Raw genomic sequence first — 72,089 nt, forward strand, 5'->3', positions numbered from 1 at the left:
TAAATACTAAAACCTAACATGTCATCATATGCAAAGCATTTGGTATTTGGTGAAAACTTTGAGATGCACACACTAAAACAAGTTTATATTTATGTGGTAAGTATTGCTTGGTATTGTTTGAATCAAATTTGAAACCTTTGTATTGATTTGAAATTCCGAAAACCCTGATTTTCAATATTTAAACCCTACCCTAAAAATCCATTTCAAAATCGAAGCACATTTTGGGGTTGAGCATTAAAGCAAAAGTGTAGAGCTTGACAAGTTATACAAAGTTTGTTTTTGAAAATTTTCAAGTTGTTTAGTAAAATTTGAAGTTATTTGAAAAGGCGAAATTCCTTAAATGTCCCCTATTGGAATTCAAAAGATCATTTCAAAATGTAGACCAAATTTGGGGGTGGTTATAAAATCAAAGTTGTAGAACTTTTGATTTTGAGCAACTTTTGTTTTTGAGCAACTTTTGTTTTTGGAGATTTTTGAGTTGTTATGAAAAATTGAGAGTAATTTGTGAATTTTGGCGAATGGCAATTTTGTAATTTCTGTGAACAGTGTTCACCGCCTAAGCTACATTGCCGATGATCCTTCGGCTTGCTTCCAGTTGCGCGCGTGGCCGTCTGGGCGTCGCGCTGGCGAGGGAAATGGCTTTGCCGTGGCTTCCTTGCGCTTCCTGGCCATCCTTTATAACTTGAGTCGCCGTTGTCATTGCCGTTTCCTCCTCTATTTTCCCGTCGCCTTGCTCATCTCCGGCGAGCTCCCATCGTCGAACCAGCGCCTGTGCCATCACAACGTAGCGCTCAATAGCTCTACCTTATCCCTGCATGCCTAGCCCACCCACCAATTTAGTTTGATTTCGCTGGAAAACTGCTGTGCGCGCTCTTCTTCCTCGCGGCCGGCAGCGTCCCCGTCGCGAGCGCTTCGCCGTGGCCAGAGCTCCACAGTGCGCCTCTACCCCTGCTGAGTCTTACTTCAGCTTTGCCATGATGCTGTGGTACTCTATGACCCATTGTTTTCTCATTTTGACCACCACAGCCACCGGAGCATCGCAACCGACGACGGTCTGCTCCACCGTGCTTGCTCGGAACGTCGACCCACCTCTCCGTTGCTCCTCCGGCCTTGTGCTCTACTCAGTCGCGTTTGGGGTGAGCTGCTGATGCTTCCTGGGCCATCTGTTTAAGCTTTACAGGTCTCACATCGCCAGCGTAGCGTAGCCGCGCTGTCGTGGCCGCCATGGTCGGCGTAGTGCTCGGTCTAGTCCGTAGCTAGTCCAGCTTGTGCCCTAGATCGATGCGCCTAGTCGAGGGTAGTGTTTTGGTACTTTGGTCATCACCGTTGGTCTCGCCGTCGACGAGATATCATCGGTCAGAGTAGTCGCCGGTGTGGTCAAACGCGCGAGGTTAGGGATGACAGGTGGGGTCGGGATGTCAGTGACTGCGTAGTTCAAAATGAATTTCTGTTTTTCATATTTGAATGAATAGTGTCTATTTTTGTTATTTTTGTGTAGATTTATTTAGAGCTCCAAAAATTATGAAAATTTTTGTGTGACTCCTCTGTGATGCATATTATTTAAGAAAAATATGAAATATTGTTTTTTAGTACTTTTTGAATGTGATAAAAAGTACTCAATTTATTAATAAATGGATTTCCATGATTTTTTTAGGCTTATTTAATTATCCAAAAATTATGAAATTTGTTTTACCACTTACTTATCATGTAGTGAACATTTACTAAAATTTTGAGCTCAATTAGAATAAGTTGATTTATTTCATAATTTTGAATTAAATAATTAATTTGTAAAAGCAAATAGTAACCTTTAATGATTTAGGTTTTGTTTAAAATTTTGGATTGAGTGATGACCTTGGGTCATTTGTTGATACTGATCCTTGGCAATTGATGTATGTGTTATGAAAAAGATTTAGTTTATTTGACTTACAATTGTACCATGAAGGAAAGTTGTATTCAAATTGTTAATTTTTGCATCCATCATCGAGCATCATGTTTCGTATTCTGCATCATGTTAAACATGGCATTGTTATTACGTGTAGTGAACACAGGTGAACACGTGGTAGTTAATCAAGTGGTTGAGGAGGTTAATCTATCTGTTGAGGTCGGATTCAATACTTGTGAAATGTCATAGAAACCAGACTTTTCCGTCAACGAAGGCAAGCCCTGGATGCATACAACCCTACCTTGTGTTTTACAAATTAATTTCACTTTTGCTTTCCGTTACTGCATTAAGTGATTAGGAGTTAAGTAAGAGTCTAATTGGTGCATTACCACACTTGTTATTCCATATTTACCATATTACCAGTTTTAAATTCGTATATACCTAGTTTTGCTTAGCTATGCGTAGAACAATGAAAGTCGGGTGATTACCTGCCACCTGCAAGTTTTTAATGGAACCTTGGTTACTTATGTTATCATGCAATATAAGAATGAGAAGTAATAAATTTTGACCGGACAGACTCGGTGTGTGTGAGCCACAAGACATGGAGGTCTTATGAGCGAGTTCTTTCCGTCTGTGTCGGTTAAGGTCCGTACCGTTGTTGAACTGTGTGCGGTGAGACTTTGTAGTACTAACCACATACTCTGGTAAGCCTTAACTTGGCGATTCTATTATAAGAATGGCTACTCATGCACTAGGAGTGGAGAGATGGCGAGAGTAGCGTGTACCCACATGGCCATGGGCTAGAATGGGGGAGTACTGTATTCTCGGGTGGCGCGGACCTATTCTTGTTTTAGAGGATTCGAGAGTAGGTTGGTATATGTAGGTCAGGGACTTACATATGTCGTGTGGTCTAGAATTCCCAGCTGGGTTTATAATCGGTTCGAATCGTCGTTGCTCCTTGGTTATGGAGACTCACTTCTCTGTTCATCATCGTAGTATTAATAACTGAAACTCGATTAAGGCTTATGAAGGTGTTGGATATGAAGTTTCATGATCTCAACACGGATTGTGTCATCTTTGTATATGATTTTATGAAGTTTAACTGTTGAAATAAGAATTTTGTTAAAGAGTTTTTTTCGCAAAAATGACTTTGATTATTGCTAAAACCATACCTTGAATCCCTGAGCCTGCATTCCTGAGTTTATCAGTTTATATTTCGGTTAAGTCTTGTTGAGTACTTTTGTACTCAGTGTTCGTTGACCCTTGTTGCAGGTGAGCCTCATGAGCAGATCTATTTTGGATCGTGTTGCATGACGGTTGTTCCTTGTGATGACGATGAGAAATAAATGTGTGGCCCTTGGGCAGGGCAGTTTCATTGTGTGTTTTGTATTATATTATAATGCCACTCCACTATTTCATTTTGTAATAATCATCGAACTTAATTGTGAGGTTTGAAACCACTGTTTTGTAAATTATGTTATTGTAAGTCTTCCGCTATTTTTACTCTGGTGTAAATATTTGAATAAATGTTGTAATACTGCAATAACTCTGTAATGTGATCCTGCTCAGAAATCGTGGATGATTCGGGGTTCCGTGAGGACACCCGACAGTCTTCGTAAGTTACCGGAAACCTATGCATAGATGTCAAAGGTCATCGGACAGTGACAGGTGCATGTGGGCCCTATAATTTAGGAGGTTCTGCCATAGAATGGTATCAGAGCGATCATTGCAAGGTTTTTGTTGTATTGTTTTACAAAAACTTCAAAATGATTTGGATGACTAAATTTAACTTGTTAATTTGGTCCAAATTGCTTCTGGCTTATCTTATTTCTTTCTCACCATTCCGTATTTGATTAAAAAGGTTTTGTGTGGTGGAGTAGTTATTTTACTATGCCCTATATAAAAAAATAAATGTTGTTTATGTGCATTATAAACTTTGATGTTTTTGTTCGTAAGAACGATTCATGCATCATGATTAATTCACTCGTTACTTCCTTCACCTCTTAGTCTAGAGTTGAGTAGTGAGTCTGGTTTGAGTAATGTAATCCATCATAGCTGCTCTTTAGACTTTGATCAAATGGTCTTACTTGGATTAAATTGGCTTCCTATAGTATGGCTCGTGCCAAGATGATGCCCCGTAAGTCCACTGGACCCAAAGGAGTTCCTCGTCACCAACTTGCCCCTAGGAATGACAGTGCTAGCAGTAGCAGCTCTAGGCCTGATTCCCAGGCAGAGATACAGAGGATTTCTACAGAGTTAGCATAAGCTACTAGAGATAGGGCTTTGGATGCTATATAGGTAGAAGAATTACATGATCAATTGAGGTGTCTCACCACCGCTCATAGGAACTACAAAAGCATGTTAGTTCATATGGTGGAGGGAAAGAATGAAGCTTGGCATAGGGAAAATGTAGCTAGAGCTAGAACTCATGAGCTAGAATTCTATGTAGAAGATTTAGAAGAACATAATACTTATCTGCATGAGGAAGTTTATAGGCTTAGCAACCTTCTAAATCCAAATCATGAGCCCCAAGCTGATGCCATGGACCCCAGTGTCATCTTTGCCGATGATAATGAGTCAGAAGAGGAAGAAGAAGAAGACCTTGAAGAATTAGTAATGATCGATGAAAGTGATAATGAAGGCGGTAATATTTCCGGAATGGATACCGAGCCTGAAGTTTGAAGTAATCAAGGACAGGAGTAGAATTGTATAATAGTTAGTTTTAGTTAAGTTATGTAGTCTTGTTTTGGTACTTACAGGTTCTGGTGTTTATATTAGTAAACCCTATGTAATGTGTTTGGAGTAAGCTTTTGTGCAATTCAATAAAGGCTTGTGAATAAAGTTTGGTTTGTTATGAGCAGATGCGTCGTACGCGGGGTTCGTATATTCCTGGAACTTCACAAGATGAGGATGGTATTCCATATCTGCCACCAGTTCCAACAAATCTGGCAGATGCTATAACCGCACTTGTCAATGTGATGGCCGAAAATTCTCATTTGCTTCATGAGATAGCTCAGAGTAATCAGAATTAGATGCACAGAAATCGTGGTCACCACCATAACAGACAGGAGGCTACATATGTTGATTTTACAGACACAAGACCATCGGTGTTCACCAAGGCAAATGAACCATTGGAGGCTGATGACTGGCTTCGAACCATGGAGCAGAAATTTGATCTTATTCCATGTACGGAGTATTAGAAACCTGCGTTTGCCGCCCGGCAACTTAGAGGAGCAGCAAGTGCTTGGTGGGCAAACTTAGTGGCTATGTAACCAGCAAGCATTCCAATAACTTGGACTGAGTTCCATACTGCCTTTAGAGCCCATTATATCCCTGAAGGAGTGATGGCTATGAAGCTAGATGAATTCCTTGCTTTGAAGCAAGGAGATCAAATCGTGATGCAGTATGTGGGAAGATTTAATCACGTGTCACAATATGCCTCAGAACATGTCAATACTGATGCAAAGAAGAAGAGGTGGTTTATGAGAGGTTTGACTACCAAGCTGCAAACAATGATGACAACTTGCACCAATGTCACTTATCATGAGGCCATAAATATTGCAATTGCTTCAGAGTCAAAGTATCAGCACATAAGGAGCTCAAAAAGAAAAAGAGTATGCCGTCCAGATCTTTTGGGGGAAATCAGAAGAGGCAGAGGGTGATTTATCATCTAGTACATCATAATCATCCTCCTTATCGTCCGCCGCAGTCTCAAGCCGGGCAACAGTCAAATGTCCGTCCTATTATAACCTACCTGAATTCACAGTCGACCAATGCTCCTGGTGGCAATGCTCCAACATCCTAGGGTCACAACTATCCATGTTATAATTATGGAAGGACTGGTCATTTCTCTAGGGAATGTCTATATCCTAGGCAGGCTAATCAAAATTATCAGAAGGCCCCTGTTAATCAACAACAGGGTCAGGCACCAAACAAGAACCTCAATCAGAATGCTCAGAAGGGCAAAGATGAGAGGAAGATAGGACAGGTGTTCTATATTCAAGCTAGAGAAATTCCTGAAGGGGAACAAGTGATGATGGGTATGTTTCCTGTTGCCAATCATCCTGCAGTTATACTTTTTGATTCTGGCGCATTGCATTCATTCATTAATAGAACATTTGTTGTGAAGTATGAAATTTCAATTGGGGCAACAAAGGAAAGTTTCTTTATACAGTCACCTGGGGGACGTCTGTGTACTAAGGAAATGGTATACCAGGTACCTGTAAACCTGGGTGGGCATATTTTTCCCACTACCATGATTATCCTTAAGGATTAGGATATAGATATAATCTTGGGAATAAATTGGATGTATCAGCATAAGGCTGTTATAGATGCTTTGAATAGGACATTAAGGGTAAGTTTGCCTGATAGTAATTCTCAACTTCTCATCCAACTTCAAACCCTAAGAAGATCAGTGGGCAAGGTTTGTGCAACTACTATCAAAGAGATTAGAGATATTCCGGTAGTAGGAATACCTGGGTAGTAGGAACAACGATTTCATGCAGGGCTCCTCTGGCCTGGTCCAGGGCATCCAGCATGGTTGAGATTCCGATGTCAAGACCCTCTCGCTCCATGCTCTCGGCATGATCAACAAGCGAGAAAAGAGCCGACGTCGGATCCTGGGCGGCCATCCACTAGAGCGGTGGCTCCCCCTGCACGGTGGAGCGGCTTCCTCCCGATAAAGGGGCTAGGGCGGCTCCCTCCTGACCCTATGCGGCACCACCGCCGTGCTCGAGGACCCTCCGACTGGACCCTCCTCCATCTGAGCCGCTTCGAGCATCACGAGCAGATCCACCTGGGCCCCTAATGGCATGGACTGCACTGTGCCCTTAAGCACCACTGTGGCGGTGTCCGGCTGAGCCTGGCTCAATGTAGTCGCAACCACCTCCGTCGACGTCACCCGACCCTTGGCCGGCTGTACCATGCCCACCACGAAAGATGCCGCCTACTCGGCAACCATCGAGGGCGCGAGCGCCACCATAGGCGCCGTCGGATCGGCCAACGTGGCCCCAACATTGGCACCGCTCCTGCCCGAAATAGGGGCGACGTCGAGCAGTGCCATCTGTCCCGCCTGTATGGTGAGGCTCTTTTTGGGCGCCAGCCCCAGGGGGTGACCCGTCCGCAAGAACCTACACAAAGGTAATAGCCATTAGGTCAAAATAGAAATGGAAAAAGGATGAAAACAGGGGAATCAACAGCTTATGCTGACGCCCTCGGCTGGTAGAAGCGTTTTGGGGATGGATCCCTAGATCCCTACCCCAACTTGTCTAGGCAGGACCATTTCAAGCCTGCCCCCTACTCCGAGGTAGGGGGGCTCATCTCCCTCACCTCGTGGGGCGTGGCACTAGAGCCGCTCCCCTCCATCATCTCATGGGGCGCGGCACCAGAGCCACTCCCCTCCACCATCACCTTAGGGTTGGCGGCAGCAGGCCCGCCTTCCCCCATCCACTGATCCTCGGCCGGCATGCCGTGCGAAGTGGTGGACTCTCCGGCCTCCACCGACCTCACCGACTCACTTCCCTCCATGTGGAACGAGAAGGGTCCCTGCACAGACGGGTGGGCACTTGTCAGCGTGTCCTCGTCCTCCAGGACACCCCAATCCACATCGATGACTACCTCGTCGTCATCATCATCATCGTCGTTGTCATCATCACTGCTCACGTCCTCTCCCCGATCCCATGCCTCCTACTTCAGTCGTTTCGCCTTCTTCATCTGCTCCCTTGCTTTCTTGTCCCGCTCAGCCGCAAGTCGATTTGCCATCGCCACAGCCTTGTCCTTTGGCAGCAGAACCGGACTGTCTTTGAAGACTAGCCCCCTCGACTGGTTCCAACGTCACAAAAGTGAGTATCAAAAAAAATGGAGATTCAGGAAAAAGAAAGAGCACAGGAGAAGGAGGCTTACGAATTTGAAGAACCTAGGTTCCAGCCGCATTAGGGGATGTCCGGGCACCGGATACACAATGTCGAGGATGCCGCCTGTGGAATCCTTCGTCGGCTCCATCGCCTCCTTAATGCACTGTGCCACTTCCGAGAAAGGGAGCGCCTCGTCAACAAGCACCATCCCCTCAAACGACATCCCAGGCATCATCCGATGTAGGGGAAGCGCGCGCGCCATCAGAGGCGCCACCCTCCTCGCATGATAGGCATCGATAATCCCCACCCCCTTTACACCCTGTTCCTTCAGGGCTTGGAGGGTGGAAAGAAGGTCAGAGAGGTGTTTCTTGTCTTTGGACTGGATGCCCCAGCCCCACGACTCTAGAGCCTCTTCAATAAGGTGCCTAGTGTACCTCGGTAGGGTGGCACTCACATCATCCCTAACATAAAACCACTACGAGTGCCATCCCTTGTTGGATGTCACCAGACGCATAAATGGGTAACCCCTCGACCGGGTATGGCACAGCTGAATGCTAGCACATCCCATCGGCGCGTTCACATCTTTCCCCCTAATCTTCCTCTTCGACAAACTAACGGTAAAGAAATACCACCACAGATCAAAATGGGGATCGATCCCTAGGAAACCCTCGCATAGTGCAACAAACGCCGCCATATGTTGAACCCCGTTGGGAGTTAGATGCTGTAGCTCCACCTCATAATAATCCAGTAGCCCTAAAGGAATCTATGCGCGGGTACCACAAATCCCCGCTCATGGAAGATGGCGAAAGAAATGACATACCCTTCGGGCGGCACCAGCTCACCCTCGTCACCAGGTAGCAGCCACTCCTAGATGGCGGACAGAGGGCAGAGAAGGCCACAACAGACGAGGCCCTCCAAACGCCGTGAGGTGATGCTAGATCTGCCCCACAACTCCATTAAAGCAATTGGGGAGAAAGGCAGGCGCAAGCTTGACGGCGGCCACAGCACGGATGTAAGTCAGCCGACGGTGGCGGTGCGGGCGCTGGAGGCTGGGACGATTGGCGGTGGATGTTTCAGACGCAAAGGCAAGGGGGTGAAATACGGAACCTTGGGGGCAAACCCCATGGTTTTATAGGGGCGACGGACGCGAGAAGGGCAACCGTCTGCCTCGATCTCCGGGCCTACCATGCACACCGCTGCATCGCGTCATGGGACACGTGCCCACAGTCTCTATCCTTTCCCACCGAAAATCATGGTGGACGGTTCGCCTTCCCCAGGTGAATCCAGACTCTCTTCCCACCTGGGGAAGGCAGGTCACAAAGATTTTTTCTATTTGGCCCACCTAGGGCCCAGAAGCTTGGCGGCCGGCCCAACTAAGGACGGGTCTGCGAACGATTCAAAATCAAGGGCACAAGTATTACTGGGATCCTGGTCCACGGACAAGCCCCAATTAGGTCAGCCCTTAATGAGATCCCTACGAACGGGATACCACGACCCCCTCGAAAAAATATCTAGTTGATGAAAAACTAAGTCCTTTAGCCTTACCCACGAAGGGTCCGATACAACCCCCTAGCCAACCCTGCTCAAATCACCTGGGGGCTCGGGGGCTACACCCATCGGGTGCGCTCGCGCGCACCCTCTGGCAAAGTAACTCCAACGAAATCAAAAATACCCTCCAGGCGGTTCTATCTGAATCACCTAGAGGCTCGGGGGCTACTATTGGGGACCTAATACCGGGGTACCCTAGAAGGTAGAACCAATAACCACCGAGCGTTAAAAACTTCTAGACGGATAAGGGCGCCATAACGTCTCTTGCTCAAATGATAGGAGTTTGGTTCCGCCTCGCCCGACGCCTTTAGGGCGAGCTCGGTCTGGCCCGAGGGCTAAGGGATAGACTCCGCCTTGCCCGACACCTTTGAGATAGCTCTACCTCGCCCAAGGGCTTAGGGCTAGTCTCCATCTCACCCGACGCCTTTGGGGCAGGCTCAGTTTCACCCGAGGGCTGAGGGATAGACTCTGCCTCGCCCGACCCCAGAGGGGCGGGCTCAGTCTCGCCCAAGAGATAAGGACTGGTCTCTGCTTCACCCAACGGCCAGGAACGAGCCTCGCCCTACTCGATATCTAAAGACTGATTTCATCTTACCTAACAACTTCTCCCCGTTCCCTCATGATGATGGGTACAGGGCAAGACAAGACGTTCGGGTCAACCATGGCTCCAAGGACCATACCCTGCGCCCTAGAAGGAAAAGTACTGCCGGGAACGATGGGACAGGTGCTTTAGACCCTTCCGGGCGCCGCAGAGCCCGAAAGGTATTTCAGGTGCGTGCTCCTCGCCCTATAGAGTTGTAGGCACCACCTTTAGCTCTGGGACATGGAACCTGACGAAGATATACGACAACCGCTACGCTCCAGAAAAGGATTTGCTATCTCCACAAATGACGGATATTCCATCACCACGCTATGGATCCAAGGGAGCTACGCCCGCTTCCCGACCCCTCAGGTCCACCAAGTCAGAAGACCTTGGCCACGGCGCTACTCCGGACCCCGACCCTACGTCCCTCCGACGAAGACTCATAAGAACTAGAAAGCGTGCGGAGCAAGGCTGAGGGAGGCTCATAAGTCAAAACCACTGTACTGCAGCCCATACCCTACATAGGGCAGCATTCTATAACCAACCTGACATTCTACAGAGGCATCGACAATATTGTAGGCGCTTATCTTCCTTCGCACTCATCAGAATGAAGAACCAGGCCAGGTAGACGTGAGCCACAAGACTAGGTAGAGTACGCATCCTAAAGCCCTCACCCTTGTAAAGCCAGCCCCTTCATCTATAAAAGGGGATACACTTCCTCCATCAAGGGGACCGATCTTTGATGGGATAGTACACAACACTCACACAGTCAAGCTGCGATCAAGCTCTTGGCCTCCTTTCAACCCTTCCATCAGAGACTTGGGACCAGTCCCTCTCTCGATTGTTTGTACCCCCTACTATGAACCGTTCACGGTGCTAATAACACGAGCAGCAACAAACTAGACGTAGGGACATTTGGCCCGAACCAGTATAAATCTTATGTCCTTTAGCGCACCATCCGAGCCTAACGCGCATTACTATAAATTTACTTGCCGGTGCTTGTACGAAACACCGACAGTAGTGCACCCTTAATAAAAGTTGTATCTTATCTTATGGGTAACAAATTTTATCTAAGGGTTATGAGCTAATTTAGTGCCTAACTTAGTAAAAAATAGCTCCAAAGTAGCAATCAAATGCTGTTTAGGGACATAAATTTGTCTAAAGCTGGTTTTCTGTTTCAAAGTAGCTTACTTTGGAGCATTGTAGTTTGAAAACCATATCAAATTAGAGGAAGCTTTCTAAAGCAAAGTTGGAGAGTTGAAAGGTCCTAATGGCTAGAGGGGGGTGAATAGCCTAATAAAAATTTCTACAATAACACTTAACCAAATGGTTAGACAATTATGAGGCGAAGCGAGTATTGCGCTAGCCTACTCAAAATGCAAGCCACCTACCACTATTCTAGTTTAGATAGTGTTAATTCACACAAGAGCAATGACACTACCCTATGTTAGTGTGCTCTCAAAGGCTAACTAAAGAGCCACACCAACCAAGCATGCAAGCTCTCACAACTAGCTACACTAAAGAGCTTGTCAACTAGTTTGCGGTAAAGTAAAGAGAGTGATCAAGAGGGTTATACTGCCGTGTAGATGAATGAACCAATCAATCACGAAGATGAATAACAATGATGACCAATCACCTCGAAATCAATGATGAACACAATGATTTTTTACCGAGGTTCACTTGCTTGCCGGCAAGCTAGTCCTCGTTGTGGCGATTCACTCACTTGGAGGTTCACGCGCTAATTGGCTTCACACGCCAAACCCTCAATAGGGTGCCGCACAACCAACACAAGATGAGGATCACATAAGCCACGAGCAATCCACTAGAGTACCTTTTGGTGCTCCACCGGGAAAAGGTTAAGAACCCCTCACAATCACCACGATCAGAGCCGGAGACAATCACCACCTCCGCTCGACGATCCTCGCTGCTCCAAGCCATCTAGGTGGCGGCAACCACCAAGAGTAACAAGTGAAATCCGCAGCGAAACACGAACACCAAGTGTCTCTAGATGCAATCACTCAAGCAATGCACTTGGATCACTCCTAATCTCACTATGATGATGAATCAATGATGTAGATGAGTGGGAGGGCTTTGGCTTAGCTCACAAGGTTGCTATGTCAATGAAAATGGCCAAAGATGCGAGCCACAGCTGGCCATGGGGCTTAAATAGAAGCCCCCACGAAATAAAGCCGTTGTACCCCTTCACTGGGTACTCTGCGCTCTGACCAGACGCTCCGGTCCACTTGACCGGACCCTAGGCTCAGCGTCCGGTCCACAGATGGACAACATGTGTCATCGCCTTCAAACGCTGTTTGTCAGATTCCAACGGCTATGACGCTGACCAGACGCAGCAGCTTCAACTAACCGGACGCTGAACCCCCAGCGTCTAGTCGTTTCTAGTAAGGTACCGACCTCGACCAGACACATCCAGTCGAGTACAGTAAGGGTCGAAACCTAGTTTTCCTCGACCGGACGTGTCCGGTCCACCTCGATCGAACACAGCCAGCATCCGGTGGTAAACCCTAGCCACTATACCGATAGTCAACGCGACCGGACATAGGCTATCAGCGTCCGGTGCTTCTGGATTCAGCGTTCGGTCACTGAACCGACGCTGGCATCAGCTCTGTTCTCACTTCTATCTTCTCTACCCTTGCTCCAATGTGCCAACCACCAAGAATTTGCATCCGACGCAATAGAAAATAGGCATTTCATTTTTCTGAAAGCGCCAAATCCCTGCAAACACCTTGTGCACATGTGTTAGCATATTTTCACAAATATTATCAAGGGTGTTAGCACTCCACTAGATCCTAAATGCATATGCAATGAGTTAGAGCATCTAGTGGCACTTTGATAACCGCATTCCGATACGAGTTTCACCCCTCTTAATAGTACGACTATCAAACCTAAATGTGATCACACTCTCTAAGTGTCTTGATCACCAAAACAAAATAGCTCCTACAAGTTATATCTTTGCCTTGAGCTTTTTGTTTTTCTCTTTCTTCTTTTCAAGTTTAAGCCCTTGATCATCTCCATGCTATCACCATTGTCATGTTATGATCTTTATTTGTTTCTCTACTTGAAGTGTGCTATCTATCTCATGATCACTTGATGAACTAGGTTAGCACTTAGGGTTTCATCAATTCACCAAAACCAAACTAGAGCTTTCAAGAGTACATGTAGCTCTACATTTCCTATTAAGGGGGTTTTCACCAACTCGAGCTTGTTTGGGAGTTACATGTGCTTGAAGTTGCTCCGTCAGTCGACCATCGCTGGCCTGAAATTGAGCAGCAGTAGCGCAACAGTGCCCGACTGGTGCCAGGCCACATGTGCTACGTGTTGGCCGATCACTGGTGTCGGCCCAGCCAGTCAGGCTAGTAGGGGAGAAAAGGGAGGTGAAGCCGCTGCGCTCACTCATTCTCACTCTCTCGCTCTGCTCTCTCCCTCTCACTAGCTCACTGAATGGAGCCATGCTCGCCATCGCCGCCGCACACCTACCGTACTCACACCTCCATCTAATCCATCACATGCATAGCTTCGTCATGAGCCACTCCACCTTCCCGAGTCACTTGCTGCGTCAATCGAGCCCAGGTAAAGCCTCAGGACGAGTTCACCGTTGCCGCGGCCATCACCAAAGCACCGTGAAGCTTGTGCTCGCATGTGGCCATGCTCCTCTGAGCTCTCTTGTTTTCTCTCTTCTCGGGTTAGGGATAGCCTAGGACTAGGTCTAGCTCACGCCGCTGGCTTTTAACCAATACCGACACGCCGGCGCCGGAACGCGACATCTCACCGCCACGCTCTCGCCGCTGTGATGCCATGCATGTGGCCGGACCTCACCACCGCTCCACCATGGCTCTATCCTAACCCTAGATCTCTGCTAGGTTACCATGAAGCTATAGCCATGCTCGCCCGAGCACGCCATGGTCGGGGTGGCCAAAGCGTCATCGCGTGCCTTCGCTGAGCTGCCATTAGCACTGTTGCCATAGCCAACCACCATTAGAGGTCTGATGACCTACCTCATTTGATGCGGGATGTTGAGGGGAATACGACAGAGTGGTGATCGTACCGCTGGAGACCTCGCCGTCGACGAGCTACGGCTAGTCAAAGCGGCGCCCTGCTTTTTGTGTGTATGACATGTGGGGTCATGTTGACTGTGGGCCCCTGCTGTCAGCGCCTCCGGGTGCACTGGACCAGGTGCACCTAGTTGCTGGGCCCGATTTGAAATTTAATTTTTCTTTATTTGTTTTTCTAGATTTTGTAGCAAACTTGCAAAAATCATATCTGGAGTTAGGAGTGTCCAAATGGGGTGATCCAAATTTTGTCAAACTCAGGATGGTAGTAAACTTCCAAATCATATCTGGAGCCGGATAACTTGTTCCGACCACGAAGCCGAGTAGCTCAACTCAAGCTGGGCCTCGTTCTGTCAAAGTGCGCACTCGGGATGGTAGTAAGGATATGCGAGGAGTCAGATGTGAGCCCAAGGGCAGGGTAGTCTTGATCGTCCTGGTAGCTGGTTGTCCCTGGTTGTGCGGCGCTGATCGAACCCGCGAAATATGGACCTAAATTATACCAAAGGTGACCTAAGGCTACCATGGCCGGTAGACCTAGGTTTATGTTAGGAATAACTGCCCAGCTGATTATAATCGATTCGAATCGCCGTCTCTCCCGGATAGTGAGAAACTTGACGGAGCTTCTTCATCGTAGTAATTGGATTATGAAATATAATAGTTATGCTGAACATGGAATTATTACACATGCTATGGTTACTATTGTTATGCTACTAAATGATATATCACATGTTTGGCATATGTTAGTTGCTAATCTAGAGATGAATAGCTATAATTAACTTGGTGACCGAATTATAAAATGTATAGCTGAATTAGTGGCTTTTTATGTAAAATATTGTTAAGCTAGCTCTATTATAAAGCCTTGCATGATCCTTGGAGTCACTTTATTTTTGTATATGACGGGTAAATCTAGCTGAGTATCTTCTTGTACTCAGGGTTTATTTCTCACTTGTTGCAGATAATGTTATATCATGGATATTGTAAGAACTGTTTCTATCCCGTCGTGGACGAGGAGTAGACCCCGACCAAGACACTTCTATTTATATATCTAATCTATGATGCTTTTGTGGGTTATGATCACAGACCGGTAAGTATTTGAACAATGGTGTGAGATGTTGGTTTAAAAACTACTTTGCTTTCGCTACTACTTTATTTGAACTTGGTTTAGTAATAACTTTAATCGCACTCTGATGTATGGCAATGTATTTGTGAACTCTATGTAACATGTGACATGTATGTTAAATCATGTACGATCTTGGTTGTATGTTGGTGATGAATCGAGACCCTTCGAGGTACTCGACGGACTATCGAGTTTATATGTGCTCAAGTATGATAATGTGATCGTTTACGGGCTGTCATTGTACTTGTGCTCTTATAAATTGACGATTCTGTTACAACACTGACTAGCAGTAGTCTAAATTCTAATAAAGTCTAAACAATATACAACAGTAGGAGTAATACACAGAGCGACCAGGGCCGGGTGTCCTTAAAACACGACCAAACTAAAAACTACTCCCTCCATCCTAAAATTGGTAGCCAGTAGTACCAGGGCCAAATTGGTAGCCAGTAGTACCAGGGCCGGCACGGATCCATAATTACATTGTTTTCTGGAGTGAGTGAGTGAATTTGCTTGGTTGCTTGGGAACGAACCTACTACACATGCATGCAGCAGCGTACGTACGGTCAGTGGTACAGTTGGTAGCTAGTAGTACTGGGTGTAGCTACTTTTGCATCCATCGGTTGCACTGTTCATTTCCGGTTGAGCAGTGACGATGCAAACAGCCAATGTTTTCACGAGACATGCGTGACCACGTACGAATGATCGATCGAGGATACGTACATCCCCAATAATCACCCATACGCACATGCATATCCATGTGATGTGATGCATGCACGGTGGTACATGGTACAGGTCAGTGGCGGAGGGAGGGGGGACCCCCTGACGTGCTGCTAGTCTCTAGTATATTCTAGTTAATATGCATGCATGTATGCTGTTAATTAGGCTCCTCCCATTCATTCCAGACGTGTGTATACCGTGTACAACTGTATTTGAGGTTCAATAAGAAGCTGCCCATTTACACGAACGTATAATTGCTGCTGCTCCCTTCATCGACTGAATATGAAGCGTCGGGCCTTCCAGACTTCCTTCATTTCATGCCTGTCCAACTGTCCGTCTTCTCTTCTGCTTGACTGCTTCGCCGTTTGGTGGACGTCGCCACGACGGTACGGTTGGAGTGGGAGGCCGAACGTGAGACGACACGCCATGTCGCCACCGCTGCCCTAAATTGACGCCGCTGGGCGCCGGCTGCTGACCTGCCATCCAAATTGCCGTCAGTGGTTAGGCCACCAGAAGCAGCAGGTAATCCGCAATCCATAATCACGCAGTGTTATACTTTTATCTAGTAATTAACGGTCACTATTATTCTTTTATCGAATTGCCTATGATCTCATTGGTAGTCGTAGAGTTAAATTTAAGATAATAGATGTGCGATTTTCTTTTGGTTAATATTTGTGAAATATATATTACTATTATATATGTGACCAAAACTTGGTATGATTTATTAGTTCTAGTCTTGTACATGACCCCCCTTTACTCAATTTCTGGCTCCGCTCTGGTACAGGTGGTACTTTACCACCTGTTCCCTAGGTAGCACGCATGTACACGTACATACTATGCCTCCGAGTTAATTAACCGACTGGCACGTACAACTCATGCATGCAGGAATTTGGTAAATGAACTCTCTGATTGATTTTTTTGGCAAAAAGAAAAAAAAAAACTCCCTCCCAACTCATAACTTTCTACACTCGACAACACCACAAAATAAAAAGTTGCTAAATCTTCCGTCCCACTATAGCTCATAACTTTCTCACTTGATAGAAACTCCGTATCCACGTTTCGCCCATGGTCCGCTCCTGTTGTGCCCTCATTCCACGTTGATTTTGGTGAGTCATGGTGTTCCGATCCATACCCTACCGCTATGTTCGGACTTCTACCGTCGTAGTCCTTGACGTCTTGTTTGGATGCATGTGTATCCACTTCAATCCATATGTGTTGGAGTGGAATAGAATGAAATTTAGTTTAATTACACTCCAATCTACTTAACACATGCGGATTGAGACGAATACATGCGCATCCAAACAAGGCCTGAAGGTACGCACTTTCTATCGATCCTTTCATCGCTAGGCCAAAATAAAAAAGGCAGGAATTTTTTAGTAAACTCGAGGATGAATTAATTGTGTTAACCTAGTTGAATGTTAGCAAAGTTCTAGTGAGCGGAACCAATCAAAATCGTTGGCTGGGCAAGGAGGGGCAGCGACGCCTGTTGGCTAGGCAAGGAGGGCGGTTGACGGTGCCTGATCGTGCGAGTCAGAGCGATAGGGACGTCGTGCGGACATGGAATTGCCACACCAAACAATATGCGGGCCTTTTTTTTTTTTGTTTAGGAAGTTCATATAGGAAACTATCGGAGGGAGATAAAATGAGGTTGTCATTTATTTTGTTAACTTGCTAAAGTCATTGGTTCAGCGAATAAATTATACTAAGTTCTTGGAGATGCTCCAAGGGTTTGTTTGGATAATTTGAACTAGTTGTTAGTCCAACTAAAGTTTAGGTGACTTAATCAGTTCAAACGAGTAAAGTTTAGTCCAGTGCTACTTGGATACATGGACTACCGAGAGAGGCTAACAACATATTTCGATGGTAATGTTTAACATCAAAGAACGGTAAAATTTGCTTATATACATAGTTTAGTCCACCTGTTTAGATGGTATATGACTAAATTTAGCCACCTAAAATTTTGGTCTAGTGATCTAAACATGCCCTAAACTCCGTGTCTCGTAAATACTCTTCTGATGAACTATTCGTGATTCATCGGATTAATTACTAGCTCGTCCATGGTAAAGAAAAACATCAAAAGTACGATGGGATCGGAATCCGATCCATCCATGGACAAGGAGGGCAGGCCGAATAGGAGTGTACTACATGAGTTTGCAGGAGACACACTGGCAGGCGCTATAGTCCATCCATAGCCCCATCACGGTTCAGATCAGACGCGTCCTAAAATTACTGCCATCTGTACTGCTGCTCCCTCCGTTGCAAAATTCCACGGCCGCTGAGGTTTTCACGCACGGATGTAACTGGGTAATAAAGCGCGGAGGGTAAGAGTTTTTGTTACAAATATATTTTTTCTTCTTAAAAAAATGAAAGTCCTAATATAATCTCGCATAGATGCAAACTATTCCTCCGTCCATGATTAAATCGACTTCTAGGAAGTTTAAAACAAATTAGTACTCCCTCGGTTTTCTTTACATGTCTTCCTATAAGTTAAATATTTCTATCTTTGATCATCAATTTTAAAAAATATGTATACATTAAGAACATAAGATTTATATTTTTAAATTACTATAAAAATACTTTCATAATAAATAATTCACATGTTGTGAAACTATATAGTTTTTTTATAATTGATGGTCAAACGTAGAAACGTTTGACTTATGACATATCTAATATGACATGTAAAAAAATAGAGGAAGTACTACATAGGCCTCTTATGTTCAGCACTAGCTAATTGTTAATAAAAACTTTACTACTCCACTCAACAACCCCACTAGTTTGCTCTAGAAGTTAATGCGGGTGCGGCTTCCAAAAGTATGACGATAATTGCTGGTTGCTTCAATGAAAAATAAATAGGTCAAGCTATAGAAGTGGATTTAATTTGGAACAAATTTTCAATCTAGGAATTGATTTAATCATGAAAAAGAGAGAGATGATGAGATTAGGTCCTGTTAGGCAGGGTTCCTTAGGATTCCTTCTCAAGTGCCTGTCTAGAGAAGCCAAATTAAACACTTGAGGAGGAGACACTTTTTGTGATTCTGACTCCTCTACTATTCATTGTGATATAGCTCATCCGACTTCTCCTAGAAGCTACTAATGGAGCCGTGCCAAACAGACTCTTAGTGTACATCACCAAACCACCACCTACCTACCAAATAATCCTGTATTATACATGCTGTTCTGAAATTTAATTTCAATGTGTTGAAAAGTAATAACAATGTTGTTTCTCTGAAGTAGAGTGTGCCACAAAAGGAAAAACAATGTTGTTTTCAGAGAGGACTGAGAGATGGAGGTAGGCCATACCAGTACTCTTTTGAAAAGCCAGTAGGAGTGAGTGAGAGAATAAAGCAAGTGAGGCTCTGATTGGCTGAGTAGTTTGAGGAGGGGAGGGCCGTCGACGCATCGGCGAAGACCCTGTTTTTCTATTTGGCATGGCAAAAGATTAGTCTCTAAACTTTTGTTGCTAAATTTTAGTCTTGCTTGAGGTGTTTAGATTCATAGTAAAAGTTTAGGCTAAAAGTGTAAAATAAGATGTCCTTCACGTCCCAATGCTTTTAGCCTAGTTTTACATCTCTTAGAGGTGCAAACGGCAAAACTTTAGCCCCCACTTTTGCTCCACCTGTTTAGATCCATTTGTTCAAAAGATGAGATAAAAGTGCTGGGCAAAAATTTTGCCAAACGAAATAAACAGGGCAAAAAACGAGAGGTGGTGATGCTTGAGAGTTTGGGCTCTGCTGAGTCCCGCCTGTATTGGGATCGGCTCAATGGGTGGGTACTAGGTTGTTGCCCACATCTTAGGCACTCTGGCCCACCACCACGCCATCAGCATCATCCTACTTGCCACTTTCTATCTTCTGGACTAAAAATTTCCCTCTTTTCTCTAATTTTTTTTTGGTTCAATTCCCATTGGTTTTCTTCATCATTTTCCTCCTCTGTCATTCTCTCTCGTCGCTTCAACTTAAAAAATGACTTCCTCACTACAAGCTCAAATATGTCATGGGTTTATAACTATCAGCCTGTTGGTTTGGCTGTGGCTTGTCGTAAACGATCGTAAATTTTAAGCCGAAACAGTATTTTTCTCTCACACAAATCAGCCAACAGTACTTCTTCATGAACCAGCAACGATACGAACCAGTCAACCGAACAGGCTCTATCTCTCCTACTGCAGTGCATTTATCTAGCCAATACTAGATTCAGCTTTGCCCAGACTTTTTGTTTGAAAATGTTACTGGTTCCCATAAATTTGGCATGGGTATCCGGGTGCGATTATATTGTCCATGAGAAATGGTGTCCTAATTAGACTCGTCAGATGAAAATGGTATGGATATTTTTCAACCGTATTTGAGACCAAATTCGTTTAGAGGGGTTTAAATCTGTTTGTATCTGAGTCCGGATATTCAACATCCGATACTGTATCCGTATCCGAATACCCAAATCGCATATTTATGATATCAATATCCAAACATATCATATCCGGTATGGTTGACACTATCTGTATTCGAATCCAAATCTGAACAAAAATATGAAAACAAATATAATATCAGTGATATCCGTCTGATCAATTTTCATCAGCCCTGTTGGTAACATAGTTGTTCACATCGTTCGTCCTAGCAAGAGCTTCAACATTCTCTGGACTCTGGTTCTATATTGACTCTACCTAAGTCCGAGCAAGAGCCACGACATTCTCTGTTTCACTTTTGACAAAAAAAGAAAAGAAAAGAAAAGCACCTAACACACAGATTGTACCAAAAGAACGCTGATAAATATGACATGACAATCGCATTGGCTCACGTGCGCCAATAGTCCAGCTAGCAAAGCATTTCACCGTGTGTTGCACATAATTAAGCTGGAGATTCTGTAAGTAGTAGGTTGCCATCTCGTGGGTGATTGCAGGATGATGATATCGTGAAGGACTGGATCTAGAACTTTAGTTCTTTTGATTGATCTACCATTGTACACCCATTATTAAAGCAATGTTTGAAAAAACTATTCCTTTTTATTATATATTTATTATAAGTTTATAACACACATTATAGTACTTCAAATTTTTAGAAAGCCCAAATAAACCCTCCTCTCGGTCAATTTTTTAACCACACGTCAAATGAGTGGACCCCAGATATAGGTAGTCCTATGCTGAACCGCTCTCCTAGTTTTTATCCTTTGTGGGTACAGAGACAGAGAGACCGGATAGCTAGAGAAGGGTGAAGATATGCAATCACGCAACCTGTACAAAACCGCTATTATATATATGCCTATATGGCTCAATCAGCAGTAGAGCTTCTCCTACCTCCCCTTTCCTCCTCCTCGTACTGTCCTTTGTTTTGTTCCAATAAACAAGATGCACACACTACTGACCGGAGTATGGTTATATATTCAAGTGGTTGGCATCATGATTCATGACCCGTAATTTCTTTAATTATTGTAGGGCTACACTGATGTACTCTCTCCATCCAAAGAAATATATATTTTGGTTCTTTTAGAGTCGATCAATTTTAAGTTGAACTAGATTTTTTTTTAAAAAAAATAGTATCACCATTTGTATCTCCGAATCAGTTTAATATGAAAATATATTAAATGGTACTTGTTTGATATCATAGAAATTAGTATTTTTCTATATATCTGGTCACATTTGAGATGGATTGACTCATCAAAATAAGATGTACATTTTTTTAGATGGTGGATTAGAGCATGGCTAATAATCTAATACAGTTCATTTATCAGCCGACCCTTATAATTGACTGCTATGAAATACTTCATCATTAATATATGAACTATTTTTTTTCGCACACAAAGTTTCTTGGAGCTTATGCATCAGTTGACTGTAATCTTAGAGTTTGCTTCTCTTTTGTATCCTCCACTTCATCATAAAACTCACTTATATTATATAGACCTTGGGTCATTGATTAGGGTTTTGCAGCTTTTAAGTTTTTTTTCTTCTCATGCTACTAGTCACCGATGACTTGACTGTTGCTTTTGGTGCGACTAATCCTACGCACGCATGCATTGTGTTTAATTGTGTGTGTCCTAACTTTGCTAGTCTTGTTTGGAATCCTTTTGCCTAGCCACCTAGGAATATGCCTGCTTTCTTGCTTCCATTCGGCTAAATAAAGCTAACTGACAATGAGTACTACAAGCCCGCCCCTTTATTCCTTAGTCTATGTATGTGTCTTTGCCTAGTCAATTATTGACTACGCATATTTTTGCTTAGCTTAGAAGAATCTAAGCATTTTAAAATGCAAGGCATCTTCTTTCAGGTGGCTAGTTATCCCCCTTTCTTTCCGATCTCCTCTTCACACAAGGATAAGATCAACAGCATGATAGGTGAAATAATAAGCCAAACTATGCAATTATTGAGCTGACGATTATAAAATAATCTCATGCATCCATGCAATCAAGTTCATGGCCTAGTATATATAGTAGGGTATATATGTTTCTGGATTTTCACAGTTTTAGCTTATTTTTAGATGTTATATATTATAGTCAACAGTGTCATTTCTGTTTGATGCTACCAAATAAAAATGACGTTGTGGAATATAATTTCTGGAAGAGACCCAAATAATGATGACAACATGCACCATATTCCACAATATTGCAAACCAACACGGAAATGTTTATGGTGGTCGGCCGACAGGCGAATCCTTCTAGGGATAGCTCGACAAAGAAAATGAAAATTTTCATATAACTTTATTTTCCTTTCTGTTCGAAAAACAATTTTTTTTTAATATTCTTGTGTCTTCTAAAAAATGTCGAGAAGGAATTGATATTTTTTCATCTAGTCAGCCTAAACAACCAGAACCAATCTAATTATTAGACGTAGGAGGTTCTACAAGGCCGAACCAATCTAATTAGACGCAGGAGAGGTTCTAGAATGCCGACTCCCACATCCAACCCAAGTGATTAAATGGATGCTGCTGCTTGACACCACGCAATCGTCACTATCAGTGATTCAGTGGGCATCCAAGCTCTCAACTGTCATCTACACTAACATCTACTTCGTTGACGGAGACAACAGATGGCATCTACATGCTCTCTGGCTAGACACCTTCAACTAATTCCACACTAATAAGTTCATGTTAGTAATCATGCTCAGGATAAGTTAAGATCGTATGGATTTTTCAAATATGAGTTTGTATTCTAACTTCACATGTGAGTGTACATATATCGATGCACAATGAATGTGCCAAGTTCCATTTTTTTTTGAGTGATGAAAATACGTTTTTTTTAATTGGATGGCAGTGATGGCCATGGCAGCAGCAGCGCGCGTCCAGCGGTCCAGCAACCACCGAACAAACAACTCAGACTGCTGCAGTTCAGCAGCATGCAACGCACCAATGCTGGATGCTGCATGTCTACTGCCCAGGGAAGTTCTGCCTTTTTTTTCTCCTCTGATGCTCCACTTATCTTTATTCCTCTTTTTTTATTTTCCTTTTTCTTTAATTTCATTCAACAAATGTTTTGTGACCAAATTCTGGAAGGCAAAGCAAATGATTGCAAAAATATTCATAGGCGACAATTAACAAAAAGGCAAAGGCAAAGTACCACTTCAGCCGTTGGAACCATATCTTTATATACAAGTAGTGAGATATCTTTATATCTCAAGCCTTGATTACTCCAGAAAATCTACTACACATAAGACTAAAAGGTAGCGTCATCAGTTGTTAGAAAAAATGCTTTATGACAACGAACCAAACTTTATTATAAACTAGCTAACATATCCACGCGTTACAATGGATATACAAGATGTTGTATGGTCCTAAGGCCCATAATTAGTGTAACACCCTCGGTGTTACACCCTAAATTATAAACTAAAACATGTCATGAGCATCATGTTTATGTGTTAATGCATGTGATAGAATGTGTAGATAAATTTCTTGTAACTTAAAATGATCAATAAAAATGCTAAATAAAAGTTGATTCAATAGCTCATGTATATCAAGTAGGGCTCAAAACTAATTTTTATTAAGCAAAAATACTATAGAACATGTGTGTGATACTTAAATAAAGTTTGAAGTACAAACTTTGTAGATGCCAGTGAAATACTTGCTGTTGAAAAATGATATTATTAGCTAATATTTCTACTAGCCTAGATATTGCAAATTGAAATCAAGTTTAGCTCAACTTAAAAAAATTCCAAGTTTGTCGACAGCTAGACATTGCTATGTTTAGCAAATTATTTTGAGAGATCGAGTTAAGGGGTGGTGTAGTGTTATAGTTTGATTTGGTAGTCTCATATGCCATCGTGAGTATGGGGAAGATGGTTAAGGTCCAGAAGCAACCATTTAGTTTTTATAGGCGCTTTAAAATTCATGCACGACACGGTTTCAGGCTGGTTGGCCGCGTGGGCGCGGTCACCACCCTCGGGCGTTCGGCGTTGCCATGCGGGTTGTCCCGCGCACACGCGCTGCCGCGCGTGGCCGACCATGGCTGCTCTGGCCTGGCTGTGGCCTGGCCGCCAGTGGTTCCTGGCGCGCGGAGCCAACGCTGCTGCTTGCGCAGCCGGGCGGTGCTGTCGTCGGCCCCGCCGCGCTACCGCACTGTGACTCGGCCCGCACCGCGACACAACCGCTGTCGGTGCCGTCGCCTCACCGTCATGTCCGTGTCTCCCTCTGCATCTCTGCACCGCTGCCGACCCAGTGTGATGCCGCCTCTGCCGCGAGCACGTGGCTAGGCTCACCGTCGCCTTGTCATTGATGGCACTGCGGCACGCGGGCCACGTTGGTCATGAATGCGCGTGCCTGTTTGCTTGCGTCTGCGCATGGGCCTCCATGATCACATCGACCCCGTCCCGCCAAGGTGAGGACGAGCCGAGCCCACCTATCGCGCCCCTCTCTCTCTTTCTCTCTTTCTCCCTTTGCTGCCGTCGTCGAGCCACGCCATCAAATCACCCTGCGAACGATCACCTCCATTCAATTCGGTGCATCCATGGTTTCAACAACACGTCCTCTCACTACCCGACCCTACCCAGTCTTGAACCGTGCAAGGCCAAGCTCCAATTTGGAGTTTCTCCCACCGCCGTGCCGATAAGGCCACGTACTGCCATGGATGTGGGCAGCCCTCCTACCGTCCCTATAGAGCCAATTCACTTGCACCACTAGCTTCGCCTTGCCTCCCTCTCCACCTTGTGCACGTCAGTGGAACCACTACTGCCTCCCCGTTGTCACTGACGCAACCGTGCCGCCATGGTGCGTCGCCACATGGCTCGGCCGCACATGGCCAGCCCTCCTCTGCCATCCCCTACCCCAACCATCACCTCGGCTAGGGCCACGGTAGTCTACTAATGCTCTCTTGCTGGCCAGTTAGGTTCTTAGGTGCTCTAGATTGCCGGGGCAGCTGCGCCACCGTCGCGGACGGTCACACGTCGCCGCAGCTCGCTCTAGCGTGTTCTGCCACCCCTCACCACCGCTTAGCGTAGCCACCAAGATCGGAGATGGTGATCGACCCGTTAGGTGGGCCTGCATAGGTCCCAGGTGGCCAGCGTAGGCGCCCAATGCTGCCGCTCGCCGCGCCACCGTGCACTGAGTTGCCGGGCGTGCGTGCGGGGGAATTCTAGGAAAGCCAGTGGGTTAAGTGAGAAGGTTTGAGAGAGGGTGAAATAGTGTTAGTACTTAGTCGTAATTCGGGAGAAGATTGAGGTCACTTTTGCAAAATCGCCAGCGCGCACAAGATTCCCCACCATGGGCCGTCTCGCACTGTAGGCCGACCTCGCGTGGGCCACACCGTGGGCCGCCGCGCGCTCGCGTGCGCGCTGCGTCACGTGGGCTGCACGTGTGGGCCGCGTGGGAGAATTTATTTTTCTTTTTCATAAGGAATTGGAAATAGTTTTCTAATTTAATTTTTGAGCTGATCTTTGATAAATCATATAAAATCATGTAGGTGTCCAAAAATTATAAAACAAATTTTGTTAAGTTCCTAAAATTGTGCTCTATCTGTTAGTGTACTTAGTTCATATATATACATGTTGATACCAGAAGCTATTAAATCATTTGAGAGTGCTCAATATTATTAGGTTAAATATTGTAGGAAAATTTTGTGGTAAATTGGTGATAGCTTTAGTCCTGAAATTTTTATAGTAGCTTCATTGTATTATTATGTGCTCAATGTAATTTTTGTAGCTTTAGAATAGATTAAGCATTAGGGTAGTTAAATGCTCTTTGTTTCGATATACATTAAATCATTAGTAGAAATAAAGATATATCATTCATTTGTAAATCTAGGTGTTTGTTAGTTGAATCCAACACCTTGCTTGATGAAAATGATAGTTAGCTTAGTATCTTAGTCATTAGAGCTAGCTTAGTAGCTTAGTATGCGTATTCTTATTTTACGAGTTGCTATTGCATAAATGCTAAGTGTTACATCATCATCGAATGCATATAGAGAATGAGTTGGCGGAGATCGTGACCACCAGCGATCACGAGGTCAAGGAGACCATTGAGGAATACGAGGAGGAGATTCTCGTGCAGGAGGAGGTCTCGGAGCTGCCACTAACTAAATCAGCTGACACCATGCCTGCCTAAGGCAATCCCCGTTGCATAACCCTTATTTTTTATAATCACTGAATATATATATGTGATGTGTATTTACATTATAGGAATTTTAAGAAAACCACATGCATAAATATATCTGTCCTATGAGTGCTACTAGTACAGGTTCGAGTAGCTACTATGCTTAGGTTTTCGGTAGCATGAATAACCTATCGTTACTCACAATAGGTTATTATTATAATTACACTCATGATAAAATGATGAAAGGAAAAATGGAGACAGGGCAGTGATATGGTATGGGTATTGGTGGGTGTAATAGGTTGTGTCCCGCGGGCAATGGGGCTTAGCTTGGTTACACTGTTTTCCCTATCCATGTCGATTAAGGACCGTCCATTGCTGTGGATGGTAGTCAGGTCACAAACTTATTATTCTAAGCACATACTTGCTTATGGGAGCGGGAAGGCTCGTTACACTCTTATTGTGGGTTCCGGCTCTTTCTGGACTAACTGATTGGAGGTAGGGAAAGGTGGAGGTCTAAGCACTATACTGAGTCCGGGTCTCAAGTGTGGGGGCTTAGAGTTCAAGTTTGGATGGGGACCTAAACCCCGTGACAGGAGTGAAATAGGTTGGTCTTGTTTGTGCCTAGGGTATAAACGAGGCGTGTGCTTCAAGGTGCCCAGTTGGGATATATCGGTTCGCGAATCACCATTTCTATGAGATGGTATGACTTGGCTATGGTTTAGCACCATAGTAAGAACTAAAAGATGGAAGATGGTGAAATGGCTCTGATGGCTCAACCCTTGCTTGAAAGTAGAACAGGTGCTTACCTAGAATGGTTAGCTAATGAAGTAATCATGACTGCTAATAAAACTTGACTGCAAGGATAAACTATTAGTAATGCTTTTCGCAAACAAAAAGAAAACAACAAACCCATATTACATATCATATCCTTGAGAGTCGGGAAACTATTCCCACTAGTTGAGTAAGTCTTGTGAGTACATTGTGTACTAAGGGTTTATTTTACCCCTGTTGCAGGTGCAACTTGAGGAGTAGCTCTTGTGTGGAGGATTTTTTTGGTGGGCACAGATGGATCCTTGTATCATTTTCGCTAGATGCTTATTTTCATTCCGTTGTTTAATTATCGCACTCTAAACTCTAGTATTGTAATAAATAATTTCTAAGAACTCTTGTTGTATGAAACAGATTAAGTATTGTAAGCTCGTACTCATTACTAGATTCTGGATGCAAAACGTGGATTGTTTTGAGTTTCCCTTGGGGTGGGCTCAACAAAACTGTCCAATGTAGCTAACTTTTAGGGTGCTTAGTGTCTAGTGGAAGACGAGCGTCTTCGGAAGCGTATTATTTCGAGTAGTTCTGTCACAATTAGCTAGTTATCCTGTTAGATTTTGTAATTTCAAAGTGAAAGATGACAAACCAATAAAGGGAAGAAGGGGGTTGGGCACTAAGCGAGAAGGATCAAAGTGACAGAAGAAGAGTGGTGGGAGTAGAGACGATGGGTTGAGAAAGAGTGGTGGGAACAGAGATGATGGATCATGGATGGATGTTTTACTTTAATATTAAATATAGATACAAATTTCAAGATAATATATAAATTTTATGAGATATATAGTTAATTTTAAATCTTCATTTAATTTGAATTTATTATAGATATTTTTTTAAAAAAATCAGAGCTTATTTTGAACGAGATCCTACTATTAAATTTACCTCCTCGCATTAGATCCAATGGTGTATTAAGGGTTAGTTTGCTAGAGCTCTAACTCCTCCTAAAATGGTTTTAACTATAGCTCCTCTGGTAGAGCAGTTTCTATTGTGAAGCTGAAGCACTTCAGGCTCTCTCTTGCAATGGCTACTGCAGTGTCGGGTTCATAAACCCAGGGTCCCCAATGGACCGCTTTCTTACAAAAACTCGGCCCAGCAGGCGGCACAGCAATAGCACGCGCCTAGGCCAGCCCAGATACACAATAACAGGCCAAGACCATGATCCAGTATGGGTCCTCGTTGGACGAGACGGAACCCACGTCCTTAGGGTTGGGTGAGGTGGAGCCCACACCCAATGGGTCGGGTGAAATGGAAGGCCTAGCCGTGGTGGGACCGTAGTCCGACGTCGACCCTCTTTTCTCTGACTAAGGATACACCGGACCTCTTCTTGCTGCTCTTTTCCGACCAACACCATCGAGGCCGATTGGGAGCAACCGACCGGGGACACCCGCTCAGTGTGGGCCTAGGGAGCTGGCAGAGTAGATAAGATAAGGCGCTCAAGTCAACTGCAATATCGAGGACCGTACCCTACCATGCCCTATGCACCTACAGGACGGTGCCATCAGGGCATGATACGCTAACACGGTAGAGCCTACCAGACGCGCCAGAGCATAATAGTGTTGGGGGCGCTGGCAGCCATCTCGTACCCAAAGGTGTGAGCAACAAGACTAGGCAACACACGTATACACTCTCTCTCTTTCTCTCTGACTTATAAGGCCATCCCTTTCAACTATAAAAAGGGATGCGTTCTCTCCTGTAAAACGGGTCTCTGGCTCTCGAAGACTTTCTCAATGACTTGAGAACACAACAGCTCTACAGCTCTAGAGACACACAGAGCATACGCTCCTCCGATTGGGTCTCTAACACCTCCTTCTCATTCCTTACTCGTTTGTAACCCCATAACAAACTTTGAGCACCTAGGCTCAGGAATAAAGTCACTGACCAACCTCAACTGGACATAGGGCCTGTTGCCTAAACCAGTATAAATCCTATGTCATTGAGTGCTAGGCCACATACGATCACAACGCATGGCAAAACTAAAAAAATTACTTGTTGATCACTTTTTGCACCGACAGTTGGCGCCGTTCGTGTGGAGGATGCCATGCGTTCACGCCTTTGGTCATCAGATGGCCCACCTTTCCACCATCTTTGGCATGGCGAGCTCGAGCAATACGATTCGCTTAAGCTCGCTAGAGTTTCCCATGCTCCCACTTGCTAGGATGTGGGCTCCTTCCGTCTTCATCCCACTCTAGACCTTCCTCTTTGGGAGTCTAGACTTTGTCGCTGACCAGCTCGGCGTACTTCACCTCTGTGAAGAGGCGCTTGTCCCGGCGCCCACTAGAGGAGGAACGCCCTCCATCGACTACAACGGGCCACTCGACGACCTCAACATCGAGACACCCATGCTTGGACTCAAGCCCATGCTAGGCTCAAACCCCACGGTGAGTGATGTACATATTGTTCTTTACTCACTATTTAACACCTTCTGCTGACTCTCCAAAGGGACCCCATTGTCCCCACCGTGACCACTGTACGACCGGTTCCCCTACGGCTTCACGTCCCCCGTGGACGTGTGCGCGCGTGGACTCGAAAGATTGCTGACGCCACCCCCTCTCATGTCTGAGTTCGTGGGGATGGTAGGCTATGCTCCTGCCTCCTTCCATGACCTCATCGATGATGAGGTCAAAAGCAATGGCACCAGCATCAGTGATGTCATGGCACCTGGCCACCCTCTGTCCTAGGAGTGCGCTATGGTGAATGCCCTAGGACTGCCACCGGAGGTAGTGGAGTCTCTGTAGACTCACACCCCTCCAGACCCCCATGCACAAGCCCTAGTGCATGCGCAGCAGCATGGTGAGGAGTTACAACAAAGGCGGCAGAGCCAGCCACCACCTATGCTAGCGCGCTTGGCATAGCATGCTGCGACACATACGCGTAACCCAACGAGCAGTGCTTGGGGTCACGCCCGTTAGGTCCAGCGTAACATCCTGGATGGAGGGAATGACCCTCCTCAATTTGCTTAGGCTAGCCAGAACATCGCTATTGCAATGATGCTTCTACGTGGCCTCCTCGAGCCTACAAACCCCCAGGAGCGGGCAATCCACCGGATCCTCCGAGTGCTGGTGGAGACCACCATCGTTTAGTAGGCAGAAAGATCCACATCACGACACCGGCTCGTGACCTCTTGCCCAACCGAGGGACTAGGGCCACACCAGTCAAATTGCTCCATCAACTCACCACTGCAGTGCCGAGCGTGGGGCAGGAAGCTACAACTGCACCATAGCCCGACCCGACACTGGCTCCACATCGACCACCTATGCGCGAATGGCTTAGGCCAAACCGTGATGCTCGCAGCATCCTCAACAATCAACACCACGCTCGGCATGATGATGATGTCCATCGAGTGGCGGTGAGAGCAGGCAGCGCGGGCCCCGGCCTGACCATCGAGGAGTATGGAGACATGCAGCCTAGGCATAGTGGCTGACCAAGCGACTAGAGCCCTAGCCCAAATGGCCTAGGGCCACGGGCCTTTGGTCATCGCATTTAGAAAGCATCGTTCCCACAGTGCTTCTGACCACCCACCAACATCGCCAAGTATAATGAGGAGATGAACCCCGGTATATGGCTCGAAGACTTTTGGCTCGCCAGCTAAGCCGGAGGAGTGGATGATGACTACTTCATCATCTAGTACCTCCCCATATGCGTGGGGGAGCATGTTCGAGCATGGCTTGAATTCCTTCCACCCGACAACATTCGTGACTGGGCGGATCTCAAGAGAGTCTTTGTCCTAAGAATTCCTAGGACCTCAAGAGCTACCAACAGGAGCCCAATGAGTCCCAATGGGATTACATCCATAGGTTCTCAAATCGGTGCAACTCCCTTCCTGGTGTTGTCGACACTGACGTCATCAGTGTGTTCCTCTCTGGGACAACCTACAAGCCCTTGATCCACAAGCTCAGCTATGTGAAGCCCTATACCACCTAGGACCTACTCAACATTGCCACAAACCACGCCTCCAGTGAGGAGGCAGTCAGGGCTGTCTTCAACGGTGGTCAGGACAGGGGCAAGGCCAAGCACGAGGACCAAGGTGAGAGCCCCTCCACACAAAAGGGAATAAAGAACAAGAAGGATCGGTGTCGACCGACCAACCTAGTTTTGGTCGATGTGGCCGACTGAGCGGGCAAGCAACCCCAGCAAGGCTAGCTCGACCACTTTGACAAGCTCATGGAGAGTCGATGCACCAACCACGCCTATCCCATCAAACACCTCTACAAGGACTACAAGCTCCTCAAGCGCTTCCTGTAGCAAGCCACCAAGCCAAAGGAAGGGAAAGGCAAGGAGGAGGCAGCCAAGAAAGGAGGCATGGCAGGCAAGGATGAAGATGGCTTCCCTGACCCTGAGGAATGCCTCATGATCTTTGGGGGATCCAATGCTATCCACTCCAAGCGCCAGCATAAGGTATGCTATAGAGAGGCATACGTTGCCGAGTCGGTCATCCCCTCTTTCCTTAGCTGGTCTGACTCCCTAATCACTTTTGATCAGACAGACCATCCTTCCCACATCGCCCGACCAGGCTGATACCCTCTCGTCGTTGACCCCATCATCCGCAAGAAGCACCACACTAAGGTGCTGATGGACAGAGGCAGCGGCCTCAACATTCTCTGCGTCAACACCCTTGATGCCATGTGCATCCTCGATCGGAGCTCCGCTCAGTGAGCTCTCTCTTCCATGGAGTGATCCCAGTGGCATAGGCGTATCCACTTGGGCAGATCGACCTACCCATCATGTTTGGCGACCACGCCAACTTCCACTCGAAGGTCCTAACCTTTGAGGTAGTGGACTTCCTGGGGTCCTACCATGCCATCTTGGGGTAGCCCTGCTATGCTAAGTTCATGGTCATCCCCAACTACACCTACCTCAAGCTGAAGATGCCAGGGCCCAACAGCGTCATCACCATAGGTAGCACCTTCTCGCATGCCTACATGTGCGACCGCAAGCATTACAAGCTTGACACTGCCATCATCAACTCCATCGAGCTCCTAGAGCTCAAGAATTCGATGACTCCAGTAGTCCTCAACTACAATAGGCCGACCTCCTCGAGTGCCTTCCATCCGACTGAGAAAACCAAGGCGGTGGGGATCGACCCCACCGACCCGACCAAGATGGTGTGGATTGAGACCAAGCTCCCAACCAAATAGGAAAGCGAGCTCACTGACTTCCTATGCGCCAATTGTGATGTCTTTGCGTGGAAACCTTCTAACATGCTGGGCATGCCAAGGGAGGTCACCGAGCATGCACTATGTGTTGTCTCGGGCTCAAAGCCCACCAAGCAATGCCTATGTTGCTTTGATGATGAGAGGTGCATGGCACTAGGCGAGGAGATTGCTAAACTCCTGGCAGCCAGATTCATCAAAGAGGTATACCACTTTGATTGGCTAGCTAATTCTGTTCTTGTAAAAAAGAAGAATGAGAAATAGAGAATGTGTGTTGATTATACTGACCTCAACAAGGCATACCCAAAGGACCATTTTCCTTTGCCACGTATAGACCAAATAGTCGACTCCACATCAGGGTGCAAAATCCTCTCCTTCCTAGATGCCTACTCAGGCTACCACTAGATCATGATGAAAGAGTTCGACCTGGTCGCGACTTCATTCATCACCCCGTATGGTTCGTACTATTATGTAGCCATGCCTTTTGGTCTAAAGAACGCTGGCGCCACCTATCAACGGTGCATGCAGCGCTGCTTTGCTGACCAAATCAACCCGCCTGACCAACCTGACCAAGTCAAGCGGCCAAAACCAACAATCGCCATCTATGTAGATGACATAGTGGTGAAAATGGCTCAAGCTAGCATCCTGATTGCAAACTTGGTCGCAATATTCGCAAACCTCTAAAGGTTCAGTGTCAAATTGAATCCCAAAAAATATGTTTTTGGGGTTCCAAAGGGGAAGATGCTCGGATACATCGTGTTTGAGCACGGCATCGAAGCCAACCCCAAAAAAATCATGGCCATCTCCAACATGGGACCAATATGCAACATCAAGGGCGTAGAGGCTCACCGGCTGTTTGACTGCCCTGAGTCGGTTCATCTCTCGACCAGGCAAATGAGGGATGCATCTCTACAAACTTCTCAAGAAGATAGATGCATCCGTTTGGACAAAGGAGGCACGGCAGGCTTTAGAAAGCCTTAAAGCATCACTGACGTCGGCCCCAATCCTTGTTGCTCCCGAACAGGGAGAATCCCTCCTCCTCTACATCATGGCAAGCAACCACGTTGTGAGTGCCACCCTCGTCGTCGAGAGGGAGGAGCTGGGACACCCCCTGAAGGTCCAACGACCAATGTACTTCATTGGTGAGGTACTCACCAATGCCAAAGTTCGCTACCCCTAGGTTCAGATGCTTCTATACATCATGCTGATGGCGACCCAGAAGCTCTTGCACTACTTCACTGACCATGAGGTCATGGTCGTCACCTCATACCCACTCAAGGAGGTCATCCGTAACCACGATGCCACCGGTCGAATCTCTAAGTGGGCTCTCGAGCTCATGGGCCATGACATCAGATATGTCTCCTGCACCGCTATTAAGTCTCAAGCTCTTGCTGACTTCATCGTCGAATGGATGGAAGTCCAGCTCCTGACCCCGGATATCACCCACGAGTATTGGATGATGTACTTCAACGGGTTGGTTATGGCGCCCGACTTGGGGGCTAGAGTGGTTCTGATCTCCTCAAATGGGAATAGGCTCCGCTACACAATCTGTCTCCATTTTTCAGCCTCGAACAATGTCGTGGAGTACGAGGCCCTCATCAATGGATTATGCATTGCCATCAAGCTCAGCGCTATGTGGCTGTATACCCACAGTGACTCAGAGTTGGTCATCAACCAAGTCATAAAGGAGTCCTCCTACAAGATCCCTCTCATGGTGGCGTACCGCTAGGAGGTGTGCAAGCTCGAGGACAAGTTCCAAGGGATCAAACTGCATCATGTCCCTCAAAAGGACAATGACGCTGCCGACTTCCTCGCAAAATTGAAGTCCAAATAGGAACTGTCGGCCAACGGGGTCTTTGTAAATGACCTCCATGAGTCGTCTGCCTACATCTGAGAGGATCCAACCTAGACACGCTCCAACACCAATCTAGCACTCGGGGGCTCCAACCCCCCAACGTGCCCTGACCCCAACCGAGCACTCAGGCGCTCTGACCTTAGCGCCTCCATGGCAACATCACCCACCGATGTCACCATGATGGCACTCCTTAAGGAGGTTCTCCCACCAGAAAGGACTGAAGTGCAATGAATCGCTCGATGCGTGAAGATGTTCGTCGCCATCGGTGATGAACTTTATAAGCAAAGTCCATCGGGAGTGCTTATGAAGTGCATCCCGACCAACTAGGGGAAACAACCTATCCTCGAAGTCCATGCCAGAATCTGTGGACATCACGTAGACCCAAGGTTGCTGGTCAGGAAAGCCTTTCGCCAAGATTTTTACTGGCCCTCTACACTATGAGATGCAGAGGAGGTGGCCTGTAGGTGTGAAGGATGCTAGTTCTATGCTCGTCAGACTCATTTGCCAGTGTAGGAACTTTGGACCATCCCCATCACCTGGCCATTCGTGGTCTGGGGCCTCGACATGGTTGGACCCCTCAAAAAGGCCTAGGGTGACTGAAAGCTCTAGTTTGGTTTTGGTTAATTGATGAAACCCTAAGTCCTAACCTAGTTTATCAAGATGATTATGAGATAGGTAGCACTACTCCAAGTGATGAAGCAATGGTGAAGATCATAACAATGGTGATGGTCAAATGCTTCAACTTGGAAAAGAAGAAAGAGAAAAACAAAAGGCTCAAGGCAAAGGTATAAAAAGTAGGAGCTATTTTGTTTTAGTGATCAAGACACTTAGTGAGTGTGATCACATTTAGGATAGATAGTCGTACTATTAAGAGGAGTGAAACTCGTATCGAAATGCAGTTATCAAAGTGCCACTAGATGCTCTAATTCATTGTATATGCATTTAGGATCTAGTGGAGTACTAACACCCTTGAAAATATTTGTGAAAATATGCTAACACATATGCACAAGGTGATACACTTGGTGGTTGGCATATTGGAGCAAGGGTGAAGAAGTTAGAAGTGAAAACAAGTTGATCGCGAAGACGCTGGCATCGGTCAACTGACCGGACGCTGGGTCTAAAAGCACCGGACGCTGGCAGCGTGCGTCTGGTCAAACTGACAGGTCTGCACAGTACCTAGGGTATTGCACCGGACGCTGGTCTGTGTCTAGTCAAGGTGGACCGGATGCGTCTAGTCAAAAAAATACGCCTCGAGGAGCTTACTGGAAATGACTAGACGCTGAGGCTTCTGCGTCCGGTCAGTTTTGCCGGAGCGTCCGGTCAGCTTCGTAGCCGTTGAGATATGACGAACAGCGTTTGAAGCTAGTGATGCGTGGCGTCCATCGGGCGACCGGACACTGAGGGCCAGCATCCGGTCAAGTCTGATCGGAGCGTCCGGTCAACCCGCAGTGTGCCCAGTGAAGGGGTACAACGGCTCTATTTCATGGGGGCTTCTATTTAAGCCCCATGGCTGGCTCAAGCTCACTCTCTTGCACATTTTCATTGACATAGCAACCTTGTGAGCTTAGCCAAAGTCCTCCCACTCATCTCTATCATTGATTCATCATCTTTGTGAGATTGGGAGAGAATCCAAGTGCATTGCTTGAGTGATTGCATCTAGAGGCACTTGGTATTTGTGTTGCGCTGCAGATTTCGCTTGTTATTCTTGGTGGTTGCCACCACCTAGATGGCTCGGTGCAGCGGTGGAGGATCGGCATGAGTTGGTGATTGTTCGTGGCCATCACCGGTGATTGTGAGGGGAGTTATACCTTCCCCGGCGGAGCGCCAAAAGGTAACTCTAGTAAATTGCTCGTGTCATTGAGTTACCTCACTTGTGGGTCGGTTCTTGCGGTGTCCAATCATGTGGATGAGGTTTGTGAAACACCTCTTAGCCACCGAACCACCAAGTGTTGGTCGACACAACGGGGACGTAGCGTGTTGGCAAGCACGTGAACCTCAGGAGAAAATCGATTGTCTCTTGTCTTTGGCATTCTCCTAGTGATTGGCTATATATTCTTCTTGTGATTGGTTCATCCCCTACACATCGGTATAATCACCCTACTCACTTATTTATATTCTTGCAAACTAGTTGATATAAGCTCTTCAGTGTAATTAGAATTGAGAGCTTGCTTTATTATTTACATTCATCTAGTTGAGCTCTTTAGAGTAGCAAGATTGAGAGCTCTTAGTGAGTAATTACATTGCAAGTTGTGTGCCTAAGTAATCATTGCAACTAGAATTGTTGGATAGGTGGCTTGCAACCCTTGTAGAGCTAGAGCAAGTTTGCATTACGCTATTTATCATACTAACCAAATTGCTCTAGTTGATTTGTAGATTTTTTAAATAGGCTATTCACCCCCCTCTAGCCATATTAGGACCTTTCAGTGACTTCACTCACCTACTCGTGGCGGTGGACAAGTTCACCAAGTGATAGAGGCGAAGCCCATCACCAATATCCGCTCAGAAGAGATGATCAAATTCTTTCTCGACATCATCTATCGGTTTGGTGTCCCTAACTGTATCATCACTGACCATGGAATAAACTTCACTGAGAAGAAGTTCTTGGACTTCTGTGATGGATACGACATCAGGATCAATTGGGCCTCGGTCGGACACCCATGTACTAACGGTCAGGTCGAGCAGGCCAATGGCATGGTCCTCTAAGGACTCAAGCCCTGCATCTTTGACCGACTCAAAAAGTATGTTCTTGCGATGGGTTGCAGTGGTCCCAACAATCCTCTAGATCCTAAGAATGACCCCAAACCGATCCATAGGGTTCACCCCATTCTTCCTCGCATATGGAGCCAAAGCAATGTTGCCCTCTGACCTCGATCACGGTGCCCCAAGAGTAAAGGCCTTCAATCGAGACTGAGCCATGGAGACTCATCAGGACGCAGTCGACCTACTCGAGGAGGCTCGTGAGATGACTGTCATCCACTTCTCTCGGTACCAGCAAACTCTCTGTAGGTACCATGAAAGAAAAATCTAGGAGAGGATCCTCGAGGACCCAGTCAATCAAGGAGAAACATAACCTCTCTCCACCATGGGAAGGACCCTACACAGTGATCGAGGTGATCTGATTGGGCAACTACTGACTAAAGGACGACAAGGGCAATGTTCTCACTAACACATGAAACATCGAACAATTACGGCATTTCTTTCCCTAAAGCTCGGTCTTATAATTTATTTCCATTCAATGTTTGCTCCTACAGCGCCCCAGCCCGAGCACTCTTGGCCTAGGTCGCTTAGGGGTTCCATGGGGGTGCGATACCCCCCCTTTTACTATCATGTAATAATACTTTTTGCCCAAATGAAAGGGCATCACCCAAACAAAAGGACATTCTGTTCCTTTGATTACCCTACGTAACTTGCGCTTTAACCTCTCAACTGATCGCACCCCGCCATGACCTACTGTTACAAGCAGCTGAGCCTCGCGGGCCATGCCCGGGTTCTTAAGGTTGTAGCCTACAGGTCAACTGGCAGGTGCAAAAAAGAAAGGACAAAAAACAAAGCTACGCAAGGGTAAAAAAGGGCAGACAGTACAAGCTTCTCCTCACAAGTGATTTCATCACAAAACAAACTTAAAATATTCATGAATGTAAAACTGTTCACACAGGAGCTCCTCCATGAATTCATCTTTTACATAAACTGATTATTTCTACTCTAATTTGAGTATGGTCCCCCGGCTGCGTCGGCTGACGGTGCGATTGAGAAGGATGGAGGCAGCTCAACTACGGTCAAAACGTCATTCGGCTCAGTTGGGGGTGGGACAACAATCGCCTCTGACCTAGCCTTCGCTGCCTCCATAGGCTGGACGACGTCTTCCTGACGCACATCTATAGCCATGGTCGAACGGCGAGCCTCCATCACCCACTGCATGGTGACCTGCTCCGTCTCACCCAACCCCTTGGGTTTGTGCTCCATCTCACCAGACCCCTTGGGTTCATGGCCCTGGCTGACGAGACACAGCCTGCTCAACAAAACTATGCCTGGCTAACAGAATGTAGCCTAGGCGAGGCCCACTACTACCACAACCCAGGCATGGGAAATGGGGCGCAACCACACGCAAATGACCCTCTAGCTTCCCAAGCAAGGTTTGGAGGGTCCCACCGACGGAATCTCCATTAAAAAGAGGCCAACTGGTCACTCGAGTCGATCAGACTGCTCGGGCGGCTGACAAGAGATAGGTAAGGAGTAGTGGGATACCCCATGCGGGTTATGCCAACTTCGTCACGAATGACGGACCTAGATTCCACTCGGACATATCCGATAGGAGCTCTCCGAACCCGTCACTTGAGCCATCGAGTTAACTTTACCAACCCCCATTCTACTTTTCCAGTGCATGATCATTCATTCATCCATTCTCATGCATGCATTCATACATTTATCCCATACATCCATGCATTGTATATGCAATTGTTGCATCACAACGCTTCGTGTCGCGTCATGAAGCGATAGTCGTCTCATTCAATATGAGCGGCGACCGACCGTGGTTCAAAGGCTGGCCCACAAAGGGCTCGAGGTCGCCTCATGTCAAAATAGAGCCAGGGGAGAAAACACAGATGAGCCCCAGCAGCCTTTGCCTGATCTGCTTAGAAGCGGACAGGGTCATCTCGACCTTCTTGTTCGATCCTAACCTCGAGCCATGCCCATAGAATCTCCATCGAGAGGAAGGCCACCTAAGTCAGTCTTTGGACCGGATTGGACATCTGCCGAGAGGCGGGTTAAGGAGCAGTGGAATGCCACATGAGGGCTATGCCGACCCTGTTACGAACGACGGACCTAGATTCCACTCAGACATGCTCGTTAGTAAGCTCACCGATCACGTCACTCGAGCCATTGAGGCAAGCGACGTTAGCTCAACCCCTCTAATTATGGAAACCATGGATGGGGTGATGCATGAAACTTGACCGACCCCTATCGAGCCCAACGGGGCTTGGGGGCTTGGGCCACCCGACCCCGACTCGGGAATCTAGCCGACCGCATAGGTTGCGGTTGGAACGGACATGGGCCAACACCCTGGCCGGAAGAGACACAAGAGTCTGTAGCCCTAAAAAGAGTACCAAGGTGCTCAGCCTCTGACTGACTCCCTAGTCGGCAGCAGGCTCTGAGGCTACACCCACCGGGTGCGCTCACGCGCACCTGGTAGAAAATGGATTACCAGCGAGTCTCCTCTTTAGGGGTTGGGTGTCTATGTATGCATAGCACGCCTCCGCGGCCTTCACCAGTCTCCTCCTCAGGGGCAGGGTGCCAATATCCCTCCAGCGTGTCTCCACGGTATTTGCTGGTCCTCCACATGGAGGCTGGGTGCCTAAAACCTATTCGGTTACCCTACGCGGTACAACAAACCAAAGGGGAAAACGCCGAGGCTCCAACTCAATAGCCCCTTCACGGCTTCACAGAAGCCCCAAAGGGGCTCGGGGGCTCCTGTCGGGTTCATAAACCCGAGGTCCCCAATGGACCCGCTTTCTTGCAAAAACTCAGCCCAACAGGCGGCACAGCGACAGCACGCGCCTGGGCTGGCCCAGATACACAATAACAGGCCAAGACCACGATCGAGTATGGGTTCCCGTTGGACAAGATGGAACCCACGTCCTTGGGGTCGGGCGAGGCGGAGCCCACACCCAAGGGGTCAGGCGAGATGGAAGGCCTGGCCGTGGTGGGACCGCAGTCCGACTCTGACCCTCTTTTCTTCGACCGAGGATACGCCGGACCTCTGCTCGCTGCTCTTTTCCGACCAACACAGTCGGGACCGATTGGGAGTAACCGACCGAGGACGCTTGCTCAGTGTGGGCCTAGGGAGCGGGCGGAGCAGATAAGATAAAGCGTTCAAGTCAACCGCAATACCGAGGACCGTACCCTGACATGCCCTGCGCACCTATAGGACGGTGCCGTCAGGGCATGACAGGCGAACAGGTAGAGCCTGCCAGACGCGCCAGAGCATAAACAGTGTTATGGGCGCTGGCAGCCATCCTGTACCCGAAGGCGTGAGCAACATGACTAGACAGCACACGTATACACTCTCTCTCTTTCTCTCTGACTGATAAGGCCATCCCTTTTAACTATAAAAAGGGATGCGCTCTCTCCTGTAAAACAGGTGTTTGGCTCTTGAAGACTTTCTCGATGACTCGAGAACACAACAGCTCAATAGCTCTAGAGACACACAGAGCATACGCTCCTCCGATCGGGCCTCTAACACCCCCTTCTCATTCCTTACTCGTTTGTAACCCCGCAGCAAACGTCGAGCACCTGGGCTCAGGAATAAAGTCACCGACCGACCTGAACTGCACGTAGGGCTTGTTGTCTGAACCAATATAAATCCTATGTCATTGAGTGCTAGGCCACATCCGATCACAACGCACGGCGAAACTATAAATATTTACTTGTTGGTCACTTTTCGCACCGACATGCAGCTTCAACTTCGTTTGAAACATGCATTGTTCTTCACTGTTGTTGTATATTGTAGATGCACTATAATGGCTTCAGGTCTCTCGCAAAAAAGTAGCTGGGAGACAAGATAGGCTGGTGAAGACAAGTTTCTTAGGCTTACAGGTTCTAGCCACACTGTATGAATAGTAAAGAGGCAAAAGCCTCCAAAGTTGTGCCAAAGAGGCCCTTACAGAAAACGTTTGGTAGAACTACTTCGAAGAGTATGTTTGAGAGGAGGCGGCTGTAGAAGTATTTTATTTGGCATGTCTCTCTCCTAATTCACAGAGGTCTCTGGATCCTTGGTGGTTTCAGGGGAGAAGCCATTTTTGGGTATACCCCATTTGGTAGTGCTTCTTGAGAAGCCGGAGCCGGAGCCCTTTTTAGAAACCCTACCAAAAGAGCCATAAATTGGACAGTGATAATAATGCACTCATGGCATCCGTAATGGCTGGAGGCATAAGTTGGCTTGGCAGTGATAGATAGCATCACTGTCATTGAATCTACCATTAAGGGTCTTTTCGGAACGCGATATTCTACAAAACGTATGAATAAGAAAATCATAGGAATTGAGTGCCCTAACATTTTGCATTTCATGGATTAAAGAAGTATAGGAACTTGCAAAATCGAATGTCTGGATGGAGCACCGAAAAAACATAGAAATTCAATGAGAGAGTGTGACACAAAGAAAACTAGGAAACGCCCATTTCACAAAGTTTCACAGAATTTATAGCAACACAATTTTTTGTTATAAACAACTTCGTAGAAAATTTTTCTATAGAATTCCTAGATTTCCTTTTTTCTTCAAACGTCCTGTTCGCTTTGTTTATAAGCCGTACTTTTTCAGCCAACGAACAATATTTTTCTCTCACAATAAATCAGCCAACAGTACTTTCAGCCATGGTCAGCCAAGCGAACGGGGCAAAAGTGTCGTGGCCGACGAACTGGTAGTAGTGATGCTACAGTCACCTCTGATCTTTGAGGAACTGGTGGTGTCGTGGCAGGACTGAAAACACATATATGCTACATATACTCCATATATAGGCGACACGCACGCACATATCCTTGTCACACACTCACACCATAGATCACATCGGTCGGGTGACAAGTGATTTCCAATTTATTATGGTGGTGTGGACCTTAAAACTTTAGTAGACATGGACTGACCCGCCCGTGGCAGTCGCCCTGGCCTAGCTTGTCAGGCTCAACCTGAGAATTGCATGGTTGGCTGCCCGGACACCGGCCAATACCGGGCCTCCTGCACCTCTCGGTCCCAGTCCGGTTTTCCTGTACTATGCACACTGGCATGCTTTGGCTCAGCCACAAGAGCATCGATCCACACTGCTACTAGTTAGGGCCCATGCATGGACCTGTCTTCCCTTTTCTTTGTAAATTTTTTCATGTATCTTAGCGCATATTTCATTAAGAGAAAGATAATTACATGACAGAGCTATGAGTAAACCCCTTGTAGGCCAGATTACAAGTCACCAAGCTAGTGGTAGAAGACCAGGGACAAAACAAATCAACAAGAAAAAAGTGTACTTATGGCACTGCATATATATTTTGGTTGCAACAAAAACATTATTAGGGGCTAGCTGTTTTGTTCCATAAACCTGTGTTTCCTTTTCTTTGTAATTATATCCATGGCACTATGTACATATTTTAGTTGCAACACAAACATATATAGTCACCGAACTACACGTTGACGATACATTTGAAACAATGGGGTTATTGGCCCCGTTCGCTTCGCTGAAAAAAACAAGTCGAAACATTGTTCTGGCTGATTTGTTGTGACAGAAAAACACTATTCCGGCTAAAAAAATAAGCTGAAAAGTACGGATTATAAGATAAGTGAACAGGGCCATTATGTTATAATGTGCGTGCGTCAGCATGCTCTACGAATTTTGTGGTTTACCTTAGTAGCGTGCTCGGAACCCAAAGAGTCCAATTCATAGGCCTCAAACGTAAAATAGAAGCATAAAAGGATCATTCTATTATTGTGCCACCAGGATTCAGACTATAGACCTCTAGCATGAGATATCTCTACCTGTATATAATAATAAGACCAAAATTTTCCATACCAAATCCACCCCCTCATCCACCCTCATGGTCATGCTTAATCTAAGTCCACCCAAATTTATGTACACTAATCCAACTTTCATACAAATGAATGACCTGAATCTCTCCTCAAGCCTTCTTCTCTTACCCATTGAAGATCCCAAAATCATTCAGATCATGCACCCTCATGGTCATGCTTAATCTAAGTCCACCCAAATTTATATTGCGTACGGGTTAGTTCTTTCCCTTCTTTTCCCCATCGCGTGAATTGTTTGGACGTCATCCTCGTTGGATGCGAGTGGGCGCACGGAGGACGCGGGGAGAGCGTGGCGAGGAGGACGCCGAAGGGCGCGAGGAGAGCGCGGAGGATGCCAGAAGATGTGGTGAGCAGGTGCTCCGCTCCGCCACCACGTAGGCGTGCGTGACCTCGCTCCGCTTCGCCGACGCTCCACGAAGGATGCGATCTTGGCCTCCTGACATGACTCGGGCTCGGTCTCCATGACTCCATGTGCTGTCCTGCTCCCGAAGCGTCTCCGCGGTGGCATCCAAACTATCGATACCTGCTACTTGGCCTTCTATGGCTCTACTCTCGGCGGAGGAGTGAAGACACCGGAGGACCCCATGAAGGAAGCGAAGCGAGCAGGGGCAGTGCTCGTGGAGGGCGCGCAGCCTTGCAGGCGCACGCGCGGTCTCTGTCGTGGCCTCGCCCTCTCCTTCTTGGACGCTAGCAAGCCCCAGGCGAGAGGAAGATCAAAGAAGCAGGCTATGAGGCTGATGAGCGAGGTCCACTCGTATGTGAGAGAGACTGACGGTAGTTATGTGACAAAAATATTTGGTTATACGACATGAATCTGATTGTTTGTTTTATTTTTTTTACAAATTTTATCTTATTTTGTATTTTACCGTAGCATTAGCACAGACACACTACTAGTCATAAGAAGTAGCTAGTGTGCACAACTGACGTGCCCTTCTGGCATTGCCTATCAAAATATATACTTCACCCCCTCTTAAAATATAAGGTATATATATGGTATCAAGCGGTCAAAATTTATCCTAAAATATAAAGGATGATTCTAGGTGAACTAACCCTCTAACTCAGTTTAGAAACACAACATTCACATATATACCTAACATTAGTTTCTATTACTAACTCAAATATGATAAAAACAAGAAGGGTTGCATACGCCATTTGGATTACCATATAATTATGTATGTCCTAGAATTTCTTTCTTTTTAATGAAACACGTGCTTCGTCGTCTTCACGAAAAATGTCCTACAATTTCTGGGATGTCTTGTGTTCCACGATGGAGAGAGTACACAGAGAATGGATGCTACTTGCTAGTTTATGGTTGCTGTGCCACAATGTAGATGGCATTATGCTATTGGTGTTGGTGCGTCGTTTCAAAAAAATGTTTATTCGTTTTAAAATATATGCTATTGGTGTTTTGAGGAAAGTTGTTCAAGAGCATTGTAAGAAAAATGGACCATAGGTTCATTTACTTTGGATTTTGGTGTTTGATGACCAACACAACCAAATTGGACTAATGAATTTGCAAGTAATTATTTTGTAGTTTAATAGGGTGCAAGACGTGACTTGGACGAAGGCGACATGATGATCCCACGATCAACACCATAAGCAAGACCCTAGAAGCACAAGAGAAGACCCAAGATATCAAGAAAAGTCCAAGCACGAAGATGGAAACCAAGCCGGACGCAAGATCGCGAAGAAACGAGCTCAGCAGAGGTGACTGGACGCGGCCCTATGAGGACCGAACGTGTCCGATCAGTTGCTAGGCAACAGCAGGCATCAACAGCTGTGACCGGACGCTGAGCGAAGCAGTGACCGGACGCACCGATGACACTGTTCTTCGTCATGGCAATGTTTTCAGTGTGACCGAACGCAACGGCACTGGATGACCAGACGCACAAAGTGCAGCGTCCGATCATGTCCAGAGAGATTCCAGAGCGGTGGAATTGTGACCGGATGCGTCTAGTCGATGAGATCGGACTCGGTAGTGCGTCTGATCTCTATGCACGTGCTCAACGGTCGGGACGACCGGACACGTCCGGTCAGAACGACAACAGCGTCCGGTCAGTAGCAGAAAGCTAGGTTTCGTCCCCAACGGCTACTTTCTTCATGGGCTTATAAATAGACCCCCAACTGGCTATTTGAGTAGAGGAGAGCTGAGGAAACATACCAAGGGTGTTGATATACCATTTTAGTGATCTCCACTTGCATAGTGCTTAGTGATTCATTAGGTGATTAGCGTAGGTGCTTTGCAAAGTGCTTAGGTTAGTTAGACCACCGCTTATGCGCTTGCTGGAGGTTTAGGCCTAGTGTTTAGTGAGGTTGGCACACCTCTTATCACTCGGTGCTGGCACGCACCATTGTTGTACATTGGAGGGGTTTGTAGTCTTATGAGATCACACCAACCGCATTTGTGGTGTGGCTGCCACCGTGTACCGAAGGGAACAAGGTCCGCGGCGGTTTGGCCGAAAGCTTGATAGTGAAGACGGCGAGGAGTGGTCCAGGAGAGGCTTACCGAAGGCACACCGGAGACCCACTTGCGCGTGGGGAAGGCCCGGGGCTATCCACGGAGTTACCCGACCGGGAGCTTGGCCCTTGCGAGGGATTCCTTGCGAGGGGCTCCAACGTGGACTAGGGAGAAGCTTGCGCGCTTCTCGATACATCGGTAAAAATAATGGAGTCGTCGACGGGAGTTTGTATATCTCTACCTCACTCTTTAGCTTTCGTATTTACATTGTAATCTTGGTTTGTGGTTTACTTTCCTAGCTTAGTGATAGGCTAGTTGATATGTTTAGAACCTATGTTACACACTCTTTTGCGATAGAGATAGTAACACACCTAGCAAAACCGTAGTTGCACATTTAGATAGATTACTTTACTACATAGGTTTTGACTAGGTAAAATTAGAGGCCTTAGTTAGAAGTAGAATTTTAAGTTGCTTAATTTACCTTCCCCTCTTAGGCGTCACGGTCCCTTACAAGCATCATTAAGGTTAGCACTGTGATAGATGCATGTGGGGCAGGGGTGGCCCGGTGCCCCCCTGTGGAAAACAACCTAGTGCGCCGGCCAGTCCCACGCGAAAGCACGGGGCCACACACATGTCAGCAATCTGACGCTAGCTTACAACTGGTCTCGCCTCTACCAGCAACTTTTTTTCTTTTCTTTGTTTAGTTTTCCTTGTTAATTGCTTAGGGAGAGACAGAGGCAATATAATTCCCATCAGCAACTGCTCATAGCTCCATCCTCACTTAAACCTTATCATTACTCTCTCTCTCTCTTTCCATTAGTCCGTCCGGTCCTTTCACCTCACTCATCTTCTCAGTTCATCCCATGGAGGAGAGCTTCGTTCCTATCATCATCCAAGATCCTAGCTACTACCTGCTAGGGTTTTATTTGCTTGAGCTGCTGCTTCTGCTTATTATTCATTCCCCGGCCGGCCTTATATATACTTAGCTATAGCTGTCTTGCTTGCCTAGATCGATCCATATGTAGCCAATTAGCTAGAGCTAACTAGCCCCCTCAGCTCAAGTCAGCTCACTCCTTTCTCTTGAGCTAGCTGAGGTGTCCATCACAATCTTCTCTAGATCGATCGATACAGGTGAGGTGGCTATAGATAGATCAACAACAATCCTCTCGACATCCCCTTGTTCTTGTTCAATTCGGCGGTGGCGGCGGAGGCGGCAGCGACTGAGGTCGAAAGGCAGATAGATAGATAGATATACGGTGTGTAGGTTCTTGGTTCTTCGATTGATTCCATTCCCTGCATATCTATGTCTCTCCACCCCCCTTCCTTGTTTTTGATATGTAGGTAGTAGCTGTATATACCCATGCATCTCTCTCAAGCTCATCTATATCATATCCATGCTTGCACCTGCTAGCTGTTTAATTTGATGCATGCAGGTTCTTTAGTCCTCTTCTTCATTCATTTTTTTGAAAGAACCGGCCGGTACAGTCCGTCCTGTATTAATAAGAACGAGGAGTTATAAAATTACACGCGCGAGAAGCGCGTAACACCCATGCATCTGCAGCTCCTCTCTTCCATTCATAGTCGTTGTCTCAGTAATCCCTCCTCTCTTTCCTCTTGCTGATGCATACATGCAAATATATATGGATCACCTTAGCTTCGTCTTATTGCCGGATCACCTCGGAGAAGCCACAGAAGCTAGCTGCTATGGATTGCAGTGTATATGAATGAAGCAACAAGCAGGCAAGCAAGACAACACAGTCGGTGCTTGCAGGTGCAGCACCATCAAGATTCACATCGTCCAACTCATGCATCTTCAGTGATGCTCATGTGATGGCTTGCAGTTGCTATATATGCATATGTGATGAGATGAGAATCTTGATGATGCTGCATCAGCAGACACTCACTCATCACCCGGCCCCCAAGAGTGAGAGACGAATGAATCAGCTAGCTGGTACAAACTGAGTACTACTTCTCCTTTTTTTACCTTCAGTTTACCTTCTTTGCTAACTTGTGTTTTCATTGCTGTGAAATATCTCTCACTGCAAGGACTGGCCTACAGGCTAGCTGCAGGCAGCAGCCATGGCCCATGATATATATGTGGAAGGAATAATATGATGGATACTAGCAGGTGTACCAGCAGCAAAAGAGCTAGTTAGCAGGGAACGAAGAGCATATATGAACATGATGATGCAGAGCAGTAGCATCCATCTCATATCATTACAAACATGAGCAGTGGTAGTTTATGATGAAGAAAGAAACCAGTACTAGATGGATGGATCGAAGATAGATAGATAGATAGATGCAGATCGATAAAGGCAGCATCCACAGGCCGGGGCCGCCGGGGGTACCTAAGTAGTACATTGCTATTATTGTGCCCAAGGAAGGGGACCAAAATATATAATGCCGATATGACATTGCACACAGCTGGTGAGCTGCATGCTGTCTGAGGGCAGCAGCCTGTGGTGATGGTACAAATGCAACTTACTGCTGTCGTCCCCAAGTTGAAAGGTAAAAAAATTTCAGCTCACTTTACTTTATTACATGCAACAACATAGTCTGATTGGCCGGCAGGCCATATATTTGCGTTGGTAGCTAGTATCTCTTTCATCATATCACACACGGAACGTACATATCGCATTAGCTGGTGACCAGGTACGTACTGAAGCTGGCCGCTGATGGAGTTGTCTCTCTGATGAAAACTTTATTGTTTCTTCAGGTTACATGACGTCTAGCTCCCCCATAGTGTGTGTGTGTATGAAAATGGGACGGGAAATTCCCGTACGACACCGTATACCGCATTAACCGATCGCATACTGTTTTTGTAGGAAAATCAGGAAACGGGAAACCGACACCGTATTTTAGGTAGGAACGGGAACGGAATCAGTTAAGGGATTTTCCCGACCGTATTCACGGTTCCCGTATTTGGGCAGGAAAATTCCCGACGATATTCCCGTATTCCCGCGCCGGCCCACTGAATGTCTGAATCACTGATTGATGCAGCCGAGCCCACTCCCGTCCGCTGGTGGCCTGGCGCTACTCCCCCGTCCGTTCCAAAAAGGCAAAAACGGCGGCCAACCCTTGAACCCTACTATCCGTCCGTCATCCGTCCCGTGCGGCGCCGCCTGCCCGCCTCCTTCTCTCTACGACTCTGCGCCATCGCCCCCAGCCGGCCGGACTCCCGCAGGGCGCAGGCTGCAGACTCCAGAGTCCTAGGTTCTCCCGCAAGTTGCACGCCTGCACCGCTGCAGCTCCTTAGAGCCGACACCGTCTAGAGTTCTGCAAGCACCAGGCAGCCTCCTTCGGCCCCTGCCGGCCTGACCTCCGGCGGACCAATGACGCCACCGACTGGGGGTCCTGCCGCCTCTGCTGCTGGCTCGTCAGGATCCAAGCGATGACTCATCCTGGAGCCGCCGCTGCCCGTCGTGGTGCATAGCACCACGCTTCCTACTCCAACTCCAACCTCAGGTAGTTGTACTGCTAAATTATCCTGTATTATTCATGAAAGTGTCTGCTTATTATTTGTATTGCTAAATTATCCTGTTCCATTATGTGTTTGCGATGCGTAATGCGTGTGTAGGAGTAGGATTATTCCTTGGATTGTTCTGAGGATATTTGATTCTTATATCTTGGTGTAGTGAGTTGTATTAGCCTATTGGGTTACTCTGCTCTGGGTTTTGGCCTCGCTGTCAGGTTCCCCTGCTTCTGCTTGGGATGCATTTGCTTGTGGCTACTGCTGAACCGGTGATTTCAACATTATTTTCTTTCAGCTTGTCTGGCTCTGCTTGTTTGCATTTCCTTTGTTAGTAGCACAGAGTTTTGACTTCAAAATTGAGATACAATGGGCGTTGCTCATTCCTGTATAAAATAGAAAGGGTGGGTGTATCTAACTTAATTGTGATATATAATGTGGCTGAGTCAATTATAGAACAGATTTAATACGTCCTTGTTATTACACTAATTCATGTGTTTGTCTTGGCAGGATCTAAGATGTCAAGGTCAACAAGTGGTTTGTGTCTGTCTAGTGCAACTCCTGCATCTAGTCCAGCAACAGCAACTGATGATGTGGTTTCTTTGCCAAGTGGAGGCAACAGTGGTAGTGGCAGCAGTGCTGGTGCAGCTGATGTAGGCAGGAGTGGTGGAAATGGTGCTGCTGATGGTGGAAATGTTGGACAGCAAGGTCTGCAAGGAACAGATACAACAAATGCCATCACTATTGAGGGTGATGAGCATGTGCCTGTTGAAGATGATCAGCCTTGTGGGAAGAGGCAAAAAAGGTGCACATCTGATGTATGGCAGTACTTTACCGAGAAGAGGGTGGTCATTGAGGACAATGGGAAGACATATGTTCAGGTCTGGGCTCATTGCAAGTGGCCAAGATGCAAGCACAAGGGCAGATGTGAGAGTAATTATGGAACAACTAGATTTTGGACCCATCTGAGGGTGGCACGTAGTATAGTGAAGGGCCAGCAGCAGCTGAAAGTGGAAAAAGATGGGAAGGAAGACATCACTGCTGTGGTCCATACAGGTATGATGAAGAGGCTAGCTTGAGGAAGTTTTACCTGGCAATAGTCATGCATGAGTACCCATTTAATATATCCGAGCATGAGTATTTTGTTGAGTTCATCAAATCCCTGTGTCCTACCTTTCCAATCAGATCTCGGGTTACCATTAGGAATGAAATTATGAACATGTTCTTAGCTGAAAAGGAGAGGTTGTATGACTACTTCGAATCCGTCTCTTGCCGGTTTAGTGCCACCATGGACATGTGGACTTCAAATCAGAACAAGTCATACATGTGTGTCACTGTACATTGGATAGATGACAATTGGCCTATCCAGAAAAGGATTGTTAACTTTGTGCATGTAGAGGGTCGTCATACTAGTACAAAGCTGTCGAAGACATTTACTGAACTTATGGTTAAGTGGTATATTGACAAGAGAATGTTTGCTCTGACCTTGGACAATGCATCAGCAAATGAAGTAGCAGTCAAAGACATCATCTATGATCTAAAGGCCAATGCTAGTGCAACATCTTTGATATGTGATGGAATATTCTTCCATGTGAGGTGTGCTTGTCACATACTGAACCTTGTTGCTAGAGATGGTTTGAGTGTAATCACACCCACAATTGAGAATATTAGACAACTAGTTCTTGCTGTCAAAGGATCTCCATTGCAATGGGAGGAGCTCATGAAGCGTGCAACTAAGTGTGGATTGGATACAAACAAGGGCCTTTCACTAGACGTGTCAACCAGATGGAATTTCACATATTTGATGCTTCGAGATGCTTTGTACTATAAGAATGCATTCATGAGGTTAAATCGTCAGATCGTCGTAGGTATGAAAAAATCACTCCTCCTAGTGAATGGGTCATGGCATTTAAACTGTTCCAATGCTTGAAGAAATTCTTTGATCTTACTGAACTGTTGTCTGGTACTTTATATCCCACTACAAATCTATTCTATAGAGGGTTTTGTGAGTTAAAGATTTTACTAGTTGAATGGTCAGTTTGTCAAGATACCACTATTAGTGCAATGACAAGTTCTATGAGTAGGAAGTTTGAAAAATATTGGAAGACAACATCCACTACACTTGCTGTTGCCTGCTTTCTAGATCCTAGATATAAGAAAAGGCTGATGGAGTTCTACATGAGAAAATTCCATGGTACCTCATCTCAAGTTTATGTTGATGAACTTGTTGATGTCATCAAGAAATTGTACCAGTTCTATGCTACTGCTGGACCTTCATCTTCGAGGCCTAAAGGTGGGTCAAATGATGCTAAGAATATAGATACAGTTGACCTGTTAGTGGACAATGGAGATGATGAACTAGAGAACTTCTTATATGAGTCTAGTGGGCATGATGCTAATGATATGAATGAGTTGGAGAAGTATATGGCAGATCCGCCTCTGAGGCTTAGTGGTCAGTTTGATATCTTGGCATGGTGGAAGAACCAGACCAATGAGTATCCTGTTCTTTCAAAAATAGCTCGTGATTTGCTAGTTGTACAAGTCTCAACCATCGCTTCTGAATCTGCTTTTAGCGCTGGTGGACGTGTTGTTGATCCTTTCCGTAGCCGTCTTGATCCTGAAATGGTTGAACCTTTGATATGCATGAAAGATTGGGTTGCTGCAGGAAGAAGAGGTTAGAAAAACATCTCAGCTTTAGTTATTATATAAAATTTTATCATCATCATGTTTTCTGATATATGTGTCTTGGCTAACTATGATTTTTAGATAAGAAGATTGGTTCAATTGTTGGTGATCTTGAAGTTATTGAGGCCCTTGCTTCAAAGTTGAAAATTGAGGTCATTTTACTGTATAGTTTAAGTCATTTTGAACAGTGTTTGCTACTATAACTCTTAAGATTGATGCCTCCTATTTGTTGTAGGACGATGATATCATGGACAGTGATGAAGAAGATGGGCCACATGTAGATGATCTGGCCTTCTTTGACATGTAGAAATGTCAGCGGGTGTTGTGGACTCTCAGTGGGAGACTTGTGGTTGTGGCGTGTTTTTTTTAATTTGGACTTGTGAATTGAAAACTACTTGTGTTAGTGTTGTGGGCTTGTGGCTGCTGGCTGGAGACTTGTGGTTAACTGGTTGTGGGCTTGTGGCCGCTTGCTGTTGCCTGTTGGCTTGCCTATTCACATGCACTATTTTTTTAATTTGAACTGTTGCATGTTGGCTTACTGTGAATTGTGAACTATTTTTTTTTTTGCCTGTTAGCTTGCTGTTGCATATGGTTGCTATTGTTGCATCGAGCTCATTGTTTTAAGTGGTTACATATATTGATGTTCCCATTTTGTGTTACCGCTTCCCGATCCTAGTCGAGACGTTCCCGTTCGAAATATTCCGTTCCCGATATCCCGTAATACCAGTTTCGTTCTCCCGTCCGGCCTTCCCGTTCCTGTTTCTGTTCCTGACAAAAAAAAATACAGGAGCAGGAATGGTTAAGACATTTTCCCAACCGTTTTCATCCCTATATGTGTGTGTGTGTGATTTATGCACATTTACTTATCATCTACGCACTGCCCAGGCATATATACAACATGGGTGCCATAAATTTAGGACATATATTTGGAATTTGGATCATTAGTGTTAATAATAGTTAGCAGCTACAATTAGCAGATGAGGATCCAAACATTTACTCCTAGTAGTTCATTGGCTAGTGGCGAGGTGCTAACATGTGTTAATGGTTTATTTGCACATCTAACCATCTATCAACCACGACGCAGCCCACAAATGTATCCAAAAACATGCAAAAAAAGTGAATCCAAACAGCCTAGCCCAGCTAAGGCCAGTCTCAATGGGGTTTCATCAAAGTTTCATGGGCATTAAATTCATCAAAGTTTCATGGGCATTAAATATGCTGATGTGGCATCATATTGATGAAAAAGAGATGATAAAAGTTTCATGGGAGTAGAGATGATGAAACTCTTCAGCACTGTTACCAAAGTATAGATGTGTTGGAAACTGGGACATGAAACCCCCACTGAGATTGGCCTAATTAATATTAGCACCAATGCCTCCAAACAGAGTTGTAGTTTCCACTTTAATGTGCATCAACCCTTTTTTACGCGCCCAAGCCTTGAGAACATGGCCTCTGTTAACCGATCATTCAAAATTAAAGGCGGGTGGGAAGGACTGCCTTTGTAATACATATTTTGAAAGGCGTGTGCATTAGGACGCCCACCTCTGGAAATAAACTTTAAAAAACAAAAAAACAATCATTGAGCCAAGCTTGTTGCCAACTTGCCATCACCGCTAGTGCACTGCCCCTCGAGCTCCACAGCGACGTCATAAGCTCCAAAGGGGCGGCTTGATGACCAACATCATGTCTATGTCAGCCCTAGGGAGGGTGGCAGTCATGAGCCAAATTTTGCCGACCACATATGAAAGTATCTCTAGATGACTAGAGTAGGGTAAATAGTCAAATTAAAATTTCCTTCAAATCAAAACACTTAGGCAAACTAGACAATAAGATGGTCCTAATAAGCACTACGTCTAACTAGCAAACAAGGCAAAGCAAGACCAAGTCCTACACAATTCTAGTAGCAAAGCTAACAACTAGCAAGACAACTAGAACAACAAGCAAAGGCAATGGTTGCTCACAAGTGACCTCTTGGTGGAGTTCAATTTTTCATGACACTACTCTAGCTACTAGTTGGACCTCTTCCAGGGGGAGACTTGGCCCATATACCTTATGGGCTCCCCCAACATCGCTCCGACAAACACTTCACCATGAGGGGCCCCAACACTTTAGCGACAAACGAGTCACCCACGCCAATACTTCCACACGAGGGGCCTCACCATCATGTTCAGTGACTACAATAACTAACCTTCAATGCCAACAGTAGAGGGGCTTCTCCAACATCTCCGACGTCAACACCAACAACGTATCTTCGTTAATATCTTCGATGACTACAACAACTTGCCTTTGCCAAAACTTTGGCACGAGGGGCTTCACCAACATCTTCAACATTACACCAACATTGCTTTCATCAACACCTTTAGCACGAGGGCCTTCTCCAACATCTTCGGCGTCCACAACGACTCGCCTCCTCCAACACTTTGGCATGAGAGGCTTCCCCAACATTATCTTTAGAACTTTAGCAACTACGACGACTCATCTTCGCCAACACATCAATGGAAGGGACTTCGCTATCATCTTTGGCCACTACAATGGCTTGAGAGCCTTAATCGACACCTTTGGCATCAACATTTATGATGGCTTGCCTTCATCGCCTAGTTTGAGAGGCTACATTAGCTCATTTGGCACCAAGGTATATACTTCCTCGACCACTTCGGCTTGATTGGCTCACCTATAACTTCGGTCTAGATATCTACTTCTACTACCACGGCTACTATGACTACGTCAACTACAACAAGCACAACTAAATATTCGGTCACAAGCACCAGCCAAGAGAAGCTCAGGGAGCATACTAGAGGACCTAACACTACAGAGGGTGAAGCCTTTTGCTCGATGCTCATGAGAGAAGATTTAGAGGATCCATGGAAACCTTTGGCTACGACTACTTCGAGTACATCGACTATGATGCCTACACCCATTTGTGAAGTCAAGGTGTGTCGATCTCCAAGTGAATCCTCAGATGAGAAGGTCCCAAAGGTGAAGATCTACACGCCGAGAAGGTCCCAGAGACAAAGATCTACGCAACGAGAAGGTCCCATAGGAAAGATCCGTACACTGAGAAGGTCCTAGAGACAAAGACCTATGTGTCGACCGAAGCTAACAATCCATGTCATAGAAGCATCCAAGGAAGCCAAAGCCCAAATTTGAAGATACCGCGGAGATCGACATCAAGCCACTTGGAGTTAGTGGCTTCCAAAGTTAGCACTTGTATAGACTAGAGTCGTGTGCGTGCTGTTTTCTCCATGCCCTCTTTTCCCATAGGGTTTTTGGATAGAGTTTTTAGTGAGGCACACACACGTAGGTTGTGAAGGATGATCCTCGTGACCAGGGTTCGGGTTCTATTTGTGCCTCATATAGTACAAGCATATATTAGGTCATGTTGTACCACCCATAACCAAATAGTTGAGGGGCTACTATTGTGGGAACCCATGAGGTATATGGGCCAAATCTACCCCTAGAAGAGGCCCAACTAGCAGCTAGCATAGTGTCATATGAAATTCAACCACACCAAGAAGCCACTTGTAAGTAGCCATTACCTATATAAGTGCCCCAGGGCATGAGGGCAAGGGACTTCACCTCCAACTCATTTCTACTTGTTCAAAACCCAATGTGTCCCTCTTCACTATCGAGCTCTCTCCTCCCTCTCTCTCCTATTCAGAACCGTTAGTTCCAACACATTATTTAACATTTATCATATTGATCAACATACTGTTGTGATTAACACTCAATAATCAACAGTTCAATAACTATTTTGCAAAAAATATCTACCTCACTTAGGATTAGTGCACTAAAATTATATCATGGTTAAACTAAATAGCAATGTTTAGTAGAGTTAAAATGTCATTGGCGGCAATAATGAAACAATTGGCAATAGCATAGCGATAAACCCTTAGAAAAGCTATAGCGGGCTATTTAAAACCATGCTTCAAGGCATCCATCCATGTCCCCATACCTGAGATGCCTGTAGACGATGACAGTGGTGTCATTGGCCTCATCATCAGTGAAAGATTCAGCCAACACAACATCATGGTCACTGAGCTTTCCGTCTATGATAGCACTGCCACCCTGCACTGCTTCTCGATGGAGACTTCCATGTGGATGACACACAAGAATCTGTGGCCCCTCCAATCAAGCACCAGTGGCGTAGCATTATGCTCTCTCTCATAGAGGAAGACTCTGGTGGGTAGACCTCTTGCAGGGCCTTATCGCTTGCGACCCTTTTGCTGACAATCTAGAGCTTTACTTTGTGCCGCTTCCAAGCTGCTACCGGCACATTCGAGGGGCGGCCCGTCGTGAGGGTCTTAGCAAAGATCACTGCATGAGCCTTAGCTGTGAGAAGCTACGGTTGGTGGTGATAAATCAGTGCATCTCTCAGACGAGGATCAAATTATAGACGTTGGCTGATTACGAGGCTGGCAAATGAAGTCTAGATTTTGACGTCCACATCTAGGACATCTCTGATCATCAGAGTTATCAGATCACTGGGCTTCCCATGGAGAGGCATGTGCTTGTGTTTGTCCAACCCACTAACGCACACATGGTGTACTTTTTCCTCCAACAACAACTTTTTGCTGTGGACCTATAGATGGCGAAGGTGATAGAGTGAATCTAGTGGGAGAGATGATGGCGAACACTTTCTTGCTTGGGAGCTCCCACCATACCTAAGAACATTAGGTTCGTATTTAGTTGACATTTATCTTCATTCCTTGTCAATAATAAGAACATCAGGTTCATATCCAGTTGACATTTTGCCTCATTCCTTGTCAATAATTACTCAATTGCATATTTGCATTTCTTATAGGCTCTAACTTTTGTACGTCCCATAGTATTATGAACGAAGTTATTATCAACTACATGTGATGTAGCTAGAATGATCATTTTCTTACAAGGAATTGGAATTAGTGACAATACTATGTTTTGAGCTATAGTAATCACAAACCAACCACTATTTTGGGTTGCCATATCATAAGACTTTGTGTTATTCTCCTTGGATAACCAGTTGGGCCACATGTCAGTGTCGTGTACATGACTAGCTAGGCCCACTTGTCAAATTTGATGTAATATCACTAACACACGGGTCTGATTTGTCATGATAGTGGTTGTCACAAAGTTGTAGTTATGTATGTTGGTACATTTTTCTATATGAACTTAACCAAAGTTATAGAAGTTTGACTTAAGGACAAAACCTAAATGACCTAAATTTTGTGTTGGAGTATTTAGTTTTGAAACATGAAGTATATTGCTTTTGCGACAACATAGGATATGAATCACAACTTCACAAGCTGTACTTCCTTTAAATTATCTTTAGCTACTTAATTTACCATTGATATTATTTCTTCAAAAATGTTTGTTTGAAAAGTTGCATTTGATATTTATTTTGCTCCTATATAAAAAATTATAAATCCAATATATAAATAAGAAAACATGTTACATAGCCGAGTACCGCATAATTGCCACAAGGTGAGGTAATAGATCAAGTAGGGGTTACCTATTTTCAAAACTTTGTCAATTGGCTTATATATGTGGCAACGGGAATACAAGATACATGAGATGTTAAGAATGATTTTTCCCATTGACATCTTAATCTTTGTTCTAATAGGTCCATCTCCAACACAAGAGTCAAGGTTCACTTTTGATTTTGATACACTACTACACTCGCACCTTTCACAGCCACGTCGTAACCCCCATTATAGTCCAATTTCAGCCTCTGCAGTAAGTTGTCGGTAATGATAGTCGTAGTCATCACCGTCCCTATTTGAGACCATCTGCGATGTATACTCACACTGCCGTATTGGCTTATGATCCATCTGTGATAAGGTCCTTACTTCTGTCGCATTGGAGCACAACCCAGCTGTGTTGGTATACACTAACACCGCCATGTTGGCTTATGATCCATCCATGACCAGTCGTTGTTTTTGTCGCATTGGAGCATGATCTGCCTATGTTAGTGTACACTAACACCGCCGTGTTGGCTTATGATCCGTCCATGATCAGGTCGTTATTTTTGTCATGTTGTACCACGACCCGCCTATGTGGGTGTACACTAACACCGCCATTTTGACCAATGACCAGGATCATAGTTGCCTTGCACAATGACCCAATTGTGTGTAGTGCGTGTTCACCGTCACTTTGGTGCCCGACACGTCTATGTTGAGGTGGACATCACTGTCACTTCAGTGTATGAACCGTCTGGTCATCGATAATGGTCACTGTCGCATTGCAGTATGATTCGGTGGTGATACACTATTGACCCCTACCGCATGAGATGAATAGCGACAGTGTTGGCCATCTGCTTCACCAACGACGAGTGTTACGGCGGTGATGACAAAATAGACAACGGCCCTTACATTTAATGGTGACAGAAATGCATCCGATTTTCACAATTTGTTTACTAATTCAGATGGACCTTAATAACTTACTGAATACACACTATATAGATATAATCATTACACATCATTCATCATGTCCACAACGAAGAGTACTTTTTATAATAAGAAGCAACACCAACATAACAACTGTGTCAACTCAAGAATTAACACAAGCAGTACATAGATAGAAGAATAAACGTTCTGCTCCCTATAGAGTTACATAACGAAAATGAGGTAGATGTGCTCCGCTCCTTTAGATTGACAATCCTACTTGTAAGGCAAAGCTTCCTTCAGCTTGGTAGCCAGTGCACCATGGAACCCCTCTTCTTCCTCCCTTAGCCATTGCAGGAAAATCATTCAAAAGCACTTTGACTCTACAACCTACACAAAGCAGCAACATTAATAATATTTAACATACAATTGCTTTAGTTACCAAGGAAAAACTGGACTGCATATAGAATCAAAACAACTTCCTACCTGAAGAAAGAACAGTATATGCAACTTTACTACTCTCCTACTGACTCCATGAACAAGGGAACATAACGAAGATAGTGATGTCCCTCTAGACATAGCCTCTAGGTAGGTCTATGATACTGCACGACCTAGACAAGGAGAACAAGAACTTTTCTAAGGTTCATGTCATATGCGATCAGTTTTTTGTCCTCGCCAACAAGGAAAATCAAATTCAATCTAGGTGAACTGCAATCACTTTGTAGTCCGCATCGCAAACATCATAACCAAATTGAATATTGTCCCATCCAAATATCTCCAGCGTGGTCACCGTATGCTTTAGTGTCCAGTTATCAGTACCATAGTCTTCTAAGATCCAGAATGAAAGCTGATACTTCCTGAACATACTAGCAGTACATAAACATAACTGACCCTGAGCTTCATGGATGGAGATTGCTTCATCATGTGGCCTATGAATTTTCCTCCATGTCTTTCCCTACATATCAATAGCAACTATCTAGGACAACTCCAGCTAGTGCATAGAACAATTAAGGAACACACTTGTCGAATATGTGCATACAACACCCTTGCCCCATTCAGATTCCTTAAACATCCATGTTGCACTCTTAGATGAGTAGATGCTCACACCTATGGACTCACCCGCCCTCTTCTTCCCATATTCAATCACATGGAAGTGTGAGGAGACTGTCGGATCATACCCCAAGCGAGCTAAACCAAAAGAACGGTTGTTATTCGGTAGTAACCACCATTTGTTAGTCACCGGATTGTAGCCAACATAGTGAAACCCAACACACCAGTATAGGATGAGCCCGTAGCAGCAATATGAGATCACAACATCCTCAATGGGGAAGGGCAAAAAGGTCAAGGAGGGGTATTCACCATTGATGTTGATGAACTTGTGTTTGCCTTTCTAGCTACGATAGAAGAATCCGACGACAATCTAGGGCAGCTCCTTATGGTACTTGGATTCGGAGATGAGGCGGTTCTAGGAGTGACAGACACACATGCAGCTGCACAAGGTGTGGGCGGTGAGGCATTGGAGGATGAGGACGAAGACATGGTCTATGATGATGGCCACTTTGTTCCTCTTGTTGGGGGCCTCCTCCTCCATCTTCAGTTCTTGACTAGGATCTAGTGGAGCAGGACCAGCAATGGAAGTGGTTGCACTATTGCCTAAATTAGAGAAGAAGTGCCTATGGAGATTGGATCGTGAGCTCCTTAGTAAATAGATGGAAGCTTGTTTCATACTTAGATGAGTGAAGAGGGGAATAAAAATCCAAGAAAGATGGAGGGAAGTGTGGAAGAATTACCATTGCCTTTGGATCTTGTGGGGTTGGCGGCCACAGCAGTAATGAGTAGTAGCCTGGTCACCGGTGGATCTATGTGGTCCCTACCGGTGAGGCATACCACCATGGGGTACTAGCTTGTCAGCGGTGAGTGGTGGCTTGCACCTCGCTGAGTAGGGGCGGTCGTGCAGTTCAGCACTAGGGAGCAAGGAGCGGTGATGAGGAACAAAAGCTATGGGCGAAGAGAAAGACACAGGGTGGGGAGGGTGTTTTTAAGCAACCCTTTTAGACATGGAAATGGAAATGCTGCACAACTTTGTAAAAAACACACGGGCTTGGAAATTGATGAAAGTATTACCAACCAGACTATATGCAGGTGAAAGTTCCTTGTTTGGTTGTGGTAATTGAGTGACAACCTAGGTGGACTAACTATGTTTAATGTGAGATATACAGGTGATTAGTCTATAGGTACACTTGTGTGAGCAACTCATGCCATAGAGGTGAAATGGCTTGGATATGTTGCAAAGCTCACACATGTGATGAAGGAGCTCATTGCATATCAGACATGACATTGATCATGTGACTAAGATGGAGAAGATCAAGACATGACTTGGCTTGATGGACCAGTTGCAAACATGAAGACCAAGTTGGAGGCTTTGGAGCAATGGACCGCATGGCGGTGAAGCTTAAGCAAGACTTGGCGCCAATGAACGAAGGCAACGGTGAAAAGCAAGTGAGGTCAAGATCGATGAACCAACAAGGTCACGTGATGATATGGAGTGGATCATATCATTTGTGATATGGTTGGTGCATGTGTTGCATCAACATTGAAGGAGATGGAATGGAATGCGCAAGGCAAAGGTATAACCTATAGAGAATTTCATTTCCCTGGTCATAGGTGTGCAGAGAAGTTGATAACTGGGTTTAGGATAGATGGAAGTACAATCAAGAGGGGCAAGCTTGTTTGCATATCGATCATCTAGTGCCACTTGAGCGATCTAACTTTGCATATGAGTTAGAATCGAGTGGCATGGTGAAAAGAGTGCTAATCCTTTGGGAAAATGTTTGTGAAAAGCTAACACACATGCACAAGGTGGTGATCACTTGGTGGTGTCATTTGCAAAGGTGAAGAAGTTAGTGAAGAAGAGGAGGCAAAATTGGGCTTGGGGTGCTACTTGGGTGGCACCTCCACCCCTATTCTATGCACTGCCACCCCTGTGGAGGTGACCAACTAGGAGGCCGAGATCAACGTGTTGCCCTGAGGGCATCACCACTAGTTGTCCGGTGGCACTGCCACCCTTAGGGCGGTGCCCACCTAGACTTGGCTGAGCACAGCAGGAGTCAAGGTGGTCACCGGAAGTGACGGTGTACACCGCCATTGTGAGGGTGGTGCACCGCCGAGTGTTGTCTGGTGCCACCATCGTTTTCAGCTGAGAGCAAGGAAACAAGGCTTGGTCACCGCCTGGTCACTGTCATGCCTAGGGCGGTGCACCGCCCTATTTTTCCCGAGGGCAAGGGTTTCATAGGGTTGGCCTAGGAGGTCACCACCACCCCTAGGGTGGTGCCACCGCCACCCCTATCTGGTGACCAATGGCTAGTTTCTAGCCATGTCCGATGCCCTCGTAGAAATATGTAGCTTTGCTCCAATGGCTCTATTTGGCTTGGGTGCTATAAATAGATGTGGAGCTCGAGCTTGGGCTGGTTGCTGAGCACCCTTAAGCCTTGGTGGCTTATATAGGTGTGCTTGAGAGCCCTCTAACTCACATACACTTGATACTAATCATCCAATTGAGGGCCTCTTTGGCAGGGCTCCGGTGGCTCCGGCTCCGGCTCCCGCCCTTGTTCACCTATCGACCGTCCATGGGCCGACAGGGGGCTACTGTTCATCGGAGCCATTTTTCTCTCTCCTCCTTTCCTCTCTCACAGACACCACCGGAGCCGGAGAAGCTCGTTTTTTGGGCTCCGTGGCTCTGGCTCCCCCTGGCACCTATCGGCCCGTGGGCGGCCGACAGGTGTGGGAGTCAGAGCCACCGAAGCCCTGCCAAAGAGGTAATGAGTGTGAGTGTGATTCTAGTGCGATTGCATCATGAGGCTATATCGAGTGGCACTAGGTGATCGAGTTGCAAGCTGGTGGTGCTTGTTACTCTTGGAGGTTGCCACCTCCTAGACAACTTTGTGGTGGTCTCCATGAAGCACGCAAAGAAGATTGTGCGGTGCTCTAGAGAAGTGATTGTGAGGGGATTGTGCTCACCCCATGGGAGTTACGAAGAGCAACTCTAGTAGAGCGAGACATGAAGGGCGATAAGTGGTCCAACCGGGTCAAGTGCTAGAGCTTGTGGTAAGCACTCCATGTGGGAGAGTGTGACTTGTAGGTCACCACTAGCAAGAGGACCGGCGACAACCTTGGAGCATGTCTCAACTGGGACTAGCGTGTTGGCAAGCACGTGAACCTCAAGATAAAAACCACCGTATCATCCTTGTCTTCCTGTTGGTTTGCATGCCCTTTACACAAGCTTGTATTTACTTTCATATACATTGTACTTATGTAGTCGCTCTTGTAAGTAGTTAGCTTGTGTAGCTTACTAGTTACCTTCCTGCTTGTGTAGCATAGAAATAGCTGCCTTGCGTGACTAATTCGGATTGAGTAATCTTGTTAGTCACATTGTTTAGTTTGTATAGCTAAGTAATTTGTGCTCTCTAATTTAGCTTGTATAGCCTTATTATTGAGCATTGCTAGTGAGCTTAGGGGCTATGTGCGCCTTGCATCACTAGTTATGTAGGAGCTCCTCAGGTTGCTTGAAGTACTAGCGACATAGGTTTGTGTGACCTTGCTCCTAGAATTGGTTAGGTGAGCTCTAGCTAGCTAGGCACCTTAGTTGCCTAATTAGGATCTTTAAGGTGCTTGAGAACTTAGATAGAGGGGTGTAGTCTTGGATAGACCAATAGTTTTAATTCTGCATTTGTTTTGGTTAACCGACGTGATTAATTTTAGAAAGGACTATTCACTCCCCCTCTAATCCATCATCTCGACCCTACACGTGGTATCAGAGCTAGGTCTCTCATTTGTGGTCTTCACCGACCCAAGAGGATGGCGTATAGTGGCCTAGATGATTGTGAGACACATATTTTTGATGGCACAAACTTTGTACTTTGGAAAAATCACATGCTTGATCATTTTCGTGCAAAGGGATCTAAATTTTGGTGGATTGTCACTAGTGGTCTCACTCATGTGTTGGACCATAGAAATATCACCAAAGCTTAAAGAGTTCTCTTTGAACTTGATGCACATGCTTGTTATCTAATGGATGCTTTGAGCTTTGATTTGATGAAAAAGATAAACTACATGGGAACCGCTCATGAGATATGGGAATCAATCAAGCACACCTTTGGTGATTCCTCCACATGGGATGATGTCAAGTTCAAGGAGTCCAAGGAGGAGGTGCATGAGTGTGTCGAGCATGACCATAATTTGGTGATTGTGGAAGATTGATCCACCTCATGGTCAAGTGATGATGATGATAATGATGATATTACCACAAGATCACTTGACAAGATTGATGATGATGCCACAAGTGATGCACTTGATGATTCTACCTCAAGCACACTTGGTGGTGATCTTGATGATGTTGGTTCATGCTCGAGCCATAATTGTGATTCTACCACAAGCTCTCCATCATCACCACATTGCTTCATGTCACAAGGTGACACAAAGGTATAAAATGCTAATGTGGTTGATCATGTTGATTCATATGATGAGCTTGTTAGTAGACTTGCTAGCATGACCATGTCTTTAAAAAATGAGAAAGCTAAAATAATGAAGTTGGAAAATGAAAACTCATTTCTAAAGAACTCATGTGAAGAACATAAGCACTTACTTGATGTTCTTAAATCTTCACATGGTGAGCTAAAATTGACTCATGAGACACTACTTGCATCTCATGAAGAATTATTGGAACAATATGCTTCTCTCATTAAAGTATTTACAAAGAAACTTAAAAAGAATGAGAGCTCATCACATGAGTCAAGTGATCAATTGCAACATGTGACTAACTCTTGTGATATAGGTAAGAAGCATGTATCCACCTCTTGTGATAATTTATTATAAATACCATGCTCTTCACATATAGATGCTTGTTCTACTTCTATGTCTTGTGAGACTAATATTTTGAAGGAGAACAATGAGCTTAAAAGAGAAATGAAGAAATTGAGCAACAAGTAAGAGAGGTGCTACAATTTTTTCACAACTCAAAAGTCACCTTTGAGCATATGTTGAAGACTCAAAGAAACTTCGATGACAAGAGTGGCCTTGGCTTCAACAAGAAGATGACAAAGGGCGAAAGAGGAAGAGAAAAGAAGATGAAGAAGGAGGCTCATGAGAAGCTCTCTCATTTCATATGCTACCGATGCCATGAAGTGGGTCATTTTCATGATCAATGCCCTAACTTAGAGAAGCTTAAGAAAATGAAGGAAGAGGAGAGGCTAAAGCATGTCAAATGCTTCAAGTGCCACACTTGGGGACATCTTACCTCAATGTGCCCAACTAAGCAATTGGTGAAACAACAAGAAGAGCCTCAACCAAAGCCACAATTTGAGCAAGAGAAGATAGCCTAAGAGTAAGTCAAGATCAACCATGGAGATGGTGGTGACTTGAAGAAAAAGATGAAGAAAACAAGAAGGGGTGGAAAGGCAAGGCATCCAATGCAAATTCAAGATGCCAAGATGATGAACAAGACACAAGATGAGAAGATGTATGCTCACATCAAGTGCTTGAAGTGTGAGGATATGGAACACTTTTCCTTGAGATGTCCTACCAAGCTTGAGAAGAAGGTTCAAGCAACTCATGAGAGGCAAGGCAATGAGAAGCAACACATGAGCAAGGAAGAAAAGGCTCAATCAAAGAGAGTTTGCTACTCATGCCGAGAAAGGGGACACATGGCATATTTATGTCCCATAGGTAACACTCCTAAGCCTATTTCAATTAATAATGATTCTATACTTAAAAAGGATGGCAATGGTACCTCATTGATTGTAATTGTAAAACATCTTGCTACCCATACTAAGGCTTTGACTAAGTATGTTGCACCTAACTTGAGAGGACCCAAACTTGTTTGGGTACCATCAAAAAGTGGATGATTGCTTGTAGGTACCATGGCATTGGAGGTTTGATTCAATGGGTTTCTTATTGTTCATTATGTGTTGAATCAAGTTATGAAGCTTAGTGCACATCCAAACCTAATGCCAAGTGAAAATTGAGTGAAGTCCAAGTGCTATAATTCAAGTTGTGGTAATCTATTGGATATATTTGATGGCTTGCAAATATTAGAGTTGAAAGCTTGCTAATTGGATGATCATGAGCTAACCAAGGTATATCTCTAGTTGATCTCGTTCATTTGGGTATATATGAATTGATTGAATTGGATATATATATATATATATATATATACATTTGTTTCTTGCTATGAGGTGCTTGAATGGATAAATGCTTAGCAATTAAATTTGAGTTGGTTTGAATGGATAAATTCATAAGATGACTTTTAGTAAGTGGATTGAATGGATATATGTCTTGTGAAAGTATTCAAACAAGTTGATTTCATGTTTGATTCAATTTGATGAAGTATAGTTCAAGTGATTGAAATCTGTCCATTATTGAAAATCTGAGTGAGCTGTGATCAAGTCTGAGTTTTAGTGATCAAATCTATTTGGATTGGCTTGAAATTTGGTATGCATGCTCTAGACTTATAGTATAAGATACTGTACAAATTTTATGAAAATTAGATAAGAGATGCCTCGGTTTTGGAGTGGATCTTGTCAACTATAGTGTAGCGGTTCTTAGCATATAGTAGCGGAGGAAGATTTGAAATCTGGTAGCAATCTAGAAGTCAAATGAAGCCCAAGATTTTACAGCTGCTAGATGACTTAGTGATTCACATCTTTGCCAAATTTTGTGGTATTTGGAACTGTACATTGGGAGTTATGGATTATTCATTGAAGGGTACAGAATCTGTCAGAAAAGTAACAATTATTGGATTGATCAAGAGTCACTTTGATTGAAAGGTTCTCAAGTTGGAATCATGTTTGTAAGTGGTTGAGGTACCTAAGTTTGGTTTTGGATTGATCTAGAAGCATTACAAGCAAAGAGTACAAGGCCATTTGATTATGGAGTATACTTGGCACATATTTGGTACTCAAGTTGGAGATCAAGATCAAACTCAAGATGAAGATGAAGTTTAAGTTCTAGTAACTATTAGAGATCATTTGGTAGAAAAAAAAGACTTAAACAAGTAGAAAAAAAGAACTTAAAGAAGGATTCATGGTTATACATCAAGTTAAGTCTATTCTATGGATCAATCAAATAAAGCTATTTCAAGTGAGTGTTAAGAATGGTTCTTTGGAGAGAGATCACTTCTCCCTAGTGTAGGGACTTGCCGCCTTTTGTATGTGAACCAAGTGTGGTACTTGGAAGGCTAACATGCATGGAAGTGGTGATCTAAGGAACATTTGAGATGCTTAGTTGGAGCAAATCAAAAAGATTGATCTAGAGAGCAAGCAACACCCAAAAGAGAGCTAGCAATGATATTTCAAGTGGTATTCTCACATTGATGCTCTCATGCAAGCAAAGGTGAAATAAAGAAGCAAGCAAACCACAACAATAAAGTGCACTTGATCATTAGTGGTTCTTAAATCATATAGGTGAAGAATGGACTCCATCAATGATGATTGGTCTTCACCAAGCTATAAATTGGACTTCACATTGCTATTAGAGTAATGAATTGGAATCTATGTGACTATCCTCTACTCTAAGATAGCAAATATATTATTGTAATGTGTATGATCATTTTATCCTTTACTAGTATGGGGTTAGTGCATATAGTACTTTCCTATTAGGATCATGCATAACAAATGAAATTTTAAAAATTCATAGCCTACCACTATTGCTTGAATAATTAGTTGAATCTAGTGGTAGTGTATGAGTTTGTTCATGAGCTAGTGAACCCAAGTACTTGATTTATTTTGAATTGACAACAAGTGACAAGTACAATATTGGCAAGATAACCCTTGCAAGAGGTGTGAAGAAGCTTGTCATTTGTTCAAACCGGACTTGAAAGCTTAGTCAAATCAATTTAGTTCAAGTCAACATTAGAAGCTCATGATGGTAACAAGAGTACAAGCACAAGACAACAATGCAAATGGATATCTAGTTTGGTTGTTTCAAGTGGTATCTACACTCAATTGATTTATCAAGTGGTATTCACAAGTGGTGTCTAGATCAACATACAAGAGATATCCTGCAAGTGGTACTCGTGAAGATAGCAAATGTTCAAGAAATAGTTTTTATTGACAAATCAATCATACACGTGGTATCACATTTCTACAAGTAGTATCAATCATATAAGAAGGTGGTTCCACAAGTGATCCTCAACTTTAAGTGATCATCAAGTGAAGAATGCTTTCCTCATCTACAAGAGCTTAAGATTATTGAATGACCCATGTTTGGACATAGGGGGAGGAGCCCCACTACAATTGGTATCAAGGTCACAAGATCCTACACATGGTGTCTAAAGAGCTATGCAAGTGGTGTCCATCTACCCCAAACGCAAGCCTTTGCATCAATAAGAAGCACACCTTTTATGGAAATTGATGACAAAGGGGGAGAGATTGTACAAAGATATGAAAGCTTTGGGAGAGATTGAGACAAAGAAGTAGAGTTTGGACATGGACAAGGACAAAGAGGGAGCAAAATTAAAGAATTGAGAAGGATGAAAATTCTTGGACAAGAGAAGCATACAAGTAGGGGGAGCAAGCTCATGAACTTTGATTGATTGCATTTGATATGTGCATATTCATGTGCTTGCTTGCATTGCATAAGTTTTTAATTTTAATATGCATACTTGTGTGGTGTATGCTAGTTGTAGAACTTGAATGATAAAATGAAAACTAGCATGCATAGGATGGTAGCTAGACTTGTATTTTTACACGAGGTACTAGAACCTTGCTTACAATGTTGATCTCACGGGGTTTCTAGTATTTTTGTTGTCTAGCTACTCATAGTGCTAAGGACGAACTTAAAAGTGCAACTCCGATTGGTATCACACTTTAAAGGTTAATTCTTTACACCTTAGCATCATTGGTAGTAATTACTCTCCCACAATTCCAATATATGCATATGTGCGAGCTTCAAACCAAACACTCTAGCACATATATAGGGGGAGCTAATACTAACAATTCGGGCTTATGGTACTTGTCCAAAATCATTTACACATGGTAAAATAGCTTGGGCAAGCAACATGAATCCATTTGAGCTTAATTTCCATATCTTTGTAGAGTTGTCATCAATTGCTAGAAAGGGGGAGATTGAAAGGTCCTTGTTTAGTTTTGGTAATTGAGTGACAACCTAGGTGGACTAACTATGTTTAATGTGAGATACACATGTGATTAGTCTATAGGTACACTTGTGTAAGCAACTCATGCCATAGAGGTGAAATGGCTTGGATATGTTGTAAAGCTCACACATGTGATAAAGGAGCTCATTGCATATCAGACATGACATTGAGTTATGTGACTAAGGTGGAGAAGATCAAGACAAGACTTGGCTTGATGGACCAATTGCAAGCGTGAAGGGCAAGTTGGAGGCTTTGGAGCGATGGACCGCGTGACAGTGAAGCTTGAGCAAGACTTGGCGCCGATGGACGAAGGCAATGGTGAAAAACAAGTGAGGTCAAGATCGATGAACTAACAAGATCACATGATGATATGAAGTGGATCATATCATTTGTGATATGGTTGGTGCATGTGTTGCATCAACATTGAAGGAGATGGAATGGAATGCGCAAGGCAAAGGTATAACCTATAGGGCATTTCATTTCTCTGGTCATAGGTGTGTAGAGAAGTTGATGATCGAGTTTAGGATAGATGGCCGTACTATCAAGAGGGGCAAACTTGTTTGCATATCAGTCATCTAGTGCCACTTGAGCGATCTAACTTTGCATACGAGTTAGAATCGAGTGGCATGGTGAAAAGAGTGATAATCCTTTGGGAAAATGTTTGTGAAAAGCTAACACACATGCACAAGGTGGTGATCACTTGGTGGTGTTAGCACATTTGCAAAGGTGAAGAAGTTGGTGAAGAAGAGGAGGTGAAACCGAGATCGGGGTGCTGCCTGAGTGGCACCGCCACCCACTGTCCAGTGCACCGCCACCCCTATGGCAGTGACTGGCTAGGAGGGCGAGAGCAGCGTGTTGCCCTGAGGGCACTGTCACTAGTTGTCCGATGGCACTACCACCCTTAGGGCAGTGCCTACTTGGACTTGCCCGAGCACAGCAGGAGTCAGGGTGGTCATCAAAAGTGACGGTGTACACTGCCATCGTGAGGTCGGTGCACTGTCGGGTGTTGTTCGGTGCCACCGTCATTTTTTAGCCGAGGGCAAGGGAACATGGCTTGGTCACCACCTGGTCACTGTCGTGCCAAGGGTGGTGCACCGCCCTATTTTTCCTGAGGGCAAGGGTTTCACAGGGTTGGCCTAGGAGGTCACTGCCACCCCTATCCGGTGACCAGCTATTGGAATTCAACCATTGGGAAGGGCACTGCCATGTCCGATGCAAGGCACCACCATGTCCAGTGCCCTCGTAGAAACCAGCAGCTTTGCTCCAATGGCTCTATTTGGCTTGGGGTTGTAAATATAGGTGGAGCTCAGGTTTGGGCTGGTTGCTAAGCACCCTTAAGCCTTGGTGGCTTGTGTAGGTGTGCTTGGGAGCCCTCTAACTCACATGCTCTTGATAGTGATCATCTGATTGAGTGTGAGTGCGATTCTAATGCGATTGCATCCTGAGGTTGCATCGAGTGAAACTAGGTGATTGAGTTGCAAACCGGTGGTGCTTGTTACTCTTGGAGGTTGCCACCTCCTAGACAGCTTGGTGGTGGTCTCCGTCGAAGCACGTAAAGAAGATTATGCGGTGCTCTGGAGAAGTGATTGTGAGGGGGACTATGCTCACCCCATGGGAGCCACAAAGAGCAACTCTAGTAGAGCGAGACATGAAGGGAGACAAGTGGTCTGGCCGGGTCAAGTGCTAGAGCTTATGGTAAGCATTCCACGTGGGAGAGTGTGACTTGTGGGTCGCCACTAGCAAGAGGACCGGCGGCAACCTCGGAGCTTCTCTCAACATGGACTAGCGTGTTGGCAAGCACGTGAACCTCAGGACAAAAACCATCGTGTCATCCTTGTCTTCCTGTTGGTTTGCATTCCCTTTACTCAAGCTAGTATTTTACTTTCATATACATTATGCTTGTGTAATCACTCTTGTAAGTAGTTAGCTTGTGTAGCTTGCTAGTTACCTTCTTGCTTGTGTAGCATAGAAGTAGCTCCCTTGCGTGACTAATTTGGTTTGAGTAACCTTGTTAGTCACATTATTTAGTTTGTGTAGCTAAGTAATTTGTGCTCTCTAATTTGGCTTGTGTAGCCTTGTTATTAAGCATTGCTAGTGAGCTTAGGGGCTATGTGCGCCTTGCATCACCAATTGTGTAGGAGCTCCCTCGGTTGCTTGAAGTACTAGCGGCATAGGTTTGTGTGACCTTTCTCCTAGAATTGGTTAGGCAAGCTCTACTATCCTGGCACCTTAATTGCCTAATTAAAATCTTTTATGGTGTTTGAGAACTTAGAAAGAGGGGTGTAGTCTTGGCTAGACCGATAGTTTTAATTCCACATTTGTTTTGGTTAGTCAGTGCGATTAATTTTAGAAAGGACTATTCACCCCCTCTAGTCCGCCATCTTGACCCTATAGCAGGCGGCGGTGAAGGCTATCTCACCACTATCACCATGGATGGCGGCAACTACTGCCTAGTTGAGGTGTCACTCGTTCTACTCGATTGTAAATTGTCACTCATTCTACCCGACTATAACTAGAAAAATGTTAGATTAAGGGCTTGTTTGGTTTCCGTCTACTAAAGTTTAGAATGAAACTCTCCATTGAGAAGGGTTGTTTCATCTATATTTCATTTTATTCTACATAATGTGGCCATCTTGGAAACAACGTAATGAAACTCTCCACTGAGACTGGCCTAAGTACAAAATAAACTAGAACTGAGTCCAACATTCAACAATAAATCTTCCATTAATATATTATACCCTACATACAATCTATGGGTCTAGGAATTGAAATACGGCATTCCTATGATCCTCATAACTTGCTTTGCTTTGGATAAGGGTCATTTGCATCTATCTCCTTAATATGTTCAGTCAATGATGGAGCTAGATGCAACAACACTTTTCCATTTGCAAAGACCTTACAAGTATGGGGGTAACCCATACCTATTAAATAGGAGAATGGAGATGGAGAACAACCTCATGAAAGTTCCTCTAACATCCCCCTAGGAGCAGTGGGAGGAAGAGGAGAAGCAGAGCAACAAGGATATCTATTCCCACATCTGGATTGCATTCATGAGCCAGAACTACTCTGGCTAATGAAACCAATCAAGATGATGCTCGGGCCCTTGCTCCAATGAAAGCTCTCCATGGTTTTGATTCCACATGCTCTAACCATGGATGGCGATCAGCAGTAGGACCCTACCATGGAGGCATCCCTCCCTACCTTCTCGAAACATCCTCTAACACCCAGGACATAGCCATGCCTAGGTGATGGTGGAAGCTAATCTTAAAGGCCTTCTCCCAGCGGTGCCGGAGTTGATGGAGGTCTAGGGTAGCCATGGCGATGGGAGACTAGGAGCAACTAAAGGGTCTCTCTAGTTTCTCCGATGGTAAGGGAGGAAGAAGGTTGGGATCAAAGTGCGCTTAAGAGGCTCGCCTTATCTTTGCTTAAATAACCCCACCTCAAGACGCGAGTGGGGAAGGAATCATCAAGATCCGTGACTTGTGCAATCACCCACGCGGGTCACCAGCGATGGCACGGCGAAGATGATGGGAAGTGGAAAATAAGGCAGTTTACATTCACTTGCACATTTCAAACTATCTAAAGGCTAGTCTCAGTGGAACTTTCATTTTCATTAAATAGGCTGCGTCTCCCACATGATCTTAGTAGAGCACGCTTCTCCCACACGATCTTAGTGGAGCACGCTTCTCCTATGAAGATGTTACCACCACCTAATAATGACGGTCATGTCATACGGTGTCATATGTGTCAAAGGCACACAAATGGAACATTCTAGGCAACAGTAAATACAGATATGTTCAAAGTTCAAACTCATAATAAATAGTAGTAGTATGAACAATTTTTGTACAGGATGCAGAGGTAGATTACAATCCAACTACTCAAGGGGAACGTTAAGAATGATGTCTGGTACATCCATCATGGCTGAGACGGCCGCGATCATAGGCTAAAAGTAGACAACGAGGTCCACTCGATTGTGAAAGGATGACCATTGTGGGAACCCTGGCTCTAGCCCATGTAGGCCCCCATGCTAAAGCTAGGCGGTGGCCAGGGCCCCCGCGGCACCTTGGCAAATGTCGTAGTTAGAAAAGATGGGGATGCGTAAGGCTTACTTGGTTCACACTGGTGCATGGGCAGCTGTCGCTCTGCCTTCCCTCTAATCATTTCACCTACCTAGGTGTTTGCCGTAGTTATAAATACGCTAGAGTGGTACGGCAAGCGAGGCATTCACTTCAGGTCGCCTACTCCGCCACTTCCTCATTCTCGTTCCTGTGTGCTTGTAGCCTCTTCTCCGCCTACCGAGATGGATCATGGCAAGCATC

At 45.2% G+C, this 72,089-nt stretch overlaps 2 protein-coding genes across 2 annotated transcripts; both read left to right on the plus strand.

The window, feature by feature from the left end:
• Positions 1 to 31,916: 31,916 nt before the first annotated feature.
• Positions 31,917 to 32,222, plus strand: LOC136466272 (uncharacterized). The gene has a single exon (XM_066464669.1). It carries the CDS (start codon positions 31,917 to 31,919, stop codon positions 32,220 to 32,222), a length of 306 nt encoding a protein of 101 aa, XP_066320766.1.
• Positions 32,223 to 33,444: 1,222 nt separating this feature from the next.
• On the plus strand, positions 33,445 to 33,966 carry LOC136466273 (uncharacterized). Its single transcript, XM_066464670.1, has one exon. The coding sequence runs from the start codon at positions 33,445 to 33,447 to the stop codon at positions 33,964 to 33,966; it is 522 nt and encodes a 173-aa protein (XP_066320767.1).
• The last annotated feature ends 38,123 nt before the right edge of the window (positions 33,967 to 72,089 follow it).

Source organism: Miscanthus floridulus, chromosome 7, assembly GCF_019320115.1.
Source record: "Miscanthus floridulus cultivar M001 chromosome 7, ASM1932011v1, whole genome shotgun sequence".
NCBI classification, from domain to species: domain Eukaryota; kingdom Viridiplantae; phylum Streptophyta; class Magnoliopsida; order Poales; family Poaceae; genus Miscanthus; species Miscanthus floridulus.

Coding starts and splice junctions, on each gene's coding strand:
- LOC136466272 (XM_066464669.1), top strand. CDS start 31,917: ATGGTCATCCCCAACTACACCTACCTCAAGCTGAAGATGCCAGGGCCC.
- LOC136466273 (XM_066464670.1), top strand. CDS start 33,445: ATGGCGACCCAGAAGCTCTTGCACTACTTCACTGACCATGAGGTCATG.